At 43.6% G+C, this 72,089-nt stretch overlaps 1 protein-coding gene across 6 annotated transcripts; it reads left to right on the top strand.

Annotated features, from left to right (window-relative positions):
* Nucleotides 1-11,739: 11,739 nt before the first annotated feature.
* On the top strand, nt 11,740-58,275 carry mast1.L (microtubule associated serine/threonine kinase 1 L homeolog). 6 transcript variants are annotated; one of them, XM_018253688.2, is made up of 27 exons: nt 11,740-11,821; nt 23,312-23,340; nt 31,418-31,509; nt 31,593-31,668; nt 36,623-36,704; nt 36,800-36,960; nt 37,289-37,364; nt 40,670-40,879; nt 41,986-42,090; nt 44,282-44,411; nt 44,506-44,573; nt 44,697-44,785; nt 45,466-45,674; nt 47,089-47,227; nt 47,678-47,810; nt 48,117-48,282; nt 48,518-48,619; nt 49,046-49,168; nt 49,390-49,499; nt 50,391-50,551; nt 51,707-51,894; nt 52,026-52,208; nt 52,600-52,829; nt 53,106-53,228; nt 53,333-53,469; nt 54,270-54,454; nt 54,850-58,275. In XM_018253688.2, exons 1-27 carry the CDS (start codon nt 11,783-11,785, stop codon nt 57,216-57,218), a joined length of 5,715 nt encoding a protein of 1,904 aa, XP_018109177.1. In that variant the 5' UTR covers nt 11,740-11,782; the 3' UTR covers nt 57,219-58,275. The 6 variants fall into 6 exon arrangements, with proteins under 6 accessions (XP_018109177.1, XP_041443223.1, XP_041443224.1 ...); XM_041587289.1 differs by having other exon boundaries at nt 11,757-11,821; nt 23,309-23,340; nt 36,626-36,704; XM_041587290.1 differs by having other exon boundaries at nt 11,757-11,821; nt 23,309-23,340; nt 52,029-52,208.
* The last annotated feature ends 13,814 nt before the right edge of the window (nt 58,276-72,089 follow it).

Below are 72,089 nucleotides of genomic sequence, written 5' to 3'. Positions count from 1 at the left end.
GTCTGTTGCCGGAATAGCAAACCAATGGCTCGTCAGTGGACAGTTGAACCTCTAATGCAATGACTTGCCTGGGGGGGGTCCCTTTCTATAAATTACAGGTGTCTCCACTGACCTCTAGACCATTAGGCCAATATATCAGTATACTGGAAAAATCTGAAACCCCAGTGATATTGTATGGAATGTTATACTTACTCTGGGTCTCAACAAGTAACCCAACAACAGAGCCCAGCTGACTGAAGAGAGCTCATTCCTCCTCCAATCCAAATGACTGGCTTAATACAGCATCTCCTCCCCACACTGAACTTAGAAGTAGGAAATAAAGTGCAAGGTGATAGAAAAATAGGGAGGGAATGGGGCCAATGCCATTAAACATTAAGGAAGGGAACAGAAAGCAGCCAAGGCCTGCCAGGTGCCCTAGGCCTAGGCAAAGGGGAGAGCGATGGAGGGGGGGAAGGGTGAGTGACGGAGGGGAGAGCGATGGAGGGGATGGTGGGGAGAGCGATGGAGTGGAGGGTGGGGAGAGCGATGAAAAGGAGGGAGGGGAGGGTGATGGAGGGGAGGAAGGGTGAGTGACAGAGGGGAGAGCAATGGAGGGGAGGGTGGGAAGAGCGACGAAGGGGACGGAGGGGAGAGCGATGGAGGGAAGAGAAGGAGGGGAGATCGATGGAGGGGAGAGTGATGGAGGGCAGAGAGGGAGGGGAGATGTACGGAGTGGAGAGAAGGAGGGAAGATAGATGGAGGGGAGGGAAGAATGATGGAGTGTGGGTGACAGAGTAAAGTAAGGGAAGTAAGACTGAGGGTGCGAACACGGACAATTTTAGAGGTAGCTGCCCAGCGCCCCTATCATTGCGCCCAAGGCAGCTGCCTCTTCTGCCTACCCTTAGTTCTGGCCCTGGGTATAGCTCTGAATTTTTTTGTATCAGTATTAGATGTTTATATTGTACTGAGGCTGGTGTGGTTACTGGGCAGTTGGGGGTGCAATTAGACTTTTGAACGGTGGCTGCATTGTTGGTGTTGCCATAGGTCAGAAACCTTCTTTGGTAGCCATGGGAAACAGTAGCACCTTAAACTTGTCACTTTCACCCAGGAACAACTTCCATTATAATGGTACAGAGATCTGCTGGTTATACTTTAATCAGAGAATATCGCCGTTTGTCTGGCTTTGAGTATCTGATTGTTTCTACAAACCCCTGTGCTCTCTCTACCCTGCCTAACTCCTGTGTAACTCTACTGCCACCTGCTGCTGTGACGTACAGTCAGTGAGCAAATTGCACAAGTGTTTACAGAGGCACACATTTTAAAGCATTGAGTTTAAGATATACACAATATATCCCTATATAGGCATCAATAATAGGAATCTGAATTTTACCTTGTTTTACTAATGTGAGGTTTCATTTTTGTGATGTTGTCCCATCAGGATCTACATCCATTAAAGCATTCTGTTCCATGGAAAATAATACTTAAATACTGATTTATGAGAAAATGGATATTGCTACATTTAACAACCAAGTATTCCTTATGTAACCTTAATAAATATCTGAATGAAAAGCATGAAACAGGAGGGTGATTTGTTGGTTTGTTGACAGTGTCTTGAAATCACCAGCTAAAAGTCTACTGGTAGATCCCGATCTTCCTTTTGGGCACCCCTGTCTTAGACTAAGGCCCTGACCCCAAGAAGCCTGCAAACCTGGGTGTTATGCTTGTGCCTTGAGTAGCCAGTGGGGATCAAACATATAACTACTAGTCTGGTAATGTGGATCGCTTGGCAAATGCATCTTTTTTTTATGTGTTAATTTATTTAGCAGCACAAGGGGAAACAGTAATTTATAGTGTATAAACAGGGGTACAGTTAATATTCCTGAACAAATAAATAGACAATCTCTAGGACTTTCACTGCACAGTAGCCATGTGGTTCGTATACAGAAGAGCTTACAATCTGTGAAGACATGATTCATAATGAGGCTTGAGAGCAAGGTTAATGTGGATACTTGTCTTATGAGAGATTTTTGGGCATCCTGGGGCCATGGTGCAATAAGATGTTGTGGTCAACTGTATGGTCAATAGATCGAATGAGTGTAGAGAAAGGACTGAGAGTATGGAGAGATGAAACCAGATACATAGAGAAGAGCGATTGTCCAAAAGATGGGTTTGCGACCAGAATTTTATATACTGTATAGGGACCCAAGAGCCCATACCTAGGGCTTTAGATTTAGGGGGCTGGCCTAAAGTCAGACACTTTTATTTTATCTGGGGGCAGAGGCAAAGGGGAGTGTTGGTACTCTGATCTTCATGGTCAGCACATGTCCGAACTGTAGTACTGGAACTTAATACAACACCGTTGGCTATTGCTGTGCCCTGGTGAATTGCCCTTCTTATGGTAAATTCAAGCTGCCCATAGTTTAGCAATCCCCTACTAGGGAGTAAGATCAGAAAACCTTTTACCCCTGTGAATGTTGAGACTGCATTGCCTATATCTCCTATGGGAAAATAGCTCTATAATATGTACAGACTGCTGCTGTTGTCTTGCACTGTATTCACCACTGTATGGATGTATGGGTGTAAGCCTTTCATAATTATAGATGAGAATACATGGTCAAACTTGTGTGTTTTTTAAAACTTCAACTATGAAAGGATGAAGGATTCACCAGCATGAATTGTCCCTAAATCACGTGGCTACTCAATATATCACTATAATAGGAAATCATAGGACTTAGTGCTGTTGCACTATGCAGATTTATCAAGGGTCCAATAATAAATTAGAATTTTCACACATTCTAATTTTAATCCCCCTATTCGAATGTAAATTCGAATTTGAGATTTATCACCACCATGGAAAAAGTCCTAATTCAAATATTCGCCACCATAAACCCGCCGAGTTGATGTTCACATCTATGGCAGAGGTCCATTGAGCCTTTTGAAGATGTTCCTGACATTCGAGGTTTTTTTTTTCGGAAAAAAGTTTGATTCGTACGAATCGAATACGATTAGAATTTTTGGGTCGGAACCATTTGATCGAATATTAGACATTCTAATTTGTTTTTTAAATAACCTCCCAGTCGAATTGTGAGTGTATTTGAATTAAATATAAAATGTACACGAATTCGAAATTCGACCTTTGATAAATGGGCCTCTAAGTGGTCAGTGTTAAAACGAAAGATGTTGAATAGCTGCAGCTCTTATTGCAGGAAAAAATTACATTGCAGCTAGGATTCTTAATAGAATCTGGGATGTGTGAGTGTCATCTAGACAGCTAACTGGAGGTATAATAAGTGCCAGGGCTTCTGACGGTTGTAGTTATACAATGCCTCAGGCTACATAATTAATTATAGTGTTCTTTTCTGGGGGCAGCCTTCCTGCATGGCCTTAGGCACTATGTTGTCTCCCACCAGCAGTGCTAACCATGATCAGACTGTCGGTGATTATTTATGATAATGGCTGATGTACCATCTGTGCATTAACTTGTGCCCCGTGGGTAGCAAGAAAGTCTAATAAACACAGAGTGCACTGTGGGGAATCACTAATGTATCTATAAAGCACAACATACAGACCCTATTCCCTTCCTGCATTTAGGCACAAAGTTGCTTTGGAAATGACTTCCTGGTGAAGGAGTTTCAAGGGTTGTATTGATTAAAGTGACAGTAACTAGCATCCCTATATTTTATATTTGCAGTTGCATGCCAAAGGAGTAACAAAAACAGGGCTGGAGTTAAGAAAATTGGTGGTGGTGATGCGGGGGGGGGGGGGGTTGTGGCACTGCAGGGAAGATTGGGACATACTCTGAGGGGAAACAAGTAGCTGATGGGCATCCATTCTGCAACCCTCCAGCTGTTGTTGAACTACATCTCTACTTGTCACTGGCATTCAAGGAAGAAGCATTGTGTTAGCATGAGACAGAGAAGAAAATACATAGGCCCTGGCATGGTAAGCTGCCTATACAAAATATATGGAAATTCACCCGTACCAGTCTGCCCAGACCAGTGCTACTTCACTCTTAACCCCACCCCTTTCCTGTTAACCCCCACCTTTGCTTTGCTAAGGATTTTAGGACTGTCTGTAGGAAAAGGGTGACAACACATATATATGTCATGCTCTTTGTCCTCTAAATTTATGAATGGGTTTCAGGGCATAGGACTGGGAGCTTGAAGTGGCTGGCTTAGTAACATAGCACTAATGCAGTTACCAATTGCAATCAGTCAGCTATTCACATTGGTTAGTCAACTATACATTACAAAATGAAAGTACAAATCTGATTGGCTTCTAAGGGTAACTGCTCTTGTGACAAATTGAAATGTATACACTGTGCTGCTCTTTGTTTTATATCCTGACACTGTGACAAAGTGAGTTTCAGCACTTGGGGGTTAATTCCTTGTCTGCCCATTACAAACAGTGTGTACTAGTTAGCACTGGGCACCCTGTTTGCCCACTAGGAGCAATGCATGAGTTTCAGCACCAGGGGCAGTTACCTGGCAGACAACTAGGAGCAGTGTGTGAGATCCAGCACTGGACACTGTTCCCAGTCAGCCCAGTAGGAGCAGTATGACATTCAGCACCTCACATACTGCTTATTTGACAGCCCACTAGACAAATATCTGCGATTTAGAACACGGGGCAGTTATTTGGCAGCCCACTATACAATTATGTGAGATTCAGCACCTGGGGTAGATACCTGGCAGCCCACTAAGAGCAATAGGTGAGATTCAGCACCTGGGACAGTTCCCTGGCAGCCCATTAGGATCAATAGGTGGGATTCAGCACCTGGACAGTTCCCTGGCAGCCTACTAAGTGCAGTAGGTGAGATTCATCACCAGGGGCAGTATCCTGGCAGCCCACTAGGGTCAGTGGTTTAGATTCACTGTAAGTGACAGTTCTCTGGCAGCCCACTAGGCACGATATGTGAGATTCAGATCCTGGGTCAGTTCCCTGGCAGCCCACTAGGCACAATATGTGAGATTCAGATCCTGGGACAATTGCATGGCAGCCCACTAGGATCAATAGGTGGGATTCATCACCAGGGGCAGTATCCTGGCAGCCCACTTGGGTCAGTGATTTAGATTCAGCATAAGTGACAGTTCTCTAGCAGCCCACTAGGCACAATATGTGAGATTCAGAACCTGCAACAGTTCCATGACAGCCCACTAGCATAAATAGGTTGGATTCAGAACCTGGGACAGTTCCCTGGCAGCCCACTAGGAGCAATAGGTAAGATTCAGCACCTGGGACAGTTCCCTGGCAGCCCACTAGAGGCAGTAGGTGGGATTCAGCACCTGGGACAGTTCCCTGGCAGCCCACTAGAGGCAGTAGGTGGGATTCAGCACCTGGACAGTTCCCTGGCAGCCTAGTAAGTGCAGTATGTGAGATTCATCACCAGGGGCAGTATCTTGGCAGCCCACTAGGCACAATATGTGAGATTCAGATCCTGGGGCAGTTCCCTGGCAGCCCACATGGAGATTCAGCAGTCGTATAGTGATTGTGCACTGAATATTCACAGACACTTGTGACATCATGAAAGTCTGGAACGTTTGTAACCCCTGCAGTTGACAGGTGGTTCTAGTAACAATTTAATTCTGAACATTGTAATGTGCTAATAGGCTACTGTTCTTATGTGATGTGAAGACTGTAGCAGTTCCCCACTAAACTGCTCTTTATGGCACAAAGAAATGTTATCCAGCACCATGGACAGTTTCCTGAGAGTAAAACAATCTACTGGCTGTCCTGACTGTACTGAGAGGCCCGGCTCATACAGTATATACTGCAGGCACTGTCCTGACTGTACTGAGAGGCCGGGCTCATACAGTATATACTGCAGGCACTGTCCTGACTGTACTGAGAGGCCGGGCTCATACAGTATATACTGCAGGCACTGTCCTGACTGTACTGAGAGGCCGGGCTCATACAGTATATACTGCAGGCACTGTCCTGACTGTACTGAGAGGCCCGGCTCATACAGTATATACTGCAGGCACTTTCCTGACTGTACTGAGAGGCCCGGCTCATACAGTATATACTGCAGGCACTGTCCTGACTGTACTGAGAGGCCGGGCTCATACAGTATATACTGCAGGCGCTGTCTTGACTGTACTGAGAGGCCGGGCTCATACAGTATATACTGCAGGCGCTGTCCTGACTGTACTGAGAGGCCGGGCTCATACAGTATATACTGCAGGCGCTGTCCTGACTGTACTGAGAGGCCGGGCTCATACAGTATATACTGCAGGCACTGTCCTGACTGTACTGAGAGGCCGGGCTCATACAGTATATACTGCAGGCACTGTCCCGACTTTACAAAGAGGCCGGGATCAAACAGTATATACTGCAGGCGCTGTCCTGACTGTACTGAGAGGCCGGGCTCATACAGTATATAATGTAGGCACTGTCCTGACTGTACTGAGAGGCCGGGCTCATACAGTATATACTGCAGGCACTGTCCTGACTGTACTGAGAGGCCGGGATCAAACAGTATATACTGCAGGCGCTGTCCTGACTGTACTGAGAGGCCGGGCTCATACAGTATATACTGCAGGCACTGTCCCGACTTTACAAAGAGGCCGGGCTCATACAGTATATACTGCAGGCACTGTCCTGACTGTACCGAGAGGCCGGGCTCATACAGTATATACTGCAGGCACTGTCCCGACTTTACAAAGAGGCCGGGCTCATACAGTATATACTGCAGGCACTGTCCCGACTGTACTGAGAGGCCGGGCTCATACAGTATATACTGCAGGCACTGTCCCGACTTTACAAAGAGGCCGGGCTCATACAGTATATACTGCAGGCACTGTCCCGACTTTACAAAGAGGCCGGGCTCATACAGTATATACTGCAGGCACTGTCCTGACTGTACTGAGAGGCCGGGCTCATACAGTATATACTGCAGGCACTGTCCCGACTTTACAAAGAGGCCGGGCTCATACAGTATATACTGCAGGCACTGTCCCGACTGTACTGAGAGGCCGGGCTCATACAGTATATACTGCAGGCACTGTCCCGACTTTACAAAGAGGCCGGGCTCATACAGTATATACTGCAGGCACTGTCCCGACTTTACAAAGAGGCCCGGCTCATACAGTATATACTGCAGGCACTGTCCTGACTGTACTGAGAGGCCGGGCTCATACAGTATATACTGCAGGCACTGTCCCGACTTTACAAAGAGGCCGGGCTCATACAGTATATACTGCAGGCACTGTCCCGACTTTACAAAGAGGCCCGGCTCATACAGTATATACTGCAGGCACTGTCCTGACTGTACTGAGAGGCCGGGCTCATACAGTATATACTGCAGGCACTGTCCCGACTTTACAAAGAGGCCGGGCTCATACAGTATATACTGCAGGCACTGTCCCGACTTTACAAAGAGGCCGGGCTCATACAGTATATACTGCAGGCAGATAGGCTTCCCCCAGACCACTGAACAGAAACTGACCCACTAATACCCAGAAATGCATTTCTAATGTGTAACCTACTGCTGCCCTCTGGCTGTCATTACTATTTACAGTGGTGTGAAAAACTATTTGCCCCCTTCCTGATTTCTTATTCTTTTGCATGTTTGTCACACAAAATGTTTCTGATCATCAAACACATTTAACTATTAGTCAAAGATAACACAAGTAAACACAAAATGCAGCTTTTAAATGAGGGTTTTTATTATTTAGGGAGAAAAGAAATCCAAACCTGTGTGAAAAAGTAATTGCCCCCTGAACCTAATAACTGGTTGGGCCACCCTTAGCAGCAATAACTGCAATCAAGCGTTTGCGATAACTTGCAACGAGTCTTTTACAGCGCTCTGGAGGAATTTTGGCCCACTCATCTTTGCAGAATTGTTGTAATTCAGCTTTATTTGAGGGTTTTCTAGCATGAACCTCCTTTTTAAGGTCATGCCACAACATCTCAATAGGATTCAGGTCAGGACTTTGACTAGGCCACTCCAAAGTCTTCATTTTGTTTTTCTTCAGCCATTCAGAGGTGGATTTGCTGGTGTGTTTTGGGTCATTGTCCTGCTGCAGCACCCAAGATCGCTTCAGCTTGAGTTGACGAACAGATGGCCGGACATTCTCCTTCAGGATTTTTTGGTAGACAGTAAAATTCATGGTTCCATCTATCACAGCAAGTCTTCCAGGTCCTGAAGCAGCAAAACAACCCCAGACCATCACACTACCACCACCATATTTTACTGTTGGTATGATGTTCTTTTTCTGAAATGCTGTGTTACTTTTACGCCAGATGTAACGGGACGCGCACCTTCCAAAAAGTTCAACTTTTGTCTCGTCGGTCCACAAGGTATTTTCCCAAAAGTCTTGGCAATCATTGAGATGTTTTTTAGCAAAATTGAGACGAGCCTTAATGTTCTTTTTGCTTAAAAGTGGTTTGCGCCTTGGAAATCTGCCATGCAGGCCGTTTTTTGCCCAGTCTCTTTCTTATGGTGGAGTCGTGAACACTGACCTTAATTGAGGCAAGTGAGGTCTGCAGTTCTTTAGATGTTGTCCTGGGGTCTTTTGTGGCCTCTCGGATGAGTTGTCTCTGCGCTCTTGGGGTAATTTTGGTCGGCCGGCCACTCCTGGGAAGGTTCACCACTGTTCCATGTTTTTGCCATTTGTGGATAATGGCTCTCACTGTGGTTCGCTGGAGTCCCAAAGCTTTAGAAATGGCTTTATAACCTTTGAAATTGAACTCAGGTGTGATAAACCACAGTTACGTTATTTTTTAACAAGGGGGGCAATCACTTTTTCACACAGGCCCATGTAGATTTGGAGTTTTTTTTCTCCCTTAATAACGTAAACCTTCATTTAAAAACTGCATTTTGTGTTCAATTATGTTATCTTTGACTAATAGTTAACGGTTTTTGATGAGCAGAAACATTTAAGTGTGACAAACATGCAAAAGAATAAGAAATCAGGAAGGGGGCAAATAGTTTTTCACACCACTGTAAATGGATGTTATCCTTTACAATTATGGATGATGTTCTAATAGCTGGGGTAGGAATCTACTGAGAAAAATATTGAACTATGGGGCATGTCTGGGGGGCGGGGGGCGGGGGGCTTGGCCTCAATTACTAAATCATAGTGAAAGTATTATATTTTTTCTGGCATAGTAAATCTGTAAAATCCTTCCTTTAAAGGGTAAATTCATTTTGCATTTTACCTAATGGAAATTATGAGACCTTGCTGGTAGCAAAGCTGTCATTGTCTCAGGCTGGCCTCCCTGCCATATCACCTTAGCCCTTCTTTTGTGTTATAATCCCCTTAGAACCAACTAGGCAGGCCATGACCTAGTGACCTAGTGTGGGGGTCATCTTGGACTTAATCAGTTAATAAATACAAACAAAAAGAATCACAGAGGTTTATGTTTACTCTGCACAAAGAGATCCCATAAAACTATGGCAGCATAGGTATTCCTCTGTACTAAGCACAATTCAGCAGGAACACCCCCTAAATTTGCTCATAGTCTGTACAGAGAGATCCCATAAAACTATGGCAGCATAGGTATTCCCTGTACTAAGCACAATTCAGCAGGAACAGCCCCTAATGCTGGCCACAGATGCAAAGATCCGATCGTACGAACCAACGTATGATCGGACTTCCCCATCTCCCGACCTGCCACTTACCATTCCAATCAAATAAAGTACAAAAGAACAGATCAGCCAATGTTCTGCCCCTGACAGCAATCGTACGAAAGTTATGTCTGACCAAAGCTGGTGACAGTCTCCCTCTGAAAATCGTACGATCGGCAATACATGCCGAGTAGTGATGTGTGGCTCAGGGTTTTCCTCACCCGACCCTAACCCGCCCTGCTGCCGCTCGCGTCCGCGCTTCCGGGGTCCTTTTATAGACCTGCGCCGCCCCTTTTGTGACGTCATCTGCGGGCGATCAGACGCAAGACTATAAAACCAGAAGTCGGATGCGGACATTTGAAGCTGGCCACCCGCGAGGAGCCGTGCGAGGTCGATCCGAACCCGCGGGTCCCGCGGTTATCGGGTCGGCCCGCACATCAATGTAGAGATATTAACCGCAGCCGACAGAAATCTTTTATATATATATATATATATATATATATATACTGTATGTATTTCTCATAATAGTGAACATAATATTTGCCAGGGGGACCCCACAGATTTCTATTCACTTGTATTGGATTTTTGGGAGTTTTTTTTATTTCAGCCCTTTGATAAATCTGCCCCTTCCAGATCTTATGCAGGTGAAACGCGAGCCAATCAACTGCATCAAGCTCTATAGTCACCCTTTGACAAATCTGTCTGACTGAGAGAGAACCCGCACATGGGATGAGTAATAGTGACATCAGCTTATTGTCGAGCACAAGGGCCTAGAACAATAAAATCCTAAGTCAGCAGCAGCACCAATATAAAAATCACTCAGCCAAATATTTCTTATAGGAGATGCTGCACCCAAGAGATATATTGTGTTTACACTAGGGGAAGGGGATTGGGTGACCTTGGGGATCATGTGACTGGATAACTATCCTTATAGTTCATCTTTATGTCTCTGGCTTGTATATTGGAATGCAAAGACATATCTCACTTTGTCATATGTATGTCCAGATGTATGTTAGAGTCAGGATTCTGTTGAACCTATTGTTCCCTCTCCCTGTATTGTAAGTATGTCCCACTGTATATTAGAGTGTAAGCTCTGCATGGCAGGATTCCCTACTGCCAATGGTTCCCTCTCCCTATATTGTATCTGTGTCCCTCTGTATATTAGAGTGTAAGCTCTGCAGGGCAGGATTCCCTTCTCCAATTGTGTCCTCTCCCTGTATTGTATCTGTGTCCCTCTGTATATTAGAGTGTAATCTCTAAAGGGCAGAATTCTCTTCTACCAATTGTTACCTCTCCCTGTATTATATGTATGTCCTTCTGTATATTAGAGTGTAAGCTCTGCAGGGCAGGATTCCCTTCTCAATGGTTTCATGTTTCTGTATTGTATCTGTACTCCTCTGTAAACTGTAACCTTTAGGGCAGTGGCCGACGAAGTTGCCCAGGGTGCAAAGGCAACTTCGGGCGACTTCCTGATATGGCGACTTCCTGATATGTCGGTTTTACTGCCAGTGAATTTAGTTATTTCCAACGGAGATGCATTTTTGGGAGATTTGTCACTCCTGGTCGCACATAAATAATTGCGGGTGACAAATCTCCCCATCGGCCACTGCCCTAAGAGTTCAGGACCTCTTTGACCTGAGTTCATATTCACATACGAGTAATGGGACTCTCCTCCTGTACAGCTAATAGATATACTGTATATTGCTTGACTGACACTCTCGCTCCAATGCATAACCTGAGAGACACTTAACAGATGCCAGTGAGACAGAGTAGACTGCAGGGTGTGGGGGGAAGAGAGAGTCATTGATGTCAGACACAGACTGACCACGTCGTACAGAGAACTGCACTCTATGGTATAGGGCAAGAGACAGACTCTTACTTTTCTCCTTAATTAATCAGCTTCTCCTGCATCCATTAGTGCCCCCTCCATATCTCCACCTATGACCTTCGTTTTACTGCTGTGTCTGCTCTTCCATGTAGCTCCCTATGCAATTGTCTCCCCTCTTGCCAGTACATCATTGTCTCTCTCATTAATCCCCCTATAGCTGCACTATCCCTTGGTCTCTCCCTCCCCCCCTCCTGCCAGTAAAAGGTAGCCCTTGTCATGATGCATCTAAGCCTATGTGACTGCCTCTAACCCTCCCCATCCCTGTAGTCTCCTCCTTCCCCCTGTCCTCCTGTTTGTCTCTTCCCCCTCCAGTCATTCTCTCTGCTCTGCGCTCCCCACAGGACATGGATGATTCTGCCATTATAAGACGCAGGAGGCTGCAGGTAAGGCACTCGTACCTCTATTCCCCTTCACTGACCCCCTATTCTGCCCCTGTGTCTGTATATTGCAGAATGGCTCGCTCCTGTGTGTGACTGGCATGTTCTGGGCTACACAAGCATGGCTCCCAGGCTCTCTTTGTCCATCTGCTCCCTTCTGCTCCCACCTTGCAGTATTGCTCCTATTTACACATAAGATGCCTCCGTGTGTTTATGACTCAATATATTAATGTATTAAAGAATTCAGTGTATTAGTGCTGTCACCCTGTATAACCCCTCCCTCCACCCACTGCTGCATGCAATCCCTACAGGTAGCACCTCTTGCTTTCTTTAATTGCTATTGGTCTGGATTAAGTTCCACCTCTTTTACCCCCTAACCCAGTGATCCCCAACCAGTGGCTTTTGAGCAACATGTTGCTCTCCGACCCCTTGTATGTTTCTCTCAGTGGCCTTAAAGCAGGTGCTTCTTTTTGAATTCCAGGCTTAAAGGCAAGATTTAGTTGCTTAAAAACCATGTGTATTGCCAAACAGAGTCTCCTGTTGGCTTCAAGTCCACATAGGATCTATCAATGGCCAATCACAGCCCATATTTGGCACCCCAAGGAACCTTTTACATGCTCATGTTGCTCCCCAACTCTTTTTACAATTGAATGAGGCTCACAGGTAAAAAAAGGTTGGGGATCTCTGCCCTAACCCTTCCCTGTTATACCTGATATTTCTCCATAGAACTTTTCCTGCCTCTGTCTCCCCCACTGGGCCCAATACTTTCTTTAAGCCCCCCACACAAACAACTCTTTATAGTAATATTTATTGGCGTTGGTGTCGTTCCTGGCCCTTGTGTGTATGTGTGTAACTATAGATATAAATATATACGGGGATAGAATTTATCATCAGGCAAGCTTGGGATATAGGGGTTTTCCATCAAGTGTAAGGGATTGTCTAATTATTACAGAGCACATCTATGAATAAAATGAAGAATTGTTTATACAACTAGGACTCCATGGGATGTGGCAATGGTGTATACCAGAGCTTGCAAGATCATTTTATGTAAAATACTTCCATATAACACCACTTCTAGCTACCTATAAACCCAATCTCTAAAACCCCCATTCCTCCAAAAACTCCATAAAACATCAGATTGAAATAACAATGCTCTATGGTTTTTGTTAGGGGTGTATTTATCAGTGGACGAAAATGAGAGTTCGGCGTTTTGTTAAATATGCCCCTCCCATTAACTCCTCCTATTGTTCCATATAACCCCTCCCACTAACTCCTCCTATTGTTCCATATGACCCCTCCCACTAACTCCTCCTATTGCTCCATATAACCCCTTCCCACTAACTCCTATTGCTCCATAACCCTCCCTGTAACTCCTCCTATTGCTCCATATAACCCTCCCTATAACTCCTCCTATTGCTCCATATAACCCTCCCTATAACTCCTCCTATTGCTTCATATAACTCCTCCCTATAACTCCTCCTATTGCTTTATATAACCCCTCCCTATAACTCCTCCTATTGCTCCATATAACCCCTCCCTATAACTCCTCCTATTGCCCCTCCCCATTATTATAACTCCTCCCAGTGCTTTTTACAATTTCTCCCAATAAGACCTGACCTGTTCGTCATATTCCATCACTTCCTCCTCCCATTGGCCCATATTGCTTGGTATGAGTGTGTAGTCACATTGTTATTTCTCTTTATAGCAGACATCCCCTATTTACTGTATCATACTGTAAGTGCTGTGTGAATCTGTTGCTAGGATATACTGGCTCTAGATCTCATCTCAGTGTTTATCTGATATACTGGTGGGTATGGAGAGCTGATTAGTGCATGAGTAGTGCATGCAGGGTGTGTAGAGATGCTATATAGCCACTGAATATATATGAATTTAATGTTTGTTATAGGCCCGTCCTAAATACTAAACTACTATGCACTTGTTAGGGTTAAAGTTTAAAGGAGACACAGCAGTGCTTTATACTCATTTAGATATAGAAGAATTGTGTTTCAGGCTGATTTATTGAATATTTCTGCAAAAACCCTTATAATCCCTCCCTTCTCTTCCACTTCCTGTGCCCTGAATTCCCAGGCTGTGCAGGGGAGCCGACGGCACTCAGCTCTCAGCACTATAGGACAGGAACCAATCAGCAGCTAGCAGGACCTGATAGGGAACTGAAGCCTGTCTGTGCTTGTGTGACTGCAGAATCTAACTCTCCTCCAGCCAAAAAGGTCAATCCCGTCATTGCCTTCCCTGCAGGTCTGATGGCTTCTGCTACATTGTTTTAAAAGTCAGAACCAGCAGAGAACATAAAGGGGCAGGCAGACGCTGCTGTTACGTATGCACCTGACTTTATATCCAGTGAATATTTGCAATAAATGTATTTATTGGACAAACTTTTAGGCACAAAATTGTCATGAATGTTGTTGTACCCAGAAGTCTAAGGGCAGAGACACGCTGATATTTCGGGAGATTAGTCGCCCAGCGACAAATCGATTCTTCTTCTGGCGACTAATCTCCCCGAACTGCCTTCCCGACGGCTAGAATGAAAATCGCCGGCGGAATGGCACTTGGAACGCTTCGTTTTCCGAAGTTGTCCGTGGTTCCTTCTGGAGGAAACTTCGGGCGACTTCGGAAAGCCAAAGCGATCCGAGTGCCATCCCGCCGGCGATTTACATTCTAGTCGACGGGAAGGCTTTTTCAGGGTGGTTTAATTGCCGAAGAAGATGTGATTTGTCGATGGCCGACTAATCTCCCGAAATACCAGCGCATCTCTCTGCCCTTAATGGGGTTGTTCACCTTTAAAATAACATTTATTTATTATTTAGAGAGTGATATTCTGAGATCATTTGCAATTGGTTTTCATTTTTTGTTATTTGGAGTTTTTAAGGTATTCAGCTTATTTAGCTCTCCAGTTTGCAATTTCAGCAATCTGATTGCTATGGTCCAAATTACCCTAGCAACCATGCATTGATTTGAATAAGAGACTGGAATAGGAATACTAGAGGCCTGAACAGAAAGATGAGTAATAAAAAGTAGCAATAACAACACATTTGTAGCCTTACAGAGTATTTGTTTTGTAGAGGGGGTCAGTGACCCCCATTTGAAAGCTGGAAAGAGTCAGAAGAGGAAGACAACACATGCAAAAAATTTAAAAAAATATATAAATAATGAAGACCAATTGAAAAGTTGCTTAGAATGAGCCATGTTAAGAACATCAGAGCAGCCTCTTTCTTTCTCCTGACAACTTCCTTGACTACTTGCTGGTCAGACTGGTGGAAAAATGACCAGCAGGTGGCGCTGTTGTAACAAAATTAATTCATATTAACAGCACATGTATCCCTTAATATCTTGGAAATAAAAAAAAAAATAATGAATGTACATTGCAAAAGTGCTTAGACTAGCACCCGCATCAATTTTACATTCATTAAGGTTTACTTATCCTTTAAAGAGGAAGTAAACCCAATGTATAAGCTTAATGTTATTGTCGAAATCAGAAAAAGAAACAGTGCTCCCCAGTAATCCTGTGAGGAACTGCCAAGCAATTTCCTTTTGACTCCAGGCAATGGGCTTCTATGAGGCTTCTCCTTGAACCTTCAGCCCTGCCTCTCAGTCAGACTGACTCTCATCTCCCATCAGCCTCCTACTGTGTTGTAATGAGCCTGCTCTAATGAGAGGGGTGAGGTGTGCATGCCTGTGTACTGTATACGTGTATATGAGAGTGTGGCTCTGTTACAGACACCATGCAATCAGGGAGAATCACCGCTGCGGAAGAAGCAGCCCCCTTGGGGTGGTTTCAGCTGAATATTATGACAAATATATCACAATATACTGCAATGACTCCCACACAGCCGTTCCATATTCCCATATACCCAGACTCACTGGCAGCCGACAGATGTAGGCAGGCAGCAGGCGCTGTCATGTGATTCTCGGCTTGGCCACGCTTCTCATTGTTTGTGATTGCTGAACTGCTGGAAGTCTCCCCTAGTAAGGCTGCCATAGAACTGAGAATAAAGTGAACCCCCATAGGGACAGGTTGCCCAATACAGCAGCTGAAAGTGGCTGCCCAGGCAAAAACCTCAGAATTATTAGCCGTTCAGCAGACACACACACACACTCACGTCTGGCTCCTATTAATAAGAAGAGTTATTAAAAGCAATAGAAGGCCATTACTTGTCCTTGAAATATATAATATAATAATGGCATGTGGGTGTTCCCCGCTGTGTTGCTTGAATTGCACCCCATTATTTACATTTACTGCACTGCTGCAGGGGGGGGACTGTGAGAGTGGGACATGGGAGAACTATGGGAGAGGCAAACAACTGTAGTTTTAAAGTACATAAAGTCTGAGCCTTTAATAATTGACAGAAAATAACACCACATGGACAGATTTACAGGATCAGCCCACGAGACCATTCTAAGATGTGTTGAGATAAAAGATACCCATAGGCAGTAGAAACATAGTGCAGGTCTAAGAATGTCATATTTCATGTAAAGGGAAGTTGCTAGACAAGATCCCTAATCTGTATAACTCAGCCTGCAGCATTGTGTCTTACAGTATATGGTCACAGAACCCCTCAGTGACTTCTAATATCCTTATAATTTACAGTAGGGGGTACATTATCCCTTATAATACATGAGTGATACTCAGAGTTCCCTGTATATCTCAGCCTGCAGCCTTGTGCCTTTATATGGTCACATAACTCCTCAGTGACTTCTAATATCCTTATCATTTACAGTAGGGGGTACATTATCCCTTATAATACATGAGTGATACTCAGAGTTCCCTGTATAACTCAGCCTGCAGCCTTGTGCCTTTATATGGTCACAGAACAACCCCTCAGTGACTTCTAATATCCTTATCATTTACAGTAGGGGGTACATTATCCCTTATAATACATGAGTGATACTCAGAGTTCCCTGTATAACTCAGCCTGCAGCCTTGTGCCTTTATATGGTAACAGAACAACCCCTCAGTGACTTCTAATATCCTTATCATTTACAGTAGGGGGTACATTATCCCTTATAATACATGAGTGATACTCAGAGTTCCCTGTATAACTCAGCCTGCAGCCTTGTGCCTTTATATGGTCACAGAACAACCCCTCAGTGACTTCTAATATCCTTATCATTTACAGTAGGGGGTACATTAGCCCTTATAATACATGAGTGATACTCAGAGTTCCCTGTATAACTCAGCCTGCAGCCTTGTGTCTTTATATGGTCACAGAACAACCCCTCAGTGACTTCTAATATCCTTATCATTTACAGTAGGGGGTACATTATCCCTTATAATACATGAGTGATACTCAGAGTTCCCTGTATAACTCAGCCTGCAGTCTTGTGCCTTTGTATGGTCACAGAACAACCCCTCAGTGACTTCTAATATCCTTATCATTTACAGTAGGGGGTACATTATCCCTTATAATACATGAGTGATATTCAGAGTTCCCTGTATAACTCAGCCTGCAGTCTTGTGCCTTTATATGGTCACATAACTCCTCAGTGACTTCTAATATCCTTATCATTTACAGTAGGGGGTACATTATCCCTTATAATACATGAGTGATACTCAGAGTTCCCTGTATAACTCAGCCTGCAGCCTTGTGCCTTTATATGGTCACAGAACAACCCCTCAGTGACTTCTAATATCCTTATCATTTACAGTAGGGGGTACATTATCCCTTATAATACATGAGTGATACTCAGAGTTCCCTGTATAACTCAGCCTGCAGCCTTGTGCCTTTATATGGTCACAGAACAACCCCTCAGTGACTTCTAATATCCTTATCATTTACAGTAGGGGGTACATTAGCCCTTATAATACATGAGTGATACTCAGAGTTCCCTGTATAACTCAGCCTGCAGCCTTGTGTCTTTATATGGTCACAGAACAACCCCTCAGTGACTTCTAATATCCTTATCATTTACAGTAGGGGGTACATTATCCCTTATAATACATGAGTGATACTCAGAGTTCCCTGTATAACTCAGCCTGCAGTCTTGTGCCTTTGTATGGTCACAGAACAACCCCTCAGTGACTTCTAATATCCTTATCATTTACAGTAGGGGGTACATTATCCCTTATAATACATGAGTGATACTCAGAGTTCCCTGTATAACTCAGCCTGCAGCCTTGTGCCTTTATATGGTCACAGAACAACCCCTCAGTGACTTCTAATTTCCTTATCATTTACAGTAGGGGTAGTGATGTATATGTTACGTATCCTATATGCTATACATATATATGCAGACAGACAATAAATAGATGCAGTTGTACAGGCAAGAGTATCATTACTGGGTTAGCTGGAAATACATGTAGGAATGCTCTGGCCTGAAGGCTACATAGATATCTATCTGGGGACAAAAAATGATAAAAAGATAAACCCCAGTCATAAATGGAGTGGCCATGACAATATGGGAGGGTGGGGCCTCCATTAGGATGGGGGAAATAACACAAACCTGAAAGTCCATCTGCGGCCCATCAACTGCTAGGCTTGCTGGACACAGAGAAGTGATATAAGTGCTAAATGGTAAGGCAGTAGGGGTATGACAGTAAGGATATGACAGTAGGGGTATGGCAGTAGGGTTGTGACAGTAGGGGTGTGACAGTAGGGATATGACAGTAGGGGTATAAAAGTAGGGATTCAACAGTAGGGGTGTGGCAGTAGGGGTATGCAAGTAGGGATTCGACAGTAGGGGTATGGCAGTAGGGGTATAGCAGTAGGGGTGTGACAGTAGGTATATGACGGTAGGGGTATGAAAGTAGGGATTCGACAGTAGGGGTGTGACAGTAGGGATATGGCAGTAGGGATGTGACAGTAGGGATATGGCAGTAGGGATGTGACAGTAGGGGTGTGACAGTAGGAGTGTGACAGTAGGGATATGACGGTAGGGGTATAAAAGTAGGGATTCAACAGTAGGGGTATGACAGTAGGGGTATGGCAGTAGGGGCATAGCAGTAGGGGTGTGACAGTAGGTATATGACGGTAGGGGTATGAAAGTAGGGATTCGACAGTAGGGGTGTGACAGTAGGGATATGGCAGTAGGGATGTGACAGTAGGGGTGTGACAGTAGGGGTGTGACAGTAGGGATATGACGGTAGGGGTATGAAAGTAGGGATTCGACAGTAGGAGTGTGACAGTAGGGGTGTGACAGTAGGGATATGGCAGTAGGGATATGGCAGTAGGGATGTGACAGTAGGGGTGTGACAGTAGGGGTGTGACAGTAGGGGTGTGACAGTAGGGTATGACAGTAGGGGTATGAAACTAGGGATTCGGCAGTAGGGGTATGGCAGTAGGGGTGTGACAGTAGGGTTGTGACAGTAGGGATATGTAGGGATATGACAGTTGGTGCATGACAGTAGGGATTCGACAGTAGGGGTATGACAGTAGGGTTAAGACAGGGATATCATAGTAGGGGTGTGACAGTAGGGATATGACAGTAAGAGTATGGCAGTAGTGGTGTGACAGTAGGGATATGGCAGTAGGGGTGTGACTGTAGGGGTGTGACAGGAGGGATATGACAGTAGGGATAAGATAGTAGGGGTATGGCAGTAGGGATATGATAGTAGGGGTATGGCAGTAGGGATTTAGCAGTAGGGGTGTGACTGTAGGGGTGTGATAGTTGGTTATGACAGTAGGGATATGACAGGAGGGGGTATGACAGTAGGGGTATGACATTAGTGAAATGGCAGTAGGGATATGACAGTAGGGGTATGACATTAGTGATATGACAGTAGGGGTATGACAGTGAGAGAGGTGGCACCGGAGGTGTAAAGTCATGTTGGTTTCTGTTACAGGTGCGGCTTTCAACAGAAGGGAGTGGGGATTAGCAGCGTCTTGGGTGTCACTGATGCAGTAAAGGGAACAGTAGTCTGATATGAAGTCACGTCTCCCTCAGGTCTTTTACATTTTTTTCAGGAGTCAGAACCAGCAGTGCAGAGAATAAAAACAGCTAGACTGCCTTCCATCACAGTCACTGCTCTCTCATGTTCATGTTGGGGAGGACTGGGGCCCAAGTTGCCCAGCATACCAGCCGAGTGTATGATCATCCAGCTAATGAGATGCAGTTAGGGAGAAGGCAGATAAGTGAGGGCAAATAGCCAAAGCAAGTAGCAGAGAGATGGCAATCAGTGGTGCAGATAACCATCAGTGATTATAAAGGCAAGGGGAGAGAGGGAGACAAAGCACCAATGAAACCAGACTTTCTGCATTTCTGCATACTGTTGTCTTATTCTGGCTTTAACCCTTTTTGTGCTGGGAATTGTACAATCATGTAGTCTTTAATAGTGTGCAGTGCATTCTGGGAGCCGGATGATGTCACCGGTCTTGCAGCTGCAAAGCATGCTGGGGGGCCTGACCTCACTGTAGCTTTTACGTATTCGCCCATTTTCCATCCTTCTCTGTGGTCTCCGTAGTAACCGAGCTCTGAGATTTGGGAATTGGGGAATATTAGAATATTTCCCTGTGCTTCTTTCCCAGTCCCCTCCTCTTCATCTTGTTTTCTCTACAACTGCCTCATAAGTATCAGAGATTATCTGCTGCTCTTTGTCTCTTGCTGAACTACATTTCCCAGAAGTCCCTGACAACCTTTTCCATTGCCCCTTTCCTTTGGGTTCAGGCTGATACCTATATCCAGCTCATTCATTGAAAGGGTTCAGGCTTATCTCCACCTAATGGAGCTGGTGTTGGTTCTCCTTTAAAGGGGTTGTTCACCTTTGAGTTAACGTTTAGTATGATGTAGAGAGTGATATTCAGAGTCAATTTTCAATTAGTTTTCATTATTATTTGTGGATATTTATTTGGCTTTTTAGCTTTTAATTCAGCAGTTCTCCAGTTTGGAGTGTAAGCAGTCTGGTTGCTAGGGTCCAAATTACCTAGCAACCATGCATTGATTTGAATGAGAATATGGAATATTATAAGGGGAGGGTAGGAACAGAAAGATGAGTAATAAAAAGTAGCAATAACAATAACTTTATAGCTTTAAAGAGCATTTGTTTTTAGATGGGGTCAGTGACCCCCTTTTGAAAGCTGGAAAGAGTCAAATAATTCATAAACTATAAAAAATAAATAATGAAGACCAATTGAAAAGTTGCTTAGAATTGACCAGTCTGTAGTATACTAAAAGTTAACCTAAAGGTGAACCACTCCTTTAAGTCACTTAATCATCTGGCTTCTGCTACAATGTTTCAGAGGCAGCAGAGCAGGGAATATTAACAGCCAGACTAATCCTGCTTTTAATCATTGGGTTGAAACCTTATGGCATAAGTATTTACTGTACAAGACTTGGCTTTTAGATTGTAAGCTCTTGAACCCAATGCAAGAGAGTGTGTGTGTGCTTCAGTGAGGTGCTATGCTTTGTGTTTGTATTTATTCTGTGCTGCTCTGTCCAGTTGCCAGTACTGTATAACTGCTAATAGTGTAGGGCTTTACTTACCCTTTCAATTGCTTTCATCTCCTTTATTCACTATTTTTATTAAACAGCACCAGTGGGGGTATGTTACTTTGTGCATTTTTCACTTGCAATATGTACAGTCACCAGGGTAAATAATTTAGTTCTAATTGCTCTCCCACTGCAAGGAAAGATAATAAGCTAAGTATACTGATTCCCTTTCCACCTTAATGCTGCCTGTGACCATATAAAGACACAAGGCTGCAGGCTGAGTTATACAGGGAACTCTGAGTATCACTCATGTATTATAAGGGATAATGTACCCCCTACTGTAAATGATAAGGATATTAGAAGTCACTGAGGGGTTGTTCTGTGACCATATAAAGGCACAAGGCTGCAGGCTGAGTTATACAGGGAACTCTGAGTATCACTCATGTATTATAAGGGATAATGTACCCCCTACTGTAAATGATAAGGATATTAGAAGTCACTGAGGGGTTCTGTGATCATATAAAGGCACAAGGCTGCAGGCTGAGTTTTACAGGGAACTCTGAGTATCACTCATGTATTATAAGGGATAATGTACCCCCTACTGTAAATGATAAGGATATTAGAAGTCACTGAGGGGTTCTGTGATCATATAAAGGCACAAGGCTGCAGGCTGAGTTATACAGGGAACTCTGAGTATCACTCATGTATTTTAAGGGATAATGTACCCCCTACTGTAAATGATAAGGATATTAGAAGTCACTGAGGGGTTGTTCTGTGACAATATAAAGGCACAAGGCTGCAGGCTGAGTTATACAAGGAACTCTGAGTATCACTCATGTATTAAAAGGGATAATGTACCCCCTACTGTAAATAATAAGGATATTAGAAGTCACTGAGGGGTTGTTCTGTGACCACATAAAGGCACAAGGCTGCAGGCTGAGTTATACCGGGAACTCTGAGTATCACTCATGTATTATAATGGATAATGTACCCCCTACTGTAAATGATAAGGATATTAGAAGTGACTGAGGGGTTCTGTGACCATATAAAGGCACAAGGCTGCAGGCTGAGTTATACAGGGAACTCTGAGTATCACTCATGTATTATAAGGGATAATGTACCCCCTACTGTAAATGATAAGGATATTAGAAGTCACTGAGGGGTTCTGTGACCATATAAAGGCACAAGGCTGCAGGCTGAGTTATACAGGGAACTCTGAGTATCACTCATGTATTATAAGGGATAATGTACCTCCTACTGTAAATGATAAGGATATTAGAAGTCACTGAGGGGTTGTTCTGTGACCATATAAAGGCACAAGGCTGCAGGCTGAGTTATACTGGGAACTCTGAGTATCACTCATGTATTATAAGGGATAATGTACCCCCTACTGTAAATGATAAGGATATTAGAAGTCACTGAGGGGTTGTTCTGTGACCATATAAAGGCACAAGGCTGCAGGCTGAGTTATACAGGGAATTCTGAGTATCACTCATGTATTATAAGGGATAATGTACCCCCTACTGTAAATGATAAGGATATTAGAAGTCACTGAGGGGTTGTTCTGTGACCATATAAAGGCACAAGGCTGCAGGCTGAGTTATACTGGGAACTCTGAGTATCACTCATGTATTATAAGGGATAATGTACCCCCTACTGTAAATGATAAGGAACTGAATCAGTAAAGACAAAACACCTGCGCTTCTTATAAACTGATGTTTGTACATGTAGCAATTGTTTAGCTTGGCAGAGAACTCCTCTAGTGGTCAGAAAATAATATGCAGTGTTTGTAGTGACTGATGCAGAGGAATAACAATGTGACTACTGTATTGTTTGTGTCATTGTTATAATCTGAAAAACTTTGTCTTGAAATGGTACAGTGTGCAAATAATCAGTGTTTTGGTTTCAATTCCACCAATGAGCACAGAGATTCAATTTGCCATTGTTGATATTGTTGATAATGATGAGCCTGTATTCTGTCTGAAATCTGAAATTGCATTTGCTGAACCACAACTCCCAGCAGCCTTCAATTGCCATTGGCTGGTGAAAAGAGAATGTTGGGAGCCGTAGTTCAAACAGGGCTTTTCTCTTGATCTCTTGCATTTGTTTCAGAAGGATCTGCCCCTGCCGAGGAAGAGCAGCGGGTAAGTACCTGACTCGGGTGGGAGAGAGGGGAAGGAGTGCTGATGTAAGAGCTTGAGACCCCCACTAAATGGATTTAGGGAACAGTCAGTCTAACACCTCCAGAACAAATCTGTTGCAATATCTGTTGTTAAATTGTTTGCAATCACATGACCTGCTCCTTTCTAACGTATAGTGAGAATATTAAAGTGAGTATTATTTGTACATGTGTGTGTGATGCATGTGCAGGACCTACATTGTAACGACCTACATCCTACTGATGATTGGTGAGACAAGTCCCCCATATCCCAACATACATTGTCAGTTAATCTGGGGAATACAAGTTTTGCCAGGATCAATACATTTTATTGTAGATATGGACCGTAATGCAGACCAATTGAAATGTATAGTTCTAGTAGGAATTCCATCAATCAGATATGGAGGAGACTAAAAAATAAAGTTTAAACAGACGGAAGTATGGCGGTTACAAATCATTATCATTAGAGATTACACTTATACATAATGCACAGGTCAATGTGTGTTTCACTTTAATGGATTTCATACACCGTTTTGCTAATTAAACTATTTGGTGTCGTTCTCTGAGGCACCAGAATCTCCAGCAGCACCACCACCTGATACATTCTTACTAAAGAGATGATGAAGCCCTGAATTAGAGCAAAGACATAAATATGTGAATACAGCAGCGCTTGAGCAGGAACACACAATTGTCACTGTTGGACACATGCAACACACACACATACATACAGTACAGCAATTTATATATGCAGTATATAGTACAGCAATATAATACACAATGCAACAATATATATATATATATATATATATATATATATATATATATATATATATATATATATATATATATATATATTGCTGACATATAGTTGTGCTGAGGCAGGTGCTGATGCCTGATGGATTCACAGTAACACAAAGCCAAATACACACACAGGCGCACACTTGGGGATATTGAGAAGCACAGCCGCAGACACACACACACCTCTCCTTTCTCTCTCCAGTCTGCTCCCCCTCCTGTCTGCAGATACATCTCCTGCTCCTCAGCTGCCACTTTCCCATTATCCCCGTTGCCTCCCTGTGCCCTTCCTTCCAAATCCCCTGAGCCTTCCCTCCTTGTCTGTGCGCCTCTCCCTCCTGCCTCTCATTGCCTTCTCCCTCTCTCTCTCCTCATTGCTGCCTTTGTTTCACTCTCTCCCTCCCTCTTGCTCAGTCTCTCCATCCGCTTGTCTCTCTTTTCTCTCCATCGCTCCTGCCAGAGAGATCTTACTCCCACCTCCACCTGTCCTGTCCCTCAGCCTCATGTTCCTGGTCTCTCAATGCACCGCTACTCCCATCACCTTCTTCTCTCCGACTGTCCTTCCTCTGACTTTTAATACCCACCCTTTCTGTGCCCTCCCAAACTCTCCCTAAATTCTCTCCTTCTGCTCCATTTCATTCAACCTTCTCTATTTTTTCCCCCATTGTCATTTGTCTTTTTTTCTCCCCCTTCAATTCTGCACCAACTCTCCATCCTTCCTTTTTATCCTCCTCTTTGGCTCAGTCACCCTCTTTTGTCTACGTGCTGTCCCCCACAGCCCCATCCTCGACCCCCGAAGATAATCAGCCATGTTCCGCCGCACCAAGAGGTAACTGGTTTACCGGGGGGGGGGGACGCTGGGAAGGAAACTTTAAGTGCAAAGGGTTAAACAACATGGCTGCAGTGTGGTTGGGTCAAATGCAAATGGGATGTCAGCTTTCTGCAGCGACTGAGCACATTATATATATATATATATATATATATATATATATATATATATTATATATGAGTTTGCTGTGAGTGCATGTGTCATTATATGAGCGTGACCTCTCCATGTCACAATGCAGGCGCAGCTAATGACTCATGATTCCTTTCCCTGAGCAGCAAACGTGCATTTCTCTATGTAATTACAACGTACGTGTGGTTAAAAAAAAGGAGCATTCATTGTGGCCAGTGGGTCGAGTTAAAGGGAAAGTTAACCAGAAGACATATGTTTCGATATGTTGTATAGAATCTAAGTAACCCAAAATTATATTTGTTTTTTAAAAGAGCACAATTGTCTCAATGTCAGAGGGAAGGAGAGAAAATAGAAGAGATAATATTTAGGTTGCTAGGAAGAAACCCTAGTAACCAGATAAAAATAAAGCCCCAACCCAGACCCAGTGAATGTGCTGCTGTGTTGCGGCAGAAGAGGAAGGTTAAGGGCCAGTTGGGCGTGTGATTGCTCCACTAACAGCTCATGAGAGGGTCAGAGCTGGGGCTCACAAGCAATAAAAAGGTCAGGCTGGGATTTACCAGAGAAAAGCGAGGAAACAAATTAATCCCGCAGGCCATCTCCTTCAGCACCCGTATAAACCAGCCGGGCGCATTCCTGTTTATAAACAATAATTAAATGCTGCCAGGGGCCATTGGGCAGTGTTCCATTTTTTGTCTGCCTGCCCATTGCCTGCCGTCATGCTTCTCTGTGTGCAGATAAATAGATTTATTTGTGAGATAAATAGAGGCACAAAGCAATTAGGATCCAGTCCAATGTCATCCATAAATACACAGAAAATGAAGCTTTCATGAAATGATCCATTGCACCCTATCCAAAATGGGGACGGAAAAACAGAGCCTCCTCCTGACTCCTAAATCCTTTTCTATTATTGCCATGTCTGGTACATTGGGGGGATTTGGGGTGAGTGTTTATTTGTGCCCTGGGTACCCCTGGAACTATAGCAGTGTGACTGTTACCCCAATGTTTCTATATATCTGTAACCTTGTTATGAGCTAAGGGGGCCCAGTCTGAAGGACAGTTAGGGGGAGATTTGGGGTGAGTGTTTATTTGTGCCCTGGGTACCCCTGGAACTATAGCAGGGTGACACCCCAATGTTTCTATATATCTGTAACCTTGTTATGAGCTAAGGGGCCCAGCCTGAAGGTCAGTTAGGGGGAGATTTGGGGTGAGTGTTATTTGTACCCTGGTACCCCTGGAACTATAGCAGGGTGACTGTTACCCCAATGTTTCTATATATCTGTAACCTTGTTATGAGCTAAGGGGGCCCAGTCTGAAGGCCAGTTAGGGGGAGATTTGGGGTGAGTGCTTATTTGAGCCCTGGGTACCCCTGGAACTATAGCAGGGTGACTGTTACCCCAATGTTTCTATATATCTGTAACCTTGTTATGAGCTAAGGGGGCCCAGTCTGAAGGTCAGTTAGGGGGAGATTTGGGGTGAGTGCTTATTTGTGCCCTGGGTACCCCTGGAACTATAGCAGGGTGACACCCCAATGTTTCTATATATCTGTAACCTTGTTATGAGCTAAGGGGCCCAGCCTGAAGGTCAGTTAGGGGGAGATTTGGGGTGAGTGCTTATTTGTACCCTGGGTACCCCTGGAACTATAGCAGGGTGACTGTTACCCCAATGTTTCTATATATCTGTTCTGTAACCTTGTTATGAGCTAAGGGGGCCCAGTCTGAACGTCAGTTAGGGGGAGATTTTGGGTGACTGCTTATTTGAGCCCTGGGTACCCCTGGAACTATAGCAGGGTGACTGTTACCCCAATGTTTCTATATATCTGTAACCTTGTTATGAGCTAAGGGGGCCCAGTCTGAAGGCCAGTTAGGGGGAGATTTGGGGTGAGTGTTTATTTGTGCCCTGGGTACCCCTGGAACTATAGCAGGGTGACACCCCAATGTTTCTATATATCTGTAACCTTGTTATGAGCTAAGGGGCCCAGCCTGAAGGTCAGTTAGGGGGAGATTTGGGGTGAGTGCTTATTTGTACCCTGGGTACCCCTGGAACTATAGCAGGGTGACACCCCAATGTTTCTATATATCTGTAACCTTGTTATGAGCTAAGGGGCCCTGTCTGAAGGTCAGTTAGGGGGAGATTTGGGGTGAGTGCTTATTTGTACCCTGGGTACCCCTGGAACTATAGCAGGGTGACTGTTACCCCAATGTTTCTATATATCTGTAACCTTGTTATGAGCTAAGGGGGCCCAGTCTGAAGGCCAGTTAGGGGGAGATTTGGGGTGAGTGTTTATTTGTACCCTGGGTACCCCTGGAACTATAGCAGGGTGACACCCCAATGTTTCTATATATCTGTAACCTTGTTATGAGCTAAGGGGCCCAGCCTGAAGGTCAGTTAGGGGGAGATTTGGGGTGAGTGCTTATTTGTACCCTGGGTACCCCTGGAACTATAGCAGGGTGACTGTTACCCCAATGTTTCTATATATCTGTTCTGTAACCTTGTTATGAGCTAAGGGGGCCCAGTCTGAATGTCAGTTAGGGGGAGATTTGGGGTGACTGCGTATTTGAGCCCTGGGTACCCCTGGAACTATAGCAGGGTGACTTCAATGTTTCTATATATCTGTAACCTTGTTATGAGCTAAGGGGGCCCAGTCTGAAGGTCAGTTAGGGGGAGATTTGGGGGGAGTGCTTATTTGTACCCTGGGTACCCCTGGAACTATAGCAGGGTGACCCCAATGTTTCTATATATCTGTAACCTTGTTGTGAGCTAAGGGGGCCCAGCCTGAAGGTCAGTTAGGGGGAGATTTGGGGTGAGTGCTTATTTGAGCCCTGGGTACCCCTGGAACTATAGCAGGGTGACTGTTACCCCAATGTTTCTATATATCTGTAACCTTGTTGTGAGCTAAGGGGGCCCAGCCTGAAGGTCAGTTAGGGGGAGATTTGGGGTGAGTGCTTATTTGAGCCCTGGGTACCCCTGGAACTATAGCAGGGTGACTGTTACCCCAATGTTTCTATATATCTGTAACCTTGTTATGAGCTAAGGGGGCCCAGTGTGAAGGCCAGTTAGGGGGAGATTTGGGGTGAGTGTTTATGTGTACCCTGGGTACCCCTAGAACTATAGTAGGGTGACCCCAATGTTTCTATATATCTGTAACCTTGTTATGAGCTAAGGGGGCCCAGTCTGAAGGTCAGTTAGGGGGAGATTTAGGGTGAGTGTTTATTTGTGCCCTGGGTACCCCTGGAACTATAGCAGGGTGACACCCCAATGTTTCTATATATCTGTAACCTTGTTATGAGTTGTTTGGACAACTCGGTGGGGGAGTTGCCCAAATGTTGAACCACAAAGAATCTATACTGAAAAAGTCCCCAATTCTGTGCCTCAGTGCTATATGCAGGTATCATTATTACACACCAGAGATTAAGACCATTTACAGTTTTATAATTAAAAGACTGGAATGAGCTGGGTCTTGTACTCATCTCTTTGCTAGTTGGTTTACGACTTATTTGGATCGTGTGACTTTTATTGGAATTCTCCTCCCCTTTTTCTGATTTTTCCCTCAGTCCCAGTGGCCTCATTTTATGGCCAAATCCGTATCTGGAGCAGTATCAAAAGCTTTATTGAAATCTTATTATATCACATCAGCCGCATTGCCCGGATCCAGTTTGCTGCTTCTCGTAACACCATATAACCATCAAGCTGATTCATCTGAGCCGACTCCCCAGTAATATCTGCAAAAAAACTACCTTTTAGTTCTGATAAGATTGTATGAGTGGATACAGTAAATTTTATATATATAATACATTTTCTCTCATTGGGTGACACTGGGCCATTAATTAGGCATTCCCACCAATTCATAATGTATTATCTATGATGAATTATTCACCAGGATCTCCTGTTATCATTGCAAGGATTCTCCCTACTGATGACATAGGTGTGAATAGTCTCTGATTTGCTTTACAATAAGGATTTGGATCAGGATTTTGTACTGAGGTTCCTCTGCCAATAAACATATTTAGTAACACCACCAGGTGCAAATGAGTTTCTGCCTGAATTACTCGGATACATATTTGTTTTATATGTGAGGACAGACGCAATGGAGGGGGTACTGGGAGGACAATTCATAGACCTGGGGTCCAGGCTGCTTCTGAATTGGTTCTTATCTTGTTCCTCTTTCAGCTTCTGGGTTCCATACTGTTTTCCCCAGTCTTGTTGTACCACAGGCGTAAAGGCCCAGAAGAGAATTTGAGAAATGCCTTAAGGGAATCCCATAACTGGGCTGCTTACTGATCATACTGATGGGAGGCAGAGCATGCAGGGCCAGTAATGGACAAGATGGCACAGTTTGGCACAATGTAGGATTTATGGACATATTGGGATAGAATCAGTGGAACTCTGCCTCATGTAGTGCTTTTCCTGGAACATCAGTTGGTTTGTGGGTGCTGCATACAGCTGTTGACATGGGTTACAGGGCTACAAGTTGAATCATAGGATCATTGGTAGCAAAATAAGGGCTTGTGAGAGAGTCAGCTAAAGTGTTGAACTGGTTTTTGATTTTTATGGATGTTATGGGTGAGCATGTAATATGCTTAATAAGGCAAGGTCTCAGGATGTAAGCCAGACCTGTGTCCTGTATGGGTAGATCTAGGTGTCCTATATGGGTAGATGTGAGTGCACTATATTGGTAGGTGTGAGTGCACTATATGGGTAGGGATGTGAGTATGTATGGGTGGGTGTGAGTGTACTGTATGAGTAGGTCTAATTGTCCTGTATGTCTGAGTGTCCTGTATGGGTAGATCTAAGTGTCCTGTATGGGTAGGTCTAATTCTCCTGTATGGGTAGGTCTAGTTGTCCTGTATGGGTAGGTCTAGGTGTCCTGTATAGGTAGGTCTAGGTGTCCTGTATGGGTAGGTCTAGGTGTCCTGTATGGGTAGGTCTAAGTGTCCTTTATGGGAAGGTCTAAGTGTCCTGTATGGGTAGGTTTAAGTGTCCTGTATGGGTAGGTCTAAGTGTCCTGTGTGGGTAGGTCTATGTGTCCTGTATAGGTAGGTCTATGTGTCCTGTGTGGGTAGGTCTAAGTATCCTTTATGGGTAGGTCTAAGTGTCCTGTGTGGTTAGGTCTAAGTGCCATATATGGGTAGGTCTAGGTGTCCTGTATGGGTAGGTCTAGGTGTCCTGTGTGGGTAGGTCTAGGTGTCCTGTATGGGTAGGTCTAGGTGTCCTGTATGGGTAGGTCTAGGTGTCCTGTATGGGTAGGTCTATGTGCCCTGTATGGGTAGGTTTAGGTGTCCTGTATGGGAGGTCTAAGTGTCCTGTATGGGTAGGTCTAGGTGTCCTGTATGGGTAGGTCTAGGTGTCCTGTGTGGGTAGGTCTAGGTGTCCTGTATGGGTAGGTCTAGGTGTCCTGTATGGGTAGGTCTATGTGTCCTGTATGGGTAGGTCTAGATGTCCTGTATGGGTAGGTCTAGGTGTCCTGTATGGGTAGGTCTAGGTGTTCTGTGTGGGTAGGTCTAGGTGTCCTGTATGGGTAGGTCTAGGTGTCCTGTATGGGTAGGTCTATGTGCCCTGTATGGGTAGGTCTAGGTGTCCTGTATGGGTAGGTCTAGGTGTCCTGTATGGGTAGGTCTAGGTGTCCTGTATGGGTAGGTCTAGGTGTCCTGGATGGGTAGGTCTAAGTGCCATATATGGGTATGTCTAAGTGTCCTGTATAGGTAGGTCTATATGTCCTGTGTGGGTAGGTCTAGGTGTCCTGTATGGGAGGTCTAAGTGTCCTGTATGAGTAGGTATAGGTGTCCTGTATGGGCAGGTCTAAGTGTCCTGTATGGGTAGGTCTAAGTGTCCTGTATGGATAGGTCTAAGTGTCCTGTATGGGTAGGTCTAAGTGTCCTGTATGGATAGGTCTAAGTGTCCTGTATGGGTAGGTCTAGGTGTCCTGTATGGGTAGGTCTAAGTGTCCTGTATAAGTAGGTCTAGGTGTCCTGTATAAGTAGGTCTAGGTGTCCTGTGTGGGTAGGTCTAGGTGTCCTGTATGGGAGGTCTAAGTGTCCTGTATGGGTAGAGCTGAGTGCACTCTCTGGGTAGGTGTGATTGCATTTTACTACTATGACTTACTGACTTGTTCAGGGTGCAGAGTAAATGAATATACTGCACTACTTGTGTGACTATAGTAAATCTCTGGAGTTGTCAGGCTCTTGCTGTCTCCCATATGAGTTGCTGTTCCCTAAAGGACTTAGTCTGCCATTTCTATTGCTACACCATGCTCTTCTAATGCCAGGTTTGGTATTTGTTATTATTGGTAACTCATCTAGCTTTTCATTCACAGCTGCAGAAGCAGCAACAGGAAGAGTTTAATCCTAACAAGCAGCAGTTCCCCAACTCTCCCCCGGCCCCACTCTCCCCTGCCGGGGCATATAGGTAAGTGGACATTTTATCAGTGCCATGCACATAATTACTACCATCAGTTGGGCCACACTAATACGATTGCTGTTCCTCTGAAGGTGGAAGTCCTATGGACAGTCCCAGGAATTTCTCCCCCAGCGCCGCTGCTCACTTCTCATTTGCATCATCACGCAGGTAAGTTATATATGTTCAGTGTAGGACTGGCCCAGTGGGATTCCAGGAAAACTCCCGGTGGGACCAGGTGTCAGTGGGCCTCTTGCTTCTAACCATTTGGCCTATTTCATGGTCATTCCCCATTTCTTTATGGGACCAAAGAGGTTTAATAATGTAAAAGAAGTTTAATACAGTAGTTAGTAAAGTGGGCCCTCAGCCTAAGGTTTTCTGGTGGACTCCTGGCATCCCAGTCGACACTGCATATGATTTATTGTGTCTGCTTCATAAGTATGTTTATGGCCTCATGCTGATTTGGACCCTCCTGACCGAATCTGCAGATTATTCACCTTTATGTCTTTCTTATCATGAATTTAAATGTATATATCGCATATTCTGATATAAATCAATGATCTGTGACCCGTGTGACCGTCACTGATCGTCTGTTATTTCCCTGTGTTGTAAAACCTTATCCTGATCCCATTTTCTTTCCCCATATTTATATTTCATAATCATTAAGTGGCTTCTGGCGTTAGGAGACAGCTGGTTGTCCAAGGTCAAATGCCGGATGAGTCCTGGATTTTGTATCAATGTTGGTTCCTAGGGTTTTAATGGTATTAGAGTGAAGGAGAGGTTTAGTGGATTAGAACACATCAAGTGAAGCTTATGGTTTATCATGTGAAAACGTCATTGAGGTTGATAGGAACTTCATTTTCAAATTTGTTTTCGGCATCAGACTGAATCTGAACCAATGTTGGCAGAGAGGATAACAACATAAAACCAAGAAAATCAAACCCAAATTCTGCACCTGTGGGATCGGTATACATATTCTGCATATACATCTCATTGAAATCTCATTTCCAAACCAAAATAATTAATATGAAGTTTGTTTTTTCTTTGCCACTAAAGCATCATTTACCCCCCAACTCTTCCCATTAGGTGTTGGAACACTGTTGGTGGGATTGGCTCCTATTCAGCCCATTATGGAGGTTAGACACCATACCTCCCAATATTTTTGAAAATAGAAAGAGGGACAAAAAGATTTGCCGTGCGTGGCGCAGTGAATTTTTGGCCACACCCCCTAATTAGCATGTTAATATTACAAAATTTAGCAGGTTAGGAAAGTTTGAACACATTTTTTTATGTGTTATTACAGGTTTGATAATGAAGGTGAATTGCCCTTTAAGCTGCAAGTCAGTTTCCCCAAGAGACCTGCTTATCCTAAATTATTACATTTGTTTCTTTGCTTATCTTAAATTGTTACAATTGTTTCTTTGCTTATCTTAAATTGTAACATATGTATCCAAGTGCACCTGGTGGCTGTTCTGGACTCTCTGCCAAAACCAATTAAGTCAGAAACTTTGTATCTTTTTCTGGCTGTTCAGTGCAGGAGACCAAACAGCCTCCAATTCTCTATGACCACATGGATATTATCATTCTCCCCACGACCTGCTGCAAATTTCTATCAATGACCTCAATGATGACATGGTAGAATCGTAATGTTTCATTCTCTTTTCCATTGACATTTAATCTTTCCTACAATCAAGCCTTTTTCCTCTGTTGAGCCTTGAGACTTTATGTGGTCAAGGTTAGTCTTTCTATTGAGCAGGCCGCATTCATTCCATCAAGTACTGACTCCTTTGTTCTTGCTGGAGTCCAAGGTACTCTCAATGGCTTGCTGCAGAGACACACTGGAGAATAGACACAACACACACTTCCAAAGCAGTTCTACTAGTCAATGCAGACTATTGTTGTTGTTATGATGTCTCTGCACTTTAGTATCTTGGCTCCTAGAAGCAAGTATCTCTTTATTGGAAAGCTACAGACAATATCCATGGGGATTTTTGAGCTCAAAAATGTAAAATCTGGCCCTGCGTCAACTGCGGCACCATCATGTGGCACTGGACTAGTGTAGCTAATTGATGCGGCCTTGTGTAGATATGTCTATGAAGGTTTTCATTCATATAGGTTATGGTTTATCTAGTAGAAGTAAATCTAGAGCAACTGGACTTGCTGAGTAATAATTGAAGACATTTAATTACTCATCCGAGCAGCAAAATGTCTTCAATGATTATTTAGCAAGTCCAGTTATTCTAGATTTACCTTTACTAGATAGGTCTTGTGTAGATTTACTTCCACTAGATAGGCCTTGTGTAGACTATTGCAGTGCAGTCCCCTACAAACAAAGCTAATTGGTATCACCTCATGCTTGGACGTCTTCAATGATTACTCAACAAGTCCAGTTGTTCTAGATATACATTTACTAGATAGGCCTTGTGTAGATTTACTTCTACTAGATAGGCCTTGTGTAGACTATTGCAGTGCAGTCCCCTACAAACAAAGCTAATTGGTATCATCTCATGCTTCGACATCTTCAATGATTACTCAAAAAGTCCAGTTGTTCTAGATTTACCTTTACTAGATAGGCCTTGTGTAGATTTACTTCTACTAGATAGGCCTTGTGTAGAGTATTGCAGTGCAGCCCCATACGAACAAAGCTAATTGGTATCATCTTAAATGCATCATCCAAGTGCTGCAGCAATTGTGTGTCATAGTGGGAGGGTATTCGAAATTCTATTAGGAAACTGAGCAACAATCCAATAATATATGTGCCTGAAATTGTCAAAAGTGTATCTCCACAACCACAAGGGTATATCAAACCAAAAGTTATATACAAGAAAAGAGATTTATACTCTTAGAACCGGCTACTACTTAAATATTTGTATCAACATATGTATGAATAAAAAGGCAATGTTTATTAGACAACTGTGCCAGGGAATCACAATACAAATAAAAACACTTAAAACCAATGAGAGCTGTTAAGTAAAAGAAGGGGCCCCTCCTATTTTAGTTATAGCACTCTATAGAGTTTAATTCAAGGAATGCGCATATCAACATGTACCATAATGCAGAAAAAAATAATAATAAAGGACCATGAAGTTGTCTGTTGAGGTGTCAAAATTTCATCATATGTATCCGTAGGTCGAAACTGCAGTTAGTGTCCCATGTTGTTTAGGTTGTAAAAAATAAGCTGTAATTAATTTATAAAATCCTAGGCATGTGTAAAGCAAGGGATCAAGATATTTACACATACCTACGACCACGACAGTTCCATGTTGTGTTGTAGTACAGGGCTGTAGAATCATACCAACCTGGGCAAAGAGAGCGAGTGTTTGGTAATATGAGCGTTAGCTCTTCTTGCCGTCGGAACACAGATCAATCGTTTCCATTTCCTCGGTCAGTACCGTGTTTCCCAAAGCTGCTGACGCGCTGCAAAAAGCGCCTCCCGTACGACTGTTACTAGTTCCGCTGGCATTTCATCAACTCCTGCAGCCTTTTTATTAGCGGAGCTTTCTAGTGCCCATTTAACGTTGCTTTCTAGAATGGCTGGCCCAAGTTAATGTTATCCTGCTGTCATGGGAATGAATGGATGTAGGGGCTGCTTTATATGGCTGCACTCTCTACTATAAATCTATATCCTCTAAAGTCTATGAGCTGAACTTATGGCTCTAACACTTGGCCTGTATCTGTGCTCTTCTACTTGGGCTCAATTACAAAGGCAATGCACCCTGACCTACATCCACATTTACCTGCCCAGTACCTGCCCAGTAACCGTGGCCTGATATATACTAACCTCATAATGGGAATGACTCCCTACATTCACATACCTTGGAAAACTTAGGGGATCATTAGGGGAAACTGGGGATCAAACAGTTCAGTTGACCCCCTGACATTCATATTCAGGATGTTTTATGTTTGAGATAAAATTCTTTAAGTTTGAGCTGATGTTTCATAAAGTGATATAAAAAATACCAACTTCAGGAAAGAAAGGAAGTAGTTCTGAATAGAAAGTCATATTTACTCATTTTTGCATCAGAATGTGTATTTTTCAAAATTATACGGTTTCCTGGGGTAAACCGAGTGTTAGTGGAAACGGTTTCTAGAGTGGTGCTTTCAATACTTGATAGTGTTCTGGTCTATACAAGTCAGAAATCTATCTCCATAAAACTATACATATTTGGTATTTGGGTATTCAGGAGACTTTCCAAATCAGTTGTACAGGTATAAGATCCGTTATCCGGAAACCTGTTAAAAGCTCTTAATTATGGGAAGGACGTCTCCTGTAGATCCCATTTTATCCAAATAATCCAAATTTATTAAAACTATTTCATTTTTCTCTGTAATAAAACAGTAACTTGTACTTGATCACAACTAAGATATAATTAATCCTTATTGGAGGCAAAACCAGCCTATTGGGTTTATTCAAAGGAGAATTCCAACGCACACATATGCAAAAGCCGGTGCACAGTTGAATTCTCGTTTAATGTTTACATGATTTTCTAGTAGACTTAAAGGAGAAGGAATAGCATTTAACACTTGGGGGTGCCAAAAGTTAGGCACCCCAAGTGACTACTTTTACTTACCTGACACCCCTCCACCATGGAGAGATCCTCTTTCGGCTTCTTCTGGTCGTCTCACAGTTGCGCATGCGCAGTAGAGTAGAAAGATGGACTTTAACGAAAAAGTCAGGTATTTCACTCTAATGCACCTGCGTCTACCCTGCGAAATTTGAAAACCAGTGAAGCAGGAAGAGGATCTCTCCGTGGTGCTCGCTAGAAAAACCAGCCCGGGGTGTCGGGTAAATAAAAAGTCATTTGGGGGTGCCGACTTTTGGCACCCCAATTGTGAAATGCTATTCCTTCTCCTTTAAGGTACGAAGATACAGAAAGATCCGTTATCCGGAAAACCCCAGGTCCCAAACATTCTGGATAACAGATCCCAGACCTGTATTTTCGCAGTAGCGTAGTACCCGTAATTGAAGTGCTAAATACCCCTCTTGTCTCCTAATTCAATTCCAAATCTCATGGTGGACATTAGTTTCATGTTCGATGCTTACTGTAAATGTGTCTTTCATGATGCCTTATACTGTAAATGCAAAATGTATGCATGGCTCTATGTAAGAAGCCATTTCTTCCAGCAGAACAGATGGCCGTCGCTGGTCCTTGGCCTCCCTCCCGTCGTCTGGCTATGGGACAAATACTCCAAGTTCCACAGTGTCGGTGAGTAACGTTACATGGGAAGTGACAGAAGGAAGCGCCATCATCACGTGATGTTAATATTAACTGTATTTTTTATATTTCTCTCCTTTTTGTAGTCCTCCTCCTCCTCTCAGGAACGCCTGCACCAGCTCCCATTCCAGCCCACACTGGATGAGCTGCACTTTCTCTCCAAACATTTTGGCAGCACAGAAAGTATCCCCGATGATGATGGGGGGCGCAGGTCACCGGCGATCAGACCACGATCTCGCAGCTTAAGGTCGGTTTGTGGAGTGAAATTCCCGAAGGGATAGTTCCTCCAGTTGTGTTAAATACAATAAAATGGTCCCCTCAATCTGACTGTGGCACCCATGCACGGGAGTGGGTCCTCATAGTGTCGCATACATAGAAGATGGTCCCCGTTCCCTTATTGTCATTATCACACTCAAGAGATGGTTCCCTCAGTCTGCAAGTGTCACATACTTGGGAGGTGGTTTCCGTCAATATGTCAATGTCACACCCAAAGGAGATTATTCCCTCAGTTTTAGGTTGTACAACAGAATGTCCTGCTCCATCTGACATTGAATGTCCTTGTTTTACCCTTACAGTCCTGGCCGATCACCCTCCTCCCATGACAACGAAATTGTGATGATGAACCATGTTTATAAAGAGAGGTTTCCCAAGGTAAGATGTTTGTAAGATGTCCCTGAGACCTAAAGGGCAACTAAAATATAAAATAGAATAACCTGAATAGGGAAAAACTTACATGTCCCCGTCCAGGAGGTCACTCCTTTATTGTGCCTTTCCTGCACTGTGTGTGGGTCTCCTCTTACTGGTCTCCATTCCAGCGGACATCATGTTTCAGGTGTATAGTGGTTGAGAAAACCAATCCACACGTGCGATATTTGAATATTAAAACAACAAACAGGCATCCATGACAGATGTACTCCTACCCTATGACACGTTAGATCACCTGACGCGTTTCATGCCTCCTTCTGGCACGTCAAGATGAGGTCACAGGAAATCCTGTGCCTTATATACCTGTGTTCATTAAAACAATCTCAATTTAAAAGAAAAGCAAAAAACATGTATTTGCTTATTACAAGTCATATTGGTCACAGCAGTTATTACCATAAGTTTAAGCATTTAATTTTTACACATTTATATGGGATGTCCCGTAATATCATTTGAAATACTGTTATATATACACATATTCTTTCATTATGGCTGGAAAAAGCATGTTACTTCCCAGTCATTATTGAGACCATGTGGATGCCGTGTCTTTAAGGTGAATATCCAATAAGTTTCCCTTTGATCAATCATTCTCTTAATGTCGCCTCCACGTGGTCCCAATTTTACACTCTCTATGCCTTGGAATTTAATCTGGTTGAAATCACCCCCATGTTTCAGCATAATGTGTTGACCTATGGCTGATATTCTTTTATTGGAAAGATTTAATTCTTCTATTTTATCCAAATCTATAGGTGTGAGGTGCTCTCTGGCCCTTTCTTTAAGTGATCTATACATCCTACCTACATATTACATACCGCAGTTGCAGGTTGCTAGATAGACAACACCCCTTGATTCACAATTTATATAGCTTTTTATGGGAAAGATCTCTCCTGATGTTGTACTCTTAACATACCTCCCAACATTTTGGAAGTAAAAAGAGGGCCAAAAATTATTTCAGCATGTAGTGCGGCAATTTTTTTGACCACACCCATTTTTGTGGCCAGACCCCGTAATTACCATGTTCATTATAAAAATTTGAAAATATTTCTCCTTATCTAAACTGTTAAAATTACTTATTTTCTTATCTCAAAATTGTTACAAAGTACCTTAATTGCACCTGTTAGCTGTACTGGCCTCTCTGCCAAAAGCCAATTAAGTTAGAAACTTTGTTTCTTTTTCTGGCTGTTCAGTGCAGAGAAAAGAGGGACTTTCCAGTACAAATGAGGGACCTCAGGTTGAGTTTTCAAAAGAGGGACTGTCCCTCTGAAAAAGGGACAGTTGGGAGGTATGCTCTTAAAGGGGAAGGAAACCTAGTCGGCGCAAACCCCCACCCCCCCTCCCGTTTCTTGCCAACCCTCCCTCCTCCCCCCTGGCCTACCCGTCCCGCTGGGCAAATGCCCCTAACTTGTTACTTACCCTTCTGCGCAGGTCCAGTCCAGGGAGTTCACAGACGACATCTTCTTCCACGCGATCTTCTTCCTGCTTTGAACGGCGTTTTGGCGCATGCGCAGTAGGATCATTTCGCCGGTAAGGATCTACTGCACATATGCCAAAAGTCACTGGGCAGTAGATCGTACCGGCGAAATGATCCTACTGCGCATGCGCCGTTCGCAGCAGGAAGAAGATCGCGTGGAAGAAGATGTCGTCGGTGAACTCCCTGGACTGGACCTGCGCAGAAGGGTAAGTAACAAGTTAGGGGCATTCGCCCAGCGGGACGGGTAGGCCAGGGGGGAGGAGGGAGGGTTGGCAAGAAACGGGAGGGGGGTGGGGGGTTTGCGCCGGCTAGGTTTCCTTCCCCTTTAAAGAAATTTTGAACTAGTATGTCTATTCTTCCCACATTTAAAAGATCCTTGTCCTGCTAGCCAATTTCTCTTAGCTTCTAGTTGTCTGTTTTTCGGTCGATAAAGACTAGGTGATATATCATTGGAAATAATATAACTTTTAAAACTTGTAAAAGTTTTACCATCATACTTGAGAGATACAGGACAATACTTACAAATAGTTCAGAACGTTAAATGGGAGGAGAGTTATAGTTGGCTTACGCTAGATGTAACCTCATTATATACTAGCATTGAACATTATGTGGGTTTGCGAGCCGTTGAATTTTGCCTACGATACTCTGAACTATATGATGATATTACACAGGAATTCATATTATTAAGTATTGAATATCTGCTCAGACACAATTTTTTTCTGTACTATTTGTAAGTATTGTGCTGTATCTCTCAAGTACGATGGTAAAACTTTTACAACTTTTAAAAGTTATATCATTTCCAATGATATATCACCTAGTACCTTTATCGATCAAAAAACAGACAACTAGAAGCTTTGTCCCTGCAGCTGGAGTTGAAAACATTAAAGAGGATGTAAAGGCAAAAATAAAATACTATTTTTACTTTATTAACTGAAAAAGAAACATATCCCCAATATACGTTAATTAAAAATGTCTATCGTACATGGTTTTTTTTGGTAATAATTAATCTGAAATCGTTATTTTAGATTCTTTCTAGTAATTGCCAAGAAAGTAGTAAGTATGGAATATACATTTATCTGTTTTTTCTTTTACCTCCGAATTCCTTTTATGTTTGTTAATTGTTATATTGTTATGAAAACTTAATAAAAATCATATTTAAAAAAAGTCTATCGTTTTTATAAGAAACCTGACTGCAAACAGTGAAATTCCCCCTTTATTTACTTGCTCTGACTGCTGCAGATATGAGTCTCTACATGGTCGCCAGCTGGGAAACAAACAAAGCTGCTCCAGTTCTGGGAAGTCCCTCCCCCCTGCCGTTTGAAAGTCCCTGCAGAGCAGTTAGGGACGGTCTGAAGTTTCCTATCGGCAGCAGTCAGAGCAAGTAAATGAAGGGAGAATTTCACTGCATACAGTCAGGTTTCTTATAAAAATGGTAGACATTTTTTGATTAAAGTATATCGGAGATAGGTTTTTTTTTCATTAAAGAAAGTAAAAAATGGGATTTTATTTATTTGCCTTTACATCCCCTTTAAGGGGGCTATAGGCAAGAGACTTGGGTGCTGTATGTATAATCTGGAGCTGTGATTTTCCAAGCCATTATTTTTTAACAAAACTTCTTTAAAAGCTAAAATGTCTTGAAAGCTAATGGCTGATTGGTTGTTGCTGTCAAAAGCACATCTTATTGAGCACCTATGTCTGTAAATAAGCCCTATATTGTTATCTGAATAGATACTTAGTCAACAATGCCACACATTCAATGGATACTTCTGGTTGTGTCATACAGGCCACTGCACAGATGGAGGAGAGGCTACGGATGTTCATCTCCACCTTCTCCCCCGAGAACGTCCTACCGCTGGCTGATGGACTCCTCAACTTCATCCACCATCAGATCGTGGAGCTGGCAAGGGACTGTCTGAACAGGAGCACCGAAGGCATGATTACAACTGCCTACTTCTACCAGTTACAGGAGAATCTGGAGAAGCTGCTGAATGATGTAAGGGAGATGGGGAAATGGTATATGGGAAGGGAAATACTGAATTTTTGGGACAGGCTGGAAGATAAGGAGCTAGTACAGAGGAAATTTAGGTAATGCATATAAAGGAGAAATATTATCCTAATAGTAGAGTCAAACAACAGCATCAGTATAAGTACCATGGAAGGACTTAAGGTGGCCATACACGGATAGATCCGCTCGTTTGGCGATGTCGCCAAACGAGCGGATCTCCCTCCGATATGCCCACCTTGAGGTGGGCAATATCGGGCAGATCCGATCGTGGGCCCTAGGGCCCAACGATCGGATCCTAGCATTCGGTAAACGGGCGGTCGGATCGCGGGACCGCATCAACGAACAGATGCGGCCGCGATCCGACGGGATTTTCTGTCCCATCCGATCGAGATCTGGCCGACTTTCGGCCAGATCTCGATCGGGGAAGCCCGTCGGGGGCCCCCATACACGGGCCAATAAGCTGCCGACACAGTCTGTCGGCAGCTTTTATCGGCCAGTGTATGGCCACCTTTAGTCCAAATGGTTGGTTCTTGTATTTCCTGTTACTCCTACAATTAGTTGTACTAATTGTTCCATTAACACATTTCTCCTTGTGGGAGCACCAGTTCTTTTATGGCTGACTCTGAAGTCAGCTTTAATGCTTTTAACTTTTCTGTGACAGCACATGAGAGAAGGGCTTGGTGGGCTCAAGGTTGTCAGTAGGGAATCAAATGAGTCCCATCAACCAAGCAAATGGGCGAGATGTAGCAGCCAATGAGGCTGCAAACCAAAGGTCACATTAAAGTAGATCAAATTGAGAAAGTAGAGACAATGGATAACTGAGTTGTCCATAAACTTAACTAAATATTTTGGGGGTCCCAGCAATGAATCATCTGCTATCTGCTATAGTATGCTGTAGGGACTATCTGGGTATTATCTTTCTTTAAGTCTAGGAAACCGTTCCCTGCCATGCCTTTGGAAACCGTAAAGTATAATATAAAAAGGTAGTTAAAGGCAAATGGGTAGTCATACTCTTTAAAGGTTTACAGGGTTGGATAGATTAAAAAAGAAGAGTAGTTGAAGAGTTCTCTAAATGCCCAATACTTTCCTTGCAGGCAGTGGAACGTTCTTCAGAGGGGTCAGAAGTTGCCTTCATTGCTCAACTGATGAAGAATCTTTTAATCATCATCTCTCGACCTGCTCGCCTGCTGGAGTGCCTGGTGAGAAACTGTAAATATGACCTGTGTAACTCAGACTTTATATGGACACATAACTCCTTAGAACTAATATCCTTATAATTTACAGTAGGGGGTACATTATCTCTTATAATACATGAGTGATACTTAAAGGTCCCTGTATAACACAGCCTGCAGCCTTGTGTCTTTATATGGTCACAGAACAAACCCTCAGTGACTTCTAATATCCTTATCATTTACAGTAGGGGCTACATTATTCCTTATAATACATGAGTGATACTCAGAATTCACTGTATAACTCAACCTGCAGCCTTGTGCCTTTATATGGTCACATAACCCCTCAGTGACTTCTAATATCCTTATCATTTACAGTAGGGGGTACATTATCCCTTATAATACATGAGTGATACTCAGAGTTCCCTGTATAACTCAGCCTGCAGCCTTGTGCCTTTATATGGTCACAGAACAACCCCTCAGTGACTTCTAATATCCTTATCATTTACAGTAGGGGGTACATTATCCCCTATAATACATGAGTGATACTCAGAGTTCCCTGTATAACTCAGCCTGCAGCCTTGTGCCTTTATATGGTCACAGAACAACCCCTCAGTGACTTCTAATATCCTTATCATTTACAGTAGGGGGTACATTATCCCTTATAATACATGAGTGATAATCAGAGTTCCCTGTATAGCTCAGCCTGCAGCCTTGTACATTTATATAATCACAGAACCCCTCAGGGACATCTGGAGAGACATGTTGGTGTAAGATATGTTCTGTGTATTGTACAGTATTGTATAAGAACATCATTACTACCAATTAGAGAAGTAGGGGATGTCATCCCAATTATCAGCATCAAATGTATGGATGCCAGCCCTACCTTCAGCTGTTAATGTTTTGAGATATATACACAGCTTGTTTGTTTGTTGGCCCATATGAAGGAGCAGATCAGAGAAAAGGTAGATTAGCTCCTGGGAGCACAACCATTTTTATTAGGTTGATATCACCCAGCGGTAAGGCCTGACCAGTTCATTAGGTCATTGCTTAGTTCTCTGCTGGTCTATACCAACCCTATACTCCAAGATACTTAAATACTTCCACACATTTCTGTTCCATAAGGGGAAGATGTGGAGAGAGGCTCTTCCACCCTGCCAAAGCTCAGTCCTGCAATCTACAGTACATGCTTTTTCATATTAAAGTTGCTAAGGGCTCTAAAGTTAATACAAATAAGTAGGTAGATAGTGGTCATCCCTGTGTCGTACCTCTACGAAGGTTTCAGACACCAGTTTATTTGCACAAATTCTAGCCACAGGACTATTATATAGCAACCTAACACTGCTTGAATTTAGGCCTGAATCCCATAGTAACCATCACCTCCCACAGGTTCTTCCATTAAACTGAACTGAAAGCTTTATTGATATCTAGGTAGAGCACCATCTTTGGGTGGCCCCAGGTAGATCAAGGTTTTTGCATAATCTATATATATTAATATTGTTTGCCTTCCCTGGTAACTGGTCAGGATGCATTAAGTTTAGAATGACCTTGGTGAGGTGGTTAGCTAGTACTTTCACCAGTATTTTGACATCATTTGAAGGAACTGAAATAGGTCTGTAGGCAGCACAATCTGCTGGGTCTTTGCCTTTCTTAGCTATCAGAACTATAAGTGCAAAGAGATTGGGGTAGTGCTCCATCCTCCAAGGCCACTTCATAAAGCTGAAGCATTTTAGGGACCAAGGTTTATAGATTGAACCAATACCAGTTTATCGGGATGCCATCCAGCCTGTGTCTTCCCAACAGGGAAAGTTATAGTTCAGTTACAGTTAGTGGCTCTTCTTCTACTTTCTTGTGTTGTTTTTATCTCAAGAGGGAAAATACTTTATGAAACACTGAGCGTGTACATCTTGTGTGGACGTATAGACCATTTTATAGAGCTGAACAAAGGCCTCACTTATACCCCAAGGTGAGTCCCTATGGTTCCCCATGGGGGACTGTACCTGAGTAAAGGAATGGAAAAACAGGAATGCCATTAGCTTCCCCCCTTTATTACCTTTCTCGAAAAGGAGATGTTAATGGAGGTGCTGCTGCGGATGTAACTTTAAGTTTTAAGGGGAGGGAGCCTTAGCATATTCCCCTTCTGCCCGTCCACTTGCCTCCACAGCTGTACAATGTTAAATGTCATACAATACAATATTCACTACTTGTATGTTGTGGGCAGGAATTTAATCCTGAAGAATTCTATCACATGCTGGAGGTAGCTGAGGACCAGGTGAAGGAAGGAAACTTGAAAAAAGATATTCCCCAGTACATCCTGAGACAGTTGGGATTGACCAGGGATTCCTTCCCAGGTAACCTACAGAGCCCCTCCCCTAAATAACTGATTCATAACATAAGGAAAAAACATTAACATGACCATGTGTTTGATGTTTGCCCACCTAACAGAGGTAGCAGCTCCTGAGGAACCACTGACCATGGAATCACATATCCCAGAACCAGAGGACCACACAGAGGTAAAAAAAATCAATAGGAACCCATCATGCTCAGTCTTCTTTCCTCTGTCTATATATTTGTATTCCACCCCCACCTCTGATTTCATCGTTTTCTGTTTTAAGCCATTCTTTTCAATTTTTTAGGCAAAAAGTGGGACAGCTGCCAAACCCATAAGACCTCCTGAGGAAAGTGACTTTGAAACAATAAAGCTCATCAGTAATGGAGCGTATGGGTAATCTAAACAATATATTCAGTTGTGCAGTGCCTCTTCATAATGGGGTCCCTGGGATAAATGCCATTAGAAGGGTGTTATACTAGAGATCCAGGGCAAAACCCTGATGCCCTGCCCTAAAACTTTCCCAGCATTCAGCTGTTAGACCAATGATAGAATGAGGCCAGTGGAAACCTATTGGCTGTGGACCAACAAGATTTGACACCACTCCTACAAACCAAATCACAATTAACCTGATGGGGCTCGATAGTCTTGGTCCTATACACATAGGAATGAGCTGATGATTGCACTTGCCTAACCTTAAAGTTGGCCATACACGAGAAGATCCACTTATTTAGCAAGGTCACCAAATCGGAACTTTTCCTGATGTGGTCACCAGGGTGGTGAACCAAATCAGGTTGATCCAGTCATCAAAAACTTTGACACCTGCCAGGAGAGAAACTCATTCACCTCCCGGTACTAATCTCAACCAAAGGATATTGGTCAGTGAGGCCACCAGTCAAGAGGGGCTCAAACCCCCAGGTTGCATGCATTTGGGTTTCAACATTGAACCACAGCCACAGGTTCAGGCAGTTTGGGGATGAAACTTTATGTAGGGGACCTCCCCGTTGGTGACGCATCATGGCTCTATGTTTGTGGGATGCATTAACATAATGAGATGCTTCTCTCTCCCTCCCCAGAGCGGTGTATTTGGTGCGTCACCGGGAGACTCGCCAACGCTTTGCCATGAAGAAAATTAACAAGCAGAACTTGCGTCTGAGGAAACAAGTCCATCAGGCCTTCGTAGAACGGGACATTCTGACCTTTGCCCAGAATCCCTTCGTGGTCAGTATGTTCTGCTCCTTCCAGACCCGTAGGCACCTCTGCATGGTGATGGAATATGTAGAAGGTAGGTATAATAACAACTCATTGTACTTTATGTGCTCCTCTGTTCACATGGCTTGACTGCTGTTTATATGTACGAACATGTGTAGCTTCGTCTGCTCCGTTCAGGTGCCCAACTTGCAGTCCTCTAGCTGTTGTTGGGCAGTAACTCTCGACAATGGGAAGATGGTGGGTGCAGTTGCTTAGTTATAGCTTGAGGGCTGCAGGCTGAGCATCCCTAATTCAGATAATGGTGAATTCTTTATTTTAAGCTGTTTATACTGTATTTCTCTGATGTCCCTTCTTCTTTACTCTCTTTTCTTCTCTCTCTTTCCCACCAAAACCTCCCATGTCTCTAATTTATTCCCTACTGCCTCTTGCTCCTCCACTCCACTCTTTTTTCATGCACTCTGTTCCCACCATGCCCTTCTCTGCTATCCTTATATGCATTATGCTCCTCACCTACCCATTCCTTCCATGGAAATTATTATCTGATGCTCTTTTGCTCTTTCTTGTTCTCTCTCTGCTCTTGTCCCACCCATCCCTTCCCTGTTTTTTTTATTATCAAATGCTCATTAATTTTTACTCTCCATCATTCTCTTGGCTCTTGTACTACCCATTACTTCCACACCAATTTTTACCTGATGTCCCTTCCTCCTTTTATCTTCCTTCTTCTCTTGATGCTCTTGTCCCACCCATTCCTTCCCGGGCTCTTTATCTTACAACCTGTTCTTTATACTCTCCCTCCCTTTCTCTCTACTCCTGTACTATACATTCCTTTGATACCACTTGTGATGCCCCTGCTTTCTATGCTTTCTATGCTGTTCCTGCTACTCTCACGCTGTTGTGTCCCACTCATAACCTGTATGTCATGTATCTTCTGATAATGCTTACTTCTTTGTTCTCTTTACTTGACTCATGTTGTCTTGTCCCCACTATTAACTTCTATGTCACATATCCTGTGATGCCCCTTCCTTCTTTATTCTTGCTTTCCCTGTCCTCATGGTGTCATTATTTTATTAACCTTATTTTCTCCTGCTGTCATTTCCAACCCATTCCTTCCATCTCATCCCTTATGTTCCCTTCCTTGTTACTCTCCCCTTGTCTCTCCTGCTCTCTTTCCAAACCAATTCCTTCCATCACATTTATTGCCTGATTCCTCCTGCACTCTCCCTCCTCCTATCCTGTACTTTTCTCCAATTCTTTCCTTTCACCCCACTTATCCTTACTCCCCCTTTATTCTCCCATTTTGTCTTTTCCATCTGTTTCTTTCATGCCACCAACTTCTCCTTATTGCCTTCCCTCCTCTCACTTGCTCTGTTATCCAACCAATTCATTTCATGTCACTAATTAATTCTCTGGTGCCCCTTCCTCCTTTACTCCCCCTTTTTCTCTCTTCCGCCCCGTTGTCCCACCGATTCCCTCCCTGTCACTAACAGGGGGTGACTGTGCCACCCTACTGAAGCACATTGGTGCTCTCCCTTTGGAAATGGCTCGGTTATATTTCGCAGAGACGGTTCTAGCTCTGGAATACCTACATAATTATGGGATTGTGCACCGAGATCTGAAACCAGACAAGTAAGCAGCCCTCTCTGTATATAATGCAGTGTGTTTGCAGTGCCCAGTATTGTTTTATACCTGACTGTGTATCTGACTTTATATTTAGACATTTCTGCAGTTTATCCCTGTGCTGTCTCCCCCTGTTCTTCTCACTATCATTGTGTCTTGTTACACACCCACTTCTATTTATCTACCATTCTGCTTCTACTTAATCTTCCCATTGCTAATGTCCTTTACTTCTACTCACTCACTTACAAAGCTACTGCCTGACACACCTACCCATTCACTCATTCATTTACACTCGTAGTCTCAGCTCTTTCATATCTTCACTCCCTTATTCATTCTCATTCATTTCCTTTATTCTAGGTCATTCACACTCCATTCATAAACTTATTCACATGCATGGTACTCTTTCTTCACATTTCCTCCTCACTTTCTGTCTTGTTGTTATTTACTCTCTTCCCATAGTCTCCTAATCACTTCAATGGGTCACATAAAGCTTACAGATTTCGGCCTGTCCAAGATGGGGCTTATGAACCTCACCACTAATCTCTATGAAGGACACATTGAGAGTGAAGCAAGGGAATTTCTGGACAAACAGGTATAGAAGGCGGTGATCCCTTGGTTCATTCCTCCACCTCAGCTTATGTCACTGTATCACCCTGCAGTGGGAGGGACAGACTCATGTCCCATAGTTCCCTCCTGTCTGTGTCACTGTATCACCCTGCAGTGGGAGGGACAGACTCATGTCCCATAGTTCCCTCCTGTCTGTGTCACTGTATCACCCTGCAGTGGGAGGGATAGACTCATGTCCCATAGTTCCCTCCTGTCTGTGTCACTGTATCACCCTGCAGTGGGAGGGACAGACTCATGTCCCATATAGTTACAGCTTCCATATGCTTTGCAGGTCTGTGGGACCCCTGAATACATTGCACCAGAGGTTATACTTCGACAAGGTTATGGGAAGCCAGTCGACTGGTGGGCGATGGGCATAATTCTGTATGAGTTCTTGGTCGGTTGCGTGCCATTTTTTGGAGACACCCCAGAGGAGCTGTTTGGTCAGGTGATCAGCGGTAAGGATGCCCCCTCTTTTTTATATCTACCTCTTCCTTCACCTTGTCTCCTTACCCAACCTCATGTCTACCCGATGGCTTAAATGAGTTAAAAGAGAAGTCAAGTCTAAAACCTTGGGGGTACCACTACTGAATTATATATTTCTTTTTCAGATTTTTTTTCCACCTGTCTATACCAGATGGTGCAGTAACATGTACTTCAAGCTATGCTTTTCCATTTCTTCCCATCCTATAGATGACATTGTCTGGCCAGAAGCAGAGGAAGCTCTTCCCATCGATGCCCAAAATCTCATCTCCTGCCTCCTACAGACAGATCCATTACAAAGGCTTGGAACAGGTTAGTCTGTAAGAGCAAATTCAATGGAACCACATAAGCACAGGCCAGTAAGTCTGATACCTTAAAGACTATGACATATGTGGTGTATTCTCTCCTGGCATTTTCAGTTGGATTTGCCCAGAAAAACAAATTTGAACATTATCTGGCCAAATCCCTAGTTGTAGACCCAGTTCTTATAATCCATAGTAACCAATCAGCAGATCACATATACTGGTCTGCTATTTAAAAGTCAACATCTGATTGGTTGCTGTTGGTCTAGAACTGAACCCTTTGCCACAGGCACCACATAATCTTGCTTTGCCCAGATAATAGCTTTATAGAAGACTTATTATAACACTATAAGGGACTTTTGCTTCACATTTACAAATGCCCCCCCTTCTTGATCTCTCCTATTAATCCCATCCTCTCCATGTGTCACTGATTCAGGGGGAGCGATTGAGGTTAAAGTTCATAGATTTTTCACTGATTTGGACTGGAATGGATTGCTCAGGCAGAAAGCAGAATTCATCCCCCACTTGGAGGCAGAAGATGATACCAGTTACTTTGACAGTAAGTGCAGCCAAATATCACTTTCATGTTAATGTTAGTGGACCCTAAATTGTGCAGCTGCTGACCCTGGGGGACCCACGTCTGTAGAAGGAGGGTGGGCACCAATTCTGAAGGCCAGTTAGGCCTATGGCATTTCACATACTATGATGATGATATCGGCAGTTGAAAGGTCCCATGTTCCTCAAGCCTAAGAAAACACCGATACATCTGTCTTTCCTCAGCTCGATCAGATCGGTATCAGCACATTAATTCCTACGATGAGGATGATACAAATGATGAAGACTCAGTGGAGATCAGGCAGTTTTCATCCTGCACACCAAGATTTAGTAAAGTAAGTCCCTGCCTGTGTAGGTGACACACATGACTATTTGCCCTCATCTTACCTGTATCCCTCGGAAAGAGTATGAGCATGCTTTTCCCACCAAAGGTGGTCTGTGGTTCCTCCCCATCTTTGCTCCTATTGGCTGACTCCTACCTACAACCTACTCTGGGTTTAAAATAGGGATGCACCAAATCCAGGATTCGTTTCTGGATTCGGCCAGTAATCTGCCTTTTTCAGCAGGATTCGGATTCAGCCGAATCCTTCTGCCTGCCCGAACTGAATCTGAATCCTAATTTTCATATGCAAATTAGAGGTGGGATGGGAAATCACGTGACTTTTTGTCACAAAACAAGGAAGTAAAAAATCATTTTTAAATCATTACACCACTCAGAGTAAAAATGTAGGGCTGTCCAACTGGAGGGCATTAGGCTGGGTGTGGCCTCCAAGGTATTTTATGGCATGTGTATGACATGGTGGTGTGTATGACATCATCATATATTTTTTGAAAATTCATATGATGCATCTGATGGAGCCCATAGCATCTACACCAAAGCCTGTATGTAGGGCCTTGTTGCCATTGTCAGTGGGTCCATTGTAGGGACCCGCGGGTTGGGCAGATTCGGGCCCCTAAATTTATAGACTCTCGTCTGCTACACCCCTTCCTGACATCACTGGGGGGAGGGTGGGCATGAGTCTATAAATAGTGGGGGAATGGTGGACTGGGCCGGGTGCGGGTTGAGAGGGGGCAGGTTAGGGTCGGGTCGGGAAATTCTCGACCCACACACCACTAGTCCAATGCATTGTAAAATGTTGGGTGAAGCACACCTCCACCATTCATTGTATTTTCTGGATGAATAAAAGATACCTACCTTGTAAGTGTCCATCTCTTGCTTGTGGCAGGTCTATAGTAGTATGGAGCAGCTGTCCCAACTGGAGCAGAAACCCCCTACTCCTTCTAGAGATGGCAACAAACAAGAACGGTCTGAGAAGTCAACCAAGAGAGAGACGCTAGGGGGTGTCACCCTGCGAGACCGCTGCTGGAGGACTGTCTCTCCTGAAATGTGAGTAACACATGTGACTGCACTGGGCCACACCACAGGACAGTCTTACCTGTATCTAATCACTGATTGGTTCATGTAAGCTCTGTGGCAAGGGAACCTGCTGGTGAAACTATTTCACTTTGTGCAGATCTATTTTTACTTTGGTGTAGACAGGATGAACCCCACCCCCGAGGTCCCCACAAGAAAAGTAAATGACCTCCATATGGGCCCTTATACTTACTAACGTTAAGCAACCCCCAGTGATTTACACTTCCCTTCTCATTTAAATAGGGGGTTCACCTTTAAGTTATTCTAGAATTTTCCATTCCTAGCAACTTTGCAATTGGTCTTCATTATATATATTTTTTATATAGTTATTGAATTATTTGCCTTCCTCTTTTGCCCCTCTCCATGTTTCAAACTGGGGGTCACCAACCTCACAGCCAAAACAGTATTTGCTCTGTGGGGCTACAATTTAATTGTTATTAAAACATTATATTACTTATTGTCCTATTCAGACCATTGCCTGGCTTGCTAAGGTAAATAAGACCCTAGAAACCATATAGCTGTTTATATAACAAAGTGGAGAACAGCTGAACTAAAAAGCTCAAAACTGAAAACCCCCCCCCCACAATTTTCTTAAAAAAATGACCAACTGCAAATTGTCTTAAAATATTAATGTCTACATCGTACTAAAAGTTAATTTAAAGGTGAACTAGCCCTTTAATGCTATTCTGCAAAGAAGTTTTGGCACCAAAGGCATGAAGTATAATTCTTCACCCCCTTCCTGTCCCAGTGATCCCCCCAAACCCCTTGAGTTCGTGTCAGACACAGACTAGGAAGGGTGAGGAGAGACAATGACCTGTTCTGATGATGATAAGCAACTCTGCTCTTTGTGCTCACCCTACCTGGACATAGTCACATGACATAAGCCAACAGCCAACTTGGAGTCCTGATTTGAGGAGAACTGACCCTCACTTCTCTTAAAGTGATATGCCCTCCATGGGAGTGCTGGTAACATGTCCTGTAGAAGGCTATAAAGTGGGAGCTATTGTTTGGGGATCCTTGGCTTATTGCTTTTTCCTCCTCCTCACTTCTATGGTTTTTATACCCTCTGAGAATGGGTTTTACTCTTCAGACCTTATGGAACGTTCATGGGTGGTGCCTCTGTTGCAGGAAACAATTCTCAGATGCTGCAGACGCAGAATCCAGCCCCCCTCTGGCTGCCAGGCGGCGGTTTTCTGCCCTAGTGGACCCGACCCGCTTTACGTCTCCCCTGGAAGTTGAGGTGGAGTTCAGAGTGAGGGGAAGCAGCGGCTCCCTGACCAGCCAAAGCAAGATTCCTCTGGGAGAGCTGGAGCCAGGTGAGAGGTTACATAGAAGGATGACGTCTTGTGTTTTAGTAGCAGTAACGTTACCTTGCCCCATGTTTTTCATAATCCTTATATTTCCTCTCAATCTATCTTTTGCCTGTTTACACCATCCCATTCTCTAGTAGACAAGTCTGTGGATACTCAGCCCCCCCAGGAGTCAGAATCCTCAACTCGTGCCACAAATGAGATTGTCCTGCGCAGAGCCAGACACCAACACCTCTCCGGGGATACTGAGCGGAGGAGAACTGGTGGAAAAGTCATCAAGTCAGCATCCACCACCGCACTGTCTGTTATGATTCCTACAGGTACGGCTTTAAAGGGATTATATTTCATTCTACCTCCTTTCAATCATTAATCCAGGTGTCTGTATGGCAGATAATCACAGTGTCGGACTGGCCCACCAGGATACCAGGAAAAGTCCCGGTGGGCCCAGGTGTCAGTGGGCCCCATGCTGATAAACATTTGGCCTATTTCATGGCTATTCCCTATTTATATGAGAACAAAGAGGCTAAATAGATGGAATAATAGAGTAAGGAGAATAGAGGTTGAGTCAGGAGAGGAAGAAAAATAGTACTAAGAGTGGGCCCCTGGTCTAAGATTAATTGGTGGGCCCCTGGTCTAAGATTAATTGGTGGGCCCCTGGTGTCCCAGTCCGACACTGGATAATCATTGTAATTACCCAAATCTCCTCCACAGTTGAACAGCACAGCAGCTCCCCTCTGGTCAGCCCAATGTCCCCCCGCTCCCTCTCGTCCAATCCCTCCTCCCGAGATTCCTCTCCGAGCCGCGATTACACACCGGCAGTGAGCAGCCTTCGATCCCCTATTTGTATCCAGCGCTCTGGGAAAAAATACGGTTTCACCTTGCGGGCCATCCGGGTGTACATGGGGGAAAGTGATGTATACAGTGTGCAGCACATTGTCTGGGTGAGTAAGCAAAGAATAATGAGAATGCATAATGGAAGTATATAATAAACACCTCCTGATCTGTAAACCCGAGACAAATCATGCTTTTATATACAGAACTCATTATCACTATTTAAATAAACTCTCCTGGCAAAAGTGGGGTTAATAATAAATCTGTAAATACTTTATAATAAAAATATGGATTTTTTTAATTGAAAAGGATAAGCAGGAGAATACTCCCGCCCCCTCTGTTCAACTTTATCTCCCTTTTTGTCTCGTCCCTCTCTCGGGTGCTAGCACGTGGAAGAAGGAGGGCCTGCACATGAAGCAGGTATCTGTGCTGGGGACCTCATTACACATATTAATGGGGAGCCGGTGCATGGCCTGGTCCACACTGAAGTTGTGGAGCTGATTTTAAAGGTAAGGTTTTATTTTGGAGAGTAGAACATCACACATTCGGTATAAATAATTTTGTATTCTGTCATGTACTCTGAATTAAATGTTCGCCCTTTGTATTCCTGAAGAGCGGCAACAAGGTGTTAGTAACCACCACCCCTTTTGAGAACACATCAATCCGAACTGGTCCAGCCAGGAGAAGCAGTTATCGATCCAAAATGGCGCGGAGGAACAAGCGGAGCACTGGGAGAGAGGGGCAGGAGAGGTGAGGGGGTGTGGAAGGGAAGGAGGCCTGGAAGTCAGCACCCTGGTTATAAGGGAGGTGTTCAAGACAATAATGTGGAAATAAGAGCAGTGTGAGGTATGATGGGAGGTGTAGTTAAGAACTGTACCTCTGGGTCCCTTAAAGAAGAAGGAAAGCTACTGAGGCAGATTATTGCCAATAGATTGGCCACAATAGTGCAAGCTAGAATGCTTTATTTATTCTGTATAATGCTTTACCATACCTGGGGAAACAGCTCTAGAAGCTCTCTCTGTTTGTTTAGGATAGCAGCTGCCATATTAGCATGGTGTGACATCACTTCCTGTCACTGATAGCTCTGGGCTCAGATTACAGCAGGAAGGGCAGAAGGGAGGGGGAGAGGAGCAAACTGAGCATGCTCAAGGCCTTGCCCTGGAGGTTTAAGCTGAAAACAGGAAGTCTGATACAGAAGCCCATGAGTACACAATAGAAGGAAAGAAATGTGTGTTTCATTTGATAGAGGACTCAGAGCAGCATTACTTTGAGGGTGTATTTATATAGACCTTTCTGATAAAGCTTATTTAATTTTAACCTTTCCTTCTCCTTTAAATCATTTGTGGTTAAAGTTGCACTTCACAAAGGGGTTTATGAAAATCATGGGGTGTTCAGATGGGTCATGCTAAAGGAGTCTGGTGGTATCTACGCTTTTACTACTGAGATATGGCTTTGGTTGACCTTATGGCTTGAGAGTCATCTTGATCCTTCTTCTCTCCCATCCCTTTTCTCTTTGCACTTTCCCTTCTCCCACCTCTTCCATTTAACAGTAAGAAGCGCAATTCTCTGTTCCGTAAGATCACCAAGCAATCGAATCTTCTGCACACCAGCCGTTCCCTCTCTTCCCTGAGCCGGTCCCTCTCCTCAAGTGACAGTCTTCCAGGATCGCCCACTCACAGCCTATCGGCCCGTTCCCCTACCCATAGCTACCGCTCCATGGACTCTGCTTATCTTGGTAAGATTGATGTCTCCTAGTTACTTGTGCCAAGTACATTGGTGGAGTGATGGTCTATAGAGGGTTATTCAGGTGAAAATGGTTTATGTGGGGTCAGTAGAGGCCTTTTCCAGTGGGTGCTGCTTGGCACTGATTATCTGGGGGTACCAAAGCACTGCCTTCAATGGCTCACATGTTCAACCCATTGTGGACTCTAGATGGCAAAGGGGAGGTAGTGCTATAGGGAGAGGTATATTTAAAGGCAAAAAGTCCGTACCCCATAGGTTCACTCTTTACTGGTAAGGGATGTAGTGAAACTACTTTGGCACATAAATGGATATATCTTTCTTTGGGAAGATGTTAATATTGGGGTTATTCTGTATTGTAATTTTTTTTCCTATGATTCTTTCTTTTAGGTGCTTCTTCACAAGGCAGTTCTCCCTCTTCCAGTACCCCTAATTCCCCTGCGCCACCTCCTCCTCCCTCCACCTCTTCCTGTGCCTCAGCCTCCTCCTCTTCAACTACCCCTGCTCCCCCCTCCCCACACATTCGACCCAGCACCCTGCATGGCTTATCTCCAAAACTGCACCGCCAATATCGCTCTGCACGTTGTAAATCTGCGGGTAATATGCCACTCTCGCCACTTGCACACACTCCTTCGCCTACTACAGCTGCCTCACCCCCTCTGCTGCAAAGTCACAGCATTGGCAGCAGCCTGACCACTCAGAGCTTTCCCCCAAAACTGCATCCTTCTCCACCCGTCTCACGTCCTCGCCCAAAGAGTGCAGAGCCTCCGCGATCCCCACTTCTCAAGAGAGTACAGTCTGCAGAGAAACTTGGTGGGGGTGGAGGGGGTGGGTCACCCAGAAAACAGGAGCCGGGAGGAGGAACAATAGAGGGAGAATTAGCAGAAGCCATGGGTGTGAGAAGTCAGCCAGTAAGGAGAGTGGGTAGGCAGGAGTCTCCTCGCAGTCTTTGTGGAGGAGAAAATCTGATAGGAGAAACCTTTGAGAGACTGGAGGGAGAAGGAGTGATAGGAATATCACCACTAGGAGATAGTCTGAAATCTAGTGAGGGTAAAGTCCAAGCAGCAGTTAAGGTTGGAGTAGGACCAAGGACTACTTCCCCCTTCTCTCCCCAGGAACCCCCAGCTGCATCAACTACAGTCCTTCCCCCTCAAAGTGACCCTTCCCTTGCTATGGTAGGCAGGTGCCAAGTGAAAACCCTAAGTCCAGTACAAGAGCATGAGGGAAGAAGAGGGGAAGGAGAGGATGGGGGAACAGAAGGAGAGGGAAGAAAGGGAGAGAGGGGAGAGGATTATGAGGAAGTAAAAACAAGAGAACAATGGTATCTAGAGGTGGTAGAAGAGTTGACAACAGTAGGTAAAAGCAGCACGCATGCTATGAGCAAAATTACCCCCTCTAACCTCACAGCAGACTCTAGCATCTACCATTCCCACTCAAATAAGAGTAAAGTTGCTGTGGGTAATTCCACGAAGAGCACACACTGTCCCCCTTCAGGTACAGCTCTAGGCCAGTCTGGCTTTTTAAAAGGGACAGGTGCTGACTCTAAAAAAGGCCAAGACTCTAAGAACTGCAATATTACTCCTCTTCATCCTGTAAGAGAGGGTCCACATGTTGAACCAATGCAAAATGGTTGTACTCACCCTCCTGATCTCCCCCATGTGGCCAAGGAGCAAAATACCGACCTTCCGAAAGGTTCTTCATCTTCTTGCCCATCAATGAAAAGCACTAGCACTTTCCTACCTACTCAGCTTTACCCACCTACAGATAGTAAGCTGGAAGCTGATAAAGTAAATAGTCAAATTCTCTGTACGGAGGATACAAAGCATGTTTCAAATAAACCACCAGATTTTCAGCTTATTAGTATTAAAGAGGAGAAGGCCAATTTAGCAAAAGCTCCTTATGCTGATCCACTGAAAGCCACTGACCATACTGCTGTGGTGCAAGAACCTGCTCCTCTGATAGGACCAGCAATTTCACCTGTGAATATCAATAGGGAAGGAACTGACCAGACATGGGTGACCACTACTGACCCAAACATTAATAGACTGAGTGAAACACAAAATAATCAGAGACAAGGAACTGCCCCTGGTTTTGCTAGTAATATGGTTTATAAGGTGATGGAGAAGATAGACAAGTTCAGTTCAGCCCAGGATATAAAAAAACCAAGTGGAACTGAACTAGAACAGAAAAAAGTGGGCATTGTAGCCCCAATTGTTACTAGACCCAGTGATGAAAAGGGTGATAAAACAAAAGTAGTAACTTCCTCCCCAACTGTTAATAGGCTCACTGCAGGAGAAAGTGACCAGACAAAGATGACCACTGTTACCCCAACTACTGAGAAAGTCAGTGGTCCAGAAAGTGCCTCTGCAATGGTGACCATTATTGCCTCGATGACTAGTGCTAACAAAGCTCTTTATCAACCACCAAGCATGTTTCTCAATGGTAAATTAGCTGACTGCAACCAGATACGGTTCTCATCGCAGAATAACAAAGTTGGGAGAGAATTAGAAAGTGACCAGATACAGGCATCTGCCAATATTTCAGCTATTAACCAGAAAGGTCAGCCCGAGAGCAGTCAGACAACTATACCGTCACTAACGCCCACAAACGTGCAGTTAAAAGAAAATGAGCAGTCTAAGGGACCGCCTATAATTATCAAAGTGAGTGGGGTTCCAAGCGATGCCCAGGCTGGGGTATGTCCTGAGAAACCTTCCAGCCCCCATAGAGTGCCCACACCCACCAGCCAACACCCTTCTTAATTATACAGGGTCACAAAATGATATCAGGATGCAAAAGAGATTCTAATAATGATCCCATTCATTTATTCCTCCATGTCCGGAGGGTGGAAAAGGGATAGAAAGAGCAGTCGCCCCCTTTGGGATACTTGACTTGAGCCTTATTGACCCCCTCCAGCAGATTATTACAGTAGCGGGGGTTGCACAGGCGTGTTTGTGTGTGTCTGTGTGTATCTGTGTGTCTGTGTGTTTGTGCTGTGCCTTAATTGTCAATTAGTATGGAGAAAATTAACCGCACACACGCTAGATACTAAAGAGGTAAACGGAACGACTAACTTCAGGGCTGTCCCTAGGGGATTAGGGGAGGCTTTCCCAAAGCTATGTTCTGCGGGTCTCTGACACCCTCTGCATGACATCACCCCCCTCTCCTGAGATCTCACTCTGTGCTCTCCCAATGTGTGACATCATCAGCCAACCTATGATGTCATCTCCTGGGATATGATGCCATCAGCCTGTGCCACGCCTGGTTATGTCATGCCACGCCTGTCTTACCTTCATATAGAAGCATACGTCTATACATAAATATGAAATATATTTATCTGGACACACTATATATATAGATATATATATAAATATATAGTATAAATATTGTCTATGGGGCTCCACTATTTCTATGCAAGATTTATGGTAGTGTTGGCCCTGTCAGTGCCTCTGAATTCATCATGGTCCTTTACGGGCGCTACAGTGGGTACTTTGTGAATTATTGTATTTTTTATTTATTTACATGTGAATTTTTTTTATATTTAAAATGCTGTGCCCCCCTTACCCGTTTCACCCCCCCCAAACCCCTAGCGCACCCCAAAGAATTATCACTGCTCCTTTTCTGCATATTTGTAATTGATCAATCATTGGACTATTTCACTGGAAAAAACATTTCCAAGAAAATTATGAAGCAACCACAACGTACACACGCACATAAAAAAATGTGAAATGTTTAAACAAAAATGTCAAACCCACTTCTGAAAATTTCAAAACAACCCAAAAAATATCTCCTGAAATAAAATGGTTTTCATAAGCTCCACGCAGCTTGTATACGATCCTTCAAGTGAAAGTGTATGAATAATTATACTGGATAAACAATTATTATGAAAATTTGATGAACAAAAACACATTTGTGTAATTCCTTTTTTTTTTTTTTTTAACGTTAGAGGAATTGTTTTTCCAAAAATGAAAACTGCTTGCAGTGTGTGGTTTTCTAGAAAGGGGCTGATTTATTAAGGTTCGAATTGTAAATCTGAATATTCTAGTCGGGAATAATTTGAATTTAAGATTTATTATATTTTGACCCTGGAAACAACTGGAATGCGACTATTCAACACCTAAAACCTGCCGAGTTCAATTCGAGTTTTCGGGTCGTACTGTTCAATCGAGTTTTAGACGTTCGCGTTTTTTCTTAAATAAGATACTATTTGAGTTTTGAGGTAATTAGAGTTCATTCAAGGTAAAAAAAAAACTCTTACATTTGACCTTTGATAAATCAGCCCCTTACTTTTCTAATCTTTCATTCAACTTCATTTATCTAAATGAAAATTATTTAGATGATGATTATGAAATTTTTATGAAAAAGGCAGTTGTGAAAATTTAAATTTTTTGAATGCATTTTTTTTCCAGAAAACTGCTTGAGTTTTGTGCAGCTTTTGGTTTTCAGGAGATTTGGTTTTCTAGTTTTTTTAGTATAGCTTTTAGTTTCATTTTTTCCCAGTAATTTATATTATTTGGCCATTTTAGAAACGAGAGAAAACAGATATACATTGATAACAAAGGGAAAGGTAAGGAAAAATACAGTTGGTTTACAAAAGTAGGTTTATAGAGAAAAACACTTTAAATAATTTTTGTATCCATTGGCTAGTTTTATTTAAGTTTTTTTATTTAAGTTTATTTAAGTGCTTTCCCTTACCAGTTGTAGGAGGTTTTATACCCTCTGATTTTCTAGTTTTTTGTTTTATTAATTTTTTTCCTTTTGTTAAAAAAAATGGATTCTTATGTAAGATTTTATACATGCAGGACAATGTCAATGAAAATTCTTATTTGAAAAAAGAAACGGTTGTTAAAATCTACTTTTTTTGGGATTTTTTTAAAAAAAGGAAAATCTCCCCCCCCCCTGAAAATTGTAAGCGCTTGGACTTATGCAGTTAGTTGTTTTCAGGACAGTTTGTCCCCTCTGGATTTAATTTTCTAGTTTTTGGTTTTATATCCTTTTTTAAAATAGTTTTTGGTATTCTAAGCTTAAAGGGGAAGTATAATCATCACAATGAGGAAAGCTTTGTCATCCAACGATTTAAGATGATATTGTTTCGGGTAGGGATGCACAGAATCCAGGATTCGGTTCGGGATTCAGCCAGGATTCAGCCTTCTTCAGCAGGATTTGGAATCCTTCTGCCTGGCCGAACTGAATTGGAATCCTAATTTGCATATGTAAATTAGGGGTGGGGAGGGAAATCACGTGACTTTTTGTCACTAAACAAGGAAGTAAAAAATGTTTTCCCCTTCCCACTGGATTCGGTTCGGTATTCGGCAGAATCTTTCGCAAAGGGTTCGGCCGAATCCAAAAAAGTGGAATTGGTGCATCCCTAGTTTCGGGTGCAGTTAATTAATAATGTGGAACTGTTAGACTTCAGTCGGCCAGTGCTGGAAGGATAATAATAAGACAAACACATGAAAGCATATATAATATAATTTATTCATTATTTCATAGAGATTCTTATTTATTTTTCTAGTTTACAAATAGAATATTTAAGTGGGAACTAAGTACTTTATTCATAGTATATTCATATTTCCCAATTTAAAGCAGAATAATATAAGGTAGGTGCAGAATACAACATATATATTACATTATTCAGAGTAATTTATGACGATGGCCTTATTTATACAGTATTGCACTGTGTATATGTTTTTTTTTTATTGGAAAGTGGAGAAGGCTTATGTTATGGCTGATCCCCATATACCTCAAATATACAGCCCTATTAGTTGTACACAGTTTAGCTCAGGACTTGGTTGTATCAATGTTGTTAGAAGATCCTATGATCTCATGTTCCGTGGTGGTCATGGTTGAATGGAAGCCATAGTCACATAGTAATTCAGGTTTAAAAAGACACATGCAGTTGAAACAAGAGTTGACAAAGTCAAAGGTGAAAGTTGTCCTGGAAGCAGTAGAATTTTGAGGTCCTCTTTCCGTATAGATGAGCATTATCAGACATGTCTAAAGTTTAAGTCTATTAGAAGGTAGGACAAGATGGCCTCCATCTTGTTCAATCCATTTTCTTGAAGCTATCCAATTAATTCATTACTTCTCTGGAAGGTCAGGACAACCATTACGGAGCTACAGCCTGCATGGCTCCATAAAACGCTGATGAGTAGGTCACGGGGGGCCTTTATTTCCTTCTTGCACTGGGCCGCAGTGATCCAGATGGCCTTGATTTGGAGCAACTTCCTTTCCTATTCATTATTTGAGCTTGACTTATTTGCTTGAGTATACTTTCCCTTTGGTTGCCAACATTCTCTCTAAATTCTTGTAACAAATAGGTGGATGGGTTGGAATAAGTTCTAAATGTGTGTGTTTTCACTCCAGATTCTGTATGCTGGTTGCAAGTTACCTTGTCTGATTTTGGGGTAGCACTGTGTATGATATTAACAAAGTATCTCAGCCAATAACCACTGCTTGTCCTTAGACTTTTGTACATAAGGAATGCAGATGAGACCCAAAGATCTGCTAAAAGCCTACACTGGGATACTGATTGTCATTGGCTGTTTGCTAACAGAATCATGATTGGCTAATAATCACTTGTGCAACTAGAAGCCAATAGGCTGCCTCCTCCCCAGCACCAGAATGAGTATCAAGGGGAGGATAGTGACTAGCGTGCCTTGCACAAGCATGACAGTATCACTACTAGGAATCCCAGCGCTTTTTTCAATCCATTGATCCTCCCCGTCTCGCATTAGGTGCAAATTAACTGCCTGTTCTGACTTTGTTGATGTAACTGAGTGATAAATGAGTCTCTGTGAATATTCTGTTGCACACATGTACAATAAAAAAATGGTTGTGCTTTTTACAATATATGCAGCCAAACTTGTCCTGTTTTCCATTCCCTGAAATTCCCTTTGTAGCCAGCATAAGTTGAACATTTGTTGCGGTATCAGCTAGTGATGTCACAATCGATACTGCTACTTTTCCCTTCATCTCTCTGCACATCTCTTTTGTATAATTAAAAATACGGGCCTACCCTCTCTGTGCATTCAAATGTTATTGAAACAGCTGAGGCTGTGGGGCTTATATGCCAACCATGCAAATTCTGGAGGAGGTCCATGAGGGCTGAAGCCCACCAAGTTTTTTCCCAGTGTCCCACCAGCCCAGTCTGACCCTGTAAGGCAGGGGTCCCCAACCTTTTTTACCCTCTAGCCACATAAAAAAAGTTGGCGAGCAACAAAGGCAAACATTTCCTGTGGTGCCAAATAAGGGCTGTAATTGGTGGCCCCTATGTGGACTTGCAGCCTACAGGAGGCTCAGTTTGTACATCTGCACTTTATGAAACCAAAAAGTGCCTCCAAGCCTGAAATTCAAAAATAAGCACCTGCTTTGAGGTCACTGGGAGCAACAACCAAGGGGTTGGTGAGCAACATGTTGCTTGCGAGCTACTGGTTGGGGATCACTGCTGTAAGGGGATCAGGGGCCGGGTTAGTGGAATAAGGAGTTATAGGAACAATAAGGGGCTCAGGGGAGGGGTTAGTGGAATAAGGGGTTACAGGGACAATAAGGGGCTCAGGAGCTGGGTTAGTGGAATAAGGAGTTACAGGGACAATAAGGAGCTCAGGGGAGGGGTTAGTGGAATAATGAGTTACAGGGACAATAAGGAGCTCAGGGGAGGGGTTAGTGGAATAAGGAGTTAACAGAAACAATAAAGGGATTAGGGGTCTGGTTAGTGGAATAAGGAGTTAGGGACAAATAAGGAGCTCAGGGAGGGGTTAGTGAAATAAGGAGTTACAGGGACAATAAGGGGCTCAGGGGAGGGGTTAGTGGAATAAGGAGTTAGGGACAAAAAAGGAGCTCAGGGAGGGGTTAGTGGAATAAGGAGTTAACAGAGACAATAAGGGGATTAGGGGTCTGGTTAGTGGAATAAGGAGTTAGGGACAAATAAGGAGCTCAGGGAGGGGTTAGTGAAATAAGGAGTTACAGGGACAATAAGGGGCTCAGGGGAGGGGTTAGTGGAATAAGGAGTTACAGGGACAATAAGGGGCTCGGGGGCCGGGATAGTGGAATAAGGAGTTACAGGGACAATAAGGGGCTCAGGGGAGGGGTTAGTGGAATAAGGAGTTAAAGGGACAATAAGGGGGCTCAGGGGAGGGGTTAGTGGAATAAGGAGTTACAGGGGCAATAAGGGGCTCAGGGGAGGGGTTAGTGGAATAAGGAGTTACAGGGACAATAAGGGGCTCAGGAGCGTTAGTGGAATAAGGAGTTACAGGGACAATAAGGGGCTCAGGGGAGGGGTTAGTGGAATAAGGAGTTACAGGGACAATAAGGAGCTCAGGGGAGGGGTTAGTGGAATAAGGAGTTAACAGAGACAATAAGGGGCTCAGGGGAGGGGTTAGTGGAATAAGGAGTTACAGGGACAATAAGGGGCTCAGGGGAGGGGTTAGTGGAATAAGGAGTTACAGGGACAATAAGGGGCTCAGGGGAGGGGTTAGTGGAATAAGGAGTTACAGGGACAATAACGGGCTCAGGGGTTGGGTTAGTGGAATAAGGAGTTACAGGGACAATAAGGGGCTCAGGGGAGGGGTTAGTGGAATAAGGAGTTACAGAGACAATAAGGGGCTCAGGAGCTGGGTTAGTGGAATAAGGAGTTACAGGGACAATAAGGAGCTCAGGGGAGGGGTTAGTGGAATAAGGAGTTACAGGGACAATAAGGAGCTCAGGGGAGGGGTTAGTGGAATAAGGAGTTAACAGAGACAATAAGGGGATTAGGGGTCTGGTTAGTGGAATAAGGAGTTAGGGACAAATAAGGAGCTCAGGGAGGGGTTAGTGAAATAAGGAGCTACAGGGACAATAAGGGGCTCAGGGGAGGGGTTAGTGGAATAAGGAGTTACAGGGACAATAAGGGGCTCGGGGGCCGGGATAGTAGAATAAGGAGTTACAGGGACAATAAGGGGCTCAGGGGAGGGGTTAGTGGAATAAGGAGTTAAAGGGACAATAAGGGGGCTCAGGGGAGGGGTTAGTGGAATAAGGAGTTACAGGGGCAATAAGGGGCTCAGGGGAGGGGTTAGTGGAATAAGGAGTTACAGGGACAATAAGGGGCTCAGGAGCTGGGTTGGTGGAATAAGGAGTTACAGGGACAATAAGGAGCTCAGTGGAGGGGTTAGTGGAATAAGGAGTTAACAGAGACAATAAGGGGATTAGGGGTCTGGTTAGTGGAATAAGGAGTTAGGGACAAATAAGGAGCTCAGGGAGGGGTTAGTGAAATAAGGAGTTACAGGGACAATAAGGGGCTCAGGGGAGGGGTTAGTGGAATAAGGAGTTACAGGGACAATAAGGGGCTCGGGGGCCGGGATAGTGGAATAAGGAGTTACAGGGACAATAAGGGGCTCAGGGGAGGGGTTAGTGGAATAAGGAGTTAAAGGGACAATAAGGGGGCTCAGGGGAGGGGTTAGTGGAATAAGGAGTTACAGGGACAATAAGGAGCTCAGGGGAGGGGTTAGTGGAATAAGGAGTTACAGGGACAATAAGGAGCTCAGGGGAGGGGTTAGTGGAATAAGGAGTTACAGGGACAATAAGGGGGTCAGGGGAGGGGTTAGTGGGATAAGGAGTTACAGGGACAATAAGGGGCTCAGGGGTGGGGTTAGTGGAATAAGGAGTTACAGGGACAATAAGGGGCTCAGGGGAGGGGTTAGTGGAATAAGGAGTTACAGGGACAATAAGGAGCTCAGGGGAGGGGTTAGTGGAATAAGGAGTTAACAGAGACAATAAGGGGATTAGGGGAGGGGTTAGTGGTGTAGCCCTATAGTAAACTGCTTCGTATTTAACAGTTATAGCTACTTTCCTTTGTGGGCTAATACCACAGATGAGCTCTCTTTCTCAGGGGCAAGCCCTTGCAGCGGGGTGGAGGTAGGGTGTAGTGTAACTGTAACTGTGTGCAATGCACAAGAGATTGGGCGCCAGTAGTTTTATTTGCTTAAACAATAAACTGAGTTTATTAACCAAAACCAGAATTCACAATGGAGCATGGAACATAGAGTAACACATAGATCAATCAATGTAACAAGGTATACTCACTGTATTAAACATAGAATGACTCTCTGCAGAGTAAAGAGTACACATAGAGAGCTAGGCAGCTTGTTAGAAGGTATTTCCCCAATCTTCAGGATTACCTTAGGTGGAACTCAGAAAACTACCTACTTCCCTGAGCCTAACACTTAGGCCCTACTTTGAGGTCAGTAATACCCGGGATCTTAATCCCTCTAATATCCTCGTCGGAGCTTTGAGCTGCTCAACTACATACCCTATCTATCACTCCTAGAGTGATCTATTAAAGAGTATAACTATCACTTCCTATATTCAGGCTGAGTTCCACCACCTCTAACCTCTGTAGCCTAACAGAGGAAAGGTTCAGCAGCAATGGCCCTGACCTCATGGCTTTCAAGCCTTTTATATTATGCCACAGTGCCATCTAGCATCCACTGTGAGAACTGCAGGGATTACATAAGCACAAGGCCCCCATAAGGACCACTTAGGCGTCAATATCACTAAGAATGTGCCTGTCAACAAAGAGTAAGGGTGTCTAAATTTCCACATCCCTACAGTGGAATAAGGAGTTACAGGGACAATAAGGAGCTCAGGGGAGGGGTTCGTGGAATAAGGAGTTACAGGGACAATAAGGGGCTTAGGGGAGGGGTTAGTGGAATAAGGAGTTACAGGGACAATAAGGGGCTCAGGGGTCGGGATAGTGGAATAAGCAGTGCTCACTGCTCAAATGAATGGATACCCATTGCGGAGCCACCATATAGAAACCTCACAAAACAGAGCACCAGGAACATGCAAGTGAGAATGTTACATAAACATGGTACCCACCAGCCACCTCTGTATAGCATTGTTCTGATTGGGCATTAGCACAGCACAAAGCTCTGAGAGATAGAAAATCCATTGGTCAGTTAATAAAACAGTTTCTTGAGTCATGCACCAGGCAGCTAAATAGAGATTACACTGCCCTACAAAATCTGACTTACATTTTAGTTATACTGTGTAAAGTCAAATGATTCACTAGAATAGAGCACACCTAGACTGTGATATACAAGACCAATGTAGCAGGAGCCATTCACTCTTACATGCAAGATGTCTGTCAGTTTCTAAAACTATCCAGGAGAGGGCAGCATTTTCCTTCCTGATTTGTTTCATTCATTTTTTTCATTCATAAAATCCGGCTGATGGTTAGGATGGTATTTCTATACCGCCCCACCCCATCCACTGCTGTGGAACCCACCCCAGAGGGGCAACCCTGCTTTTTTCCAACCTGCAGTTTAAAGGGGAGATCTGTGAAATATGCATCCCAAATAAAATAGGTTTTATATATATATATATATATATATATATATATATATATATATATATATATATATATATATATATATATATATATATATATATATATATATATATATATATATATATATATACAGTATATATATATTACTTTTAAGACCAGCGAATAGCATGCTTTGATTTCTAAGTTGGCTCATACCAGCACGTGGCTCCAAGCTGCAGAGCTCCATTCCAGGTGATTATGCAAGAGGCACAGATTTAAGCGTAATACTGACACTATTTGGAATGATGAGATTGCTGTGAATTCATTACACACATTGGAAAGGCAGGGCCTGTACCATATGGAGAAAAGGGGAGCCCACTATCAGCCCCTGACTGCACCCTGTCCAGCTGATGCTCCTTATTATAAAATGTACCCTCTGTGCCAGCTATTGAAACAAGGCAAGTGGTTAGCATAGGGAAGCGTTGCCCAAGTTTTTCCAATTATCCCAAATGTCACGTTTGGGTGGTGGATTATGAAAAACAATGAGGTCATACAATGAGGTCTACAGAGATTGTAGACATGCTGGAGTCCATAAAAATCTTTTATGGGCCACATAAGATATGTGTGTGTAGCAGAACCCTTTGGTAGCCATCTTGTTCTACTCTCTCCAGCTAGCAGTACTGTCACTGTTAAGGTCTACTGTCTCCATCTTGCCCTACTGTCCCTATCTTGTTACTATCATGTCGCACTGTTTCCTTTTTGCCCTACTGTCACCATCTTATCCTGTTATCTCCATCTTGCCCTACTGTTACCATCACATTCCACTGTCTCCATCATGCCTTACTGTCACAAACTTTTTCTGTTGTATTCATCTTGCGTTACTGTCACTATCATGTCTCACTGTCTAAATATAACCCTACTGTTTCCATCTGTTCTACTGTCTCCACCTTGTATTACTCTCACTATCAAGTCCTACTGTCTTCATCTTGACCTACTGTCACCATCTTGACCTACTGTCACATCTTATCCTGTTGTTTCCATCTTGAATTATTGTCTCCATCTTACTCTACTGAACCTATCTTGCCCTAATGTTACTATCATGTTCCACTGTCTCCATCTTGGCCTACTGTCCCCATACTATCCTGTTGTCTCTTATCTGTTTTCTTATTCTGTTTTCTTCATCTTGCCCTTCTGTCACTATCATGTTCCACTGTAACCATATAACCCCACTGGTATACCTCTACATATACAAAGAGCCCCCGACATCTACAGACATTTCTCATTTTCTGCTCTCATTTTTTAAACTATATTTACTGCTGCTAGTGCTTATAACACTATCTATCAGCAGTTTGGTACGTTTTATTTAGGCAATAAAGTTGAACTTTATGGATATGTGTGGTGGATATATGTATAACATATATATAATATATATACATATTGGCAACTCTACACTTTCATGTTTGCTCTGCCAGTCAGTGGCTGGTACCTGCTACCCTCCAACAACAACCGCATAAATATAAATAATCAGGTCATGCTTTGTGGTGGGACTTTCTTTAGATAGTCCCCTGGATGAACCAGTCACTTTAGGGAGAGCCCCAGTCAATGCAATGAGGAAAAGCTGTAGATATTTATATAACAAAACAGCCAGAAAACAAAAGGCTAAGAACGTTATGGAAGGATGAAAAAGGAAATGTACCGTGATGGCTTACACAGTCACCAAAACAATGACCTTGTGCAAAACAAAATTACTACTTCCATGTCTAAAAGGTGCTGATTTCCATATTCTTGCTCTGCAAAGCTGTGGCACTTTGTTTTAATGGTGAATGTAGTCATGACAAGCAGTGCAGCGAATACACGGGATCAGTAACGTAACTACAGCCCCATTGGCCTGAGTGCAAAATCTGCACCAGGCCCCCACTACACCTGCCATCCTCCCTACGTATAAGGCTGTTTTGTACACAATGTGGGGCTGCAATTGCACCCCCCCCCCCCATAGTTATGTCGTTGCATGGGGCAGACAGATACTGCTTTTAGAATAAACTACATATACAAATATCTTTAAGTTAACTTTTAGTATGTTATAGACTAGTCAATTCTAAGCAACTTTTCAACTGGTTTTCATTATTTATTTTTTTTATAGTTTTTTATAGTTTTTCAATACTTCTGACCCTTTCCAGCTTTGAAATGGGGGTCACTGACCCTATCTAAAAAAAACAAATGCTCTATAAGGCTACACATTTAATGCTGTTGCTAATTTTTATTAGTCATCTTTCTATTCAGGCCTCTCCTATTCATATTCCAGTCTCTTATTCAAATCAATTCATGGTTGCTAGGGTAATTTGGACCCTAGCAACTGGATTGCTGAAACTGAAAACTGGAGAGCTGCTGAATAAAATGCTAAATAAAAAAAAAAATGAAAATCAATTACAAATTGTCTCAGAATATCACTCTCTACATCAGAATAAAAGTTAATTCAAAGGTGAACAACCAAACTGAATTTGAGTAATAAATGTATATTGGAAAGTTGCTTGGAATAACATTTTCCAAGGGGTCGCCTTCCCCTTTTAAAACTCATTTTGTGTTGTTGAAGCTTTTGGTAAAACTAAAAGAAAATAAATAAATAAACCACTAGTTGGGCAATGTAACAAAAGGTGCAAAGTTTGCAACAGGTCTAATCTTCTATAGCAGCCAATCAGAAGGAAGCATCTTCTTGGTTGCTATAGGTCACTGCTCCTAGTGCCTATTATTACGTATGGGGTAGCTGAGCACGCAGCAGATTATATTACACACTCGCCTCTTCCATTCTAGAATTATTTTGGAATTGTTTCTTTCTATATTCACATTAATATGGGGGTGCTGTTGAATTCAGCAATATTAAGGGAAGAGGGGGCTGTGAGTGCAAGTGGGGGTGTGGTGTTCAATCTGAAGACCCTCCAGCTGTTGCTGAAGCACAACTCCAGGAATCCCATGGGCATCCTGCTGCTGCTGTTTGTATAACGATGGGAGTTGTAGTTCATTAGTGGCAACTGTAACATTCCTTCCATGTTTGGCCTACTTTAATACTGACCCAGAATAATATCCAGCAGTTAGGCAATATGGAATGTACTGTACACATATTTATTTATGGGCAGCCTCATGTTCCAGCCTCTAGAACAGTCTGTGCCTGCGACTCGCTTTCCTGCCATTCTTTTCTGTCTCTCCTCTTACTCATCCTCCTCTTTCCCTCCCTCCTCCTCATTTCTTCTGGCTCCCTCCCTCCACCCTGTTCCCTGCCCGTGGGCCCTGTTCTACCACTTGTTCCTCTTGTAATAATCAGGTCAGGGTGTTACTAGGTGTCACAGCTCCGCCGTGCACGAGACGCTTACTCACGTGTGCCTGAGAGAAACCTTCAGTAACAACTCATAATATCAGTCAGTCTGACAAACATGGCAGGTATTAAAGTGAGACTCTAATAACATGATTTTTGTTTTGACTTATCGCCACGTCTTTTGCGCGACTATCTCCCCGAACTGCCTCAGCGTCTTTTCCCCATAGGCTGCAGCGCAAAATCGCCTGCGCTAATGCACACGAGGCGATGCGTTTTCAATAGTCGCCCAAAGTTGCCTCAGTGAGGCAACTTTGGGCGACTATTGAAAACTCATCGACGCATGTGCATTAGCGCAGGCGACTTTTCATTCTAGCCTATGGGGAAAAAACGCTGAGGCAGTTCGGGGAGATAGTCGCGCAAAAGACGTGGCGATAAGTCGCCAGGCAACAAAATCTCCCCGAATCTCCTCGTCTGGCCTTACCCTTAGTGGGTACAACAAAATGGCTTCCCACGCCTCAAAGATTCACTGAGGGGAGGAGGCAACTTCTTAGAAGTGATAAACCGCATAACTGTGCCTATTTGTATCATAAAAATTCATGTAAGTCTGCTCTTGACACAGTGTGTGTTTTTGGGTTGGTCCTATGTGAGAAAATCCAGTTAAGAAGACACAAAGAGTGTATCATGTGCCCTCCTTAATCTGTACGCAGTGCATTCTGGGCCGGAATCTTTGAAATGGATTCCCCTCTTTGGGCTCTGTGTGCAGTGCATTCTGGGCCATATCACTTATATTTACTTTGTGACAATGGGAACTTGTAGAAAATGGCTGCCTCCTCTTAAACCTGCATTGCATTCTGGGATACAACATGCTGCACTTCCTGTCTCCCTGTGTTTCCATGGAATGCTGGGGCCTAATTCTGCCACATCTGATGTGAAAAGACTCCAGTCTGTCAGAGCTGCTAATTCTGATCCCTCTCCCGCTGTAATTGCAGGTCGCATTACACATTTCTGAAGCTGTGTTTGCTTTTTGTTTTTTTTAGTAAATAATGTGGTGTTTGGAGTGTATATTTACTGTCCAGGAACAGACGAGGCGCCGCCAGAAAATGTTACAGGTCACAGATGAGTCACTGATTGCTTCTGCCAAGCCATTTTGTTTTGCTCGGTGCCATCTTGGAATCAGGCGCAGGAATGTCCTTAGAACAGTTTGTTATCTCACGGCGGGAGTTATTCTGAGGTGCTGGCGAATGCAGGTCTGTTGCATAACAGTTTATACTTAGAGCTAATTTCATGGTGCGACTGGGCTGCGCCTCTTTCTTCTTATGGAATTATAATAGTTACTGGTGGAGCTTATTAAAAATAAGTAGGGCACGGATATATATCCTTGCCCCTCCCTCTTGCGTTACTCCCTGCACACCCAGTTTATTTGCTTTTCCACCTAGAATCCCTTCACTAAAACCTACATTGTATCCGCATGCAGATTGTAGAGGAAAGGGGTGAATTTGGGGAATATTTTACTATAGTTGCTTGTTGTACAGGTGCGGCCACCTATACAGCCAAAACAGACTTTGCTTGTCCCCATTATTGAAGGAATGTCCAACGTATGGATCTTTCTTCAGCTTTATTTGAGCCACAAATATGCTGCAATCCCTGGAAGCCCTGTCAGAGAGTGTTGGGAGTTGCACTTATCAAAGACTGAAGGTTGTGGGCAGACCCGGACTGGGATTAGGGTTGCCACCCGGCCAGTATTTTACTAAAACACCTGCCAGGGCTGGGGCCGGTATTACAAATTTACCGGCAATGTAGCTGCCGGTAATTTGTAATCCCCTTAACAAAAGCCCTTGGCCCTCTGGTGGAAACGTACCTTTTCTTCGTCTTCTGTCCCTCTCGCGAAGTGGCATGACCCCAGTGGCTCCACCTCTTTTTGCATCACGGTCCACCGATTTAGTTCCCGCCCCCACCACTGGCCGTTAAATTTTCTTTAAAGTGTCAACCCTAACTGGTATTCAAAAAAGGCCCTGGCATTTTAAGTACACAGAGGCCCAAACAGCCCCCATCAGCCCATTAAATAGTGACTTTAGAACAGCAGAATTCACATATTTTACACAGCCACATATATACACAGCCACACTCCCTTCCCAGAGACTATTATCCCACTGTTACTATAGGCACCATCTCTCCCTACTATACCTGCTATTCCACAGTCACACTCCCTTCCCAGAGACTATTATCCACTGTTACTATAGGCACCATCTCTCCCTACTATACCTGCTATCCCACAGTCACACTCCCTTCCCAGAGACTATTATCCACTGTTACTATAGACACCATCTCTTCCTACTATACCTGCTATCCCACAGTCACACTCCCTTCCCAGAGACTATTATCCCACTGTTACTATAGGCACCATCTCTCCCTACTATACCTGCTATCCCACAGTCACACTCCCTTCCCAGAGAATATTATCCCACTGATACTATAGACACCATCTCTCCCTACTATACCTGCTATCCCACAGTCACACTCCCTTCCCAGAGACTATTATCCACTGTTACTATAGGCACCATCTCTCCCTACTATACCTGCTATCCCACAGTCACACTCCCTTCCCAGAGACTATTATCCACTGTTACTATAGGCACCATCTCTCCCTACTATACCTGCTATCCCACAGTCACACTCCCTTCCCAGAGACTATAATCCCACTGTTACTATAGGCACCATCTCTCCCTACTATACCTGCTATCCCACAGTCACACTCCCTTCCCAGAGACTATTATCCACTTATAGTATAGGCACCATCTCTCCCTACTATACCTGCTATCCCACAGTCACACTCCCTTCCCAGAGACTATTATCCACTTATACTATAGGCACCATCTCTCCCTACTATACCTGCTATCCCACAGTCACACTCCCTTCCCAGAGACTATTATCCCACTGTTACTATAGACACCATCTCTCCCTACTATACCTGCTATCCCACAGTCACACTCCCTTCCCAGAGACTATTATCCACTTATACTA

Source organism: Xenopus laevis, chromosome 3L (assembly GCF_017654675.1).
Source record: "Xenopus laevis strain J_2021 chromosome 3L, Xenopus_laevis_v10.1, whole genome shotgun sequence".
NCBI classification, from domain to species: domain Eukaryota; kingdom Metazoa; phylum Chordata; class Amphibia; order Anura; family Pipidae; genus Xenopus; species Xenopus laevis.
The sequence above is the reverse complement of the archived record's forward strand: the minus strand, read 5'-3'. Positions and strand labels throughout refer to the sequence as shown.

Coding starts and splice junctions, on each gene's coding strand:
- mast1.L (XM_041587288.1), top strand. CDS start 11,783: ATGGATGATTCTGCCATTATAAGACGCAGGAGGCTGCAG. Junction 31,510..31,592: donor TCCCCTGCCGGGGCATATAG/GTAAGTGGACAT, acceptor GTTCCTCTGAAG/GTGGAAGTCCTATGGACAGT. Junction 50,552..51,706: donor AGGACTGTCTCTCCTGAAAT/GTGAGTAACACA, acceptor CCTCTGTTGCAG/GAAACAATTCTCAGATGCTG.